Below are 72,089 nucleotides of genomic sequence, written 5' to 3' on the forward strand. Positions count from 1 at the left end.
CAGGTTTTTTGTTTTAGCCCCGCAATAACATGAGGCACCCGATTCTACTTATCGAGGTGTTGACTGAAGGCCATGATTAGGTGAATGTGGTGAGCTAGTGGTGGGCTAAAACAAGAAACGTACGCCCACGCCGGCCCTTTTCAAATGAAATCAGACAGGATACCTCTGGTCTACAGAATCTGCAGTATCAGCCAGGGATGGAGAGTTTCAGTCTGTAGGTACTACTGTAGTCTGAGCTCTCGTGAATTGAAGAAGTCACAGGAATACGATGATATGATCGGTCATACCAGATTTGGGGGGGGGGGGTGGGGGTTGTCAACAAAGGGACATAAACCATTGTGAATCTGTAACACAAAAGTAGTAGTACCAAAAAGTGTGTTGGATATTAACATATCCTTTTTGGGAGAGTGTACCTGTAATGTCGTACAAAATGTAGACAAGTCAATTATCTGTGATTTGTCAGCCCAAGCGAGCCTTTACACCACATTGCAATACATACGGTATTCGAATTGTGAACATAGAGGTTTCATTGAGAGTCACTGGAACATGTAACATCTAAAAATAATGCAGTATTGAGCTCTGGATTTATAATGCTTTCATTGTATGTGAAACAAAAGTATGTTTCATCAAAATGCAAATACAGTTTTGACTATTGAGGCTTTTCAAACAAATGAATTAATTACTGTCATTAGTGATTCTTATTCTTGTTATCTACGTATACAGTAGATACACTGGTTGCCCGCTAGTTCGCCTGTGCAGCCATCATTAATGAAGCCTCTGCTTTCATCCGGTGAAGAGAATAACAAGCCCATTTACTCGCACTTCTGAGCAGTCTCTTCAGAATCTCATTTAATTTGCAGAGATCATCGCGTCAATTTAAATGCAAATGTTGACTTTTATCATGTTCAAATGCATTTTCAAAAAAAAAAAAAAAAAAAACTTTGGTAATGTAATCACAATACCACCGTGAAATAACATTTTCACTGAAGCCGACTAATCAAAGCGTAGATTAGAGTTTCTGTTCTGTTCTTGATAACCACGTAGACGCCCGTCAATGGCGTCGACAATGTAGCAGCAGTACTGATTCAGAGCATTTATTATTTCCATCTCTCTGATGGCTGTGAAGGCAGATCATTAGTTGATTTTATGCTGTTGTTTGATAGCCTTCAGCTTATCATGGAGAAATTCAACACGTGTAATTATCTTGTAATGTCCTTGGAGTATTTTTATCTGCAGAAAAAAAAGAACCCCTTTGAATGTCTTCCTTTTAAGGTTGTGTCACTTTCACTGTGACGTGTGGTTTGATTATTGCTTTCAAGAAAATAAAAATAAAAAATTCAAGAAAACTTTTACTTTTTTGTACTTTTTGCACAGTTTTTCAGCGGTTACTGCTTTTGGTCCATCTCCATAAAAATATGGATAGTGAAATATGTAGATTTTTTTAATGAACTTGTCAGAAAGGATCCTTGCATGTTGAGGAACCAGCATATTACACTCCATGTTGGTTTGTACTCAACTTCAAATAACCCATTAAAAATCAAACAATAAATACTATTACAGTATTTATATGATAGTTCTATTCCAATTTTTAAAGCAATGAAAGTGTATTTCATATGTCACTGTAATGTGAAAGGTGCTCCTGGCGTTTATTTCTTTTGCTTCTCCGAAGAAGATGTTTCTATCGATTTCTTGAAAATTCCACCGACTTCCATTCGGCTGTTTCAGGATAACTATGCGCACCGCTGGAACAAGAGCACTTGAGTGCACGGTTTTTATTTTATTTATTTTATTTTATTTATTTTTAAACTACTGTGGCAGCAAGGAGCGCACATACCTTCCCCCAGCGCATTACGTATTTTGGATAGCGGTTGCTGAAAAATCCAATAACTTCTCGTCTCGGAGATAGTCATTTCCTCTAAAGTCCACGACAAAATACGATCCGATCTGAACCGGATCTTTTTTCGAAGCCGTTCCGTTCACACAAGGGCAGAGTTTCATTATCTCCGCAAAAACTGTTTTTAAAAACCATCGCATCGGCTGCCTGCTAAACAGAATTAAATGGAGGCAATCGCAATATATGAGCCCTAAAATGAGGAAGTGCTCTCATGCGTGGCAGAACTTCCTGGCCGTCATGTGGCAGTTAGATCTTTGTGATTGGCAGACGCTGGTAAGTGCTCTACCTGGTGCCACTCTAAATAAATGCAAAAAATAAATAAACTGCACTCTTGAAATCTGCCCCCTTCCCAGAAACTTTTACATACTGTTATCACCATTTAAATGATTGGTTCATAAGCACTGTTTTTAACTTCATTCATCCATCCATTATCTATACCTGCTTATCCTGGTCAGGGGGGATGCTGGGTCCTATCCCAGCATGCATTGAGTGAGAGGCAGAAACACAACCTGGACAGTCTATCGCAGGGCACACACACCATTCACTCACCATTCGCTCACACGATCATACCTACGGGCAATTTAGAGTCTCCAATTAGTCTTTGGACTGTGGGACGAAACCCACACGGACGCGCGGAGAACACGCAGACTCCACAAACTCCAGGACCTTCTCGCTGTGAGGTGACAGCCTACCATCTTCATTAAGTTAATTCAGTTTCTGGATGTGGTAGAGCTGCTGGCTTCTGTCAAGAGCAAGAAAGACCGACGTGTCATTACGTGAACAACAACATCACGTGACACCCCCATCATCGGCCTGGAACGAGTACAAAACACAGCGTGTACTCCTTTTCATTCTGTTGCATTCAGCTGTAGAACAGTCTGTCCTCTTAGCATGCTGCTTCGCTCATTGCACGTTCCTCTTATAATGACTTCAAATAGCCCAATAGCCTGCCTGATTTTTGAGCACATTACATTACATTACATTACAGGCATTTAGCAGACGCTCTTATCCAGAGCTACGTACAACAGTTCAAGATCGTGTAAGTAAAGATCGTGGTGCCAGAAGTGTCCGCGTAGATCAGGACTCCAGCCCTGTAGGGTAACCTGTTCCACGGTCGCTGCAGACACAGTGAGTCACACCAAAAGGGAGGCTGAGTTGTCTCCCCATCACTTTTGGGAACCGCAACAGAAAAAAACTGTTTAATGCTGTATTTCTCACAATCATTTATACAAGACGCACACATGCTTACATTCCTGGTGCAGAAGAGTATACCCTTATGAAAAATACCTCCATTTTGTACCAGAATTGGCATAAGCATGGAATGAATTATGTCCATAGCCAGGGGATAGGTTGACCCATTGGCATATACAGTACTGCCCGTGTTCTTCGTTGTTTCACCCTTCTGGTTGCTCGTGGCACTGAAAACAAATACTTGTTGTATCAAAAACGAGCCTAAGCCTGGCCAAGCTGGTTTAAGCTGTGTTTTTGACGCTTTCAGCTGGCCGACCAGCCTGCTGACAAACCGACCAGCCTGTACAGTCAGCCAGTCCACCAGTTTGACCGCCAGCTTACTCTGACAGCTCAACCAGCTTTGACCAGTTCTGTCCAGCAAGAGACCAGCTTTCATTATTCACGGAGACCGGCTGTGACCAGCTAGAAGTGTCAAAAACGCATCTTAAACCACCCTCAAACCAGCCTAGAATCCCAGCCAGTCTTTCTTCCTGGAAGTTTTAGCAGGGATATCAATTTGGAGGAGGATGCGGTTGAACGTTTCTACATAAATTTAGTTTCTTGTTAGCGCATCTCCCGTGTTATTTTTTTTATATGCCTCTGCCTCTCTACTCCCTTTGGAATCCAGCGGGAGAGGGCCATGAACCACGCACAGAGGGAAGATCGGGTTTGCAGTTGACTTACCGCTGAACAATTTTTGGAGACGGTCTCAGGAGTCAAAATATAAAGAGCAGAAAATTAAAAGCCTGCAGTCTGAGACAGAAGCAGGGCATGCGACAGGGAAAGCATCAGTCCCCCAAACCCTCTGTAATATCCACATAAATGTATTAACTCTAAATAGACATGAAATGTAAAGAACACTACTCTCCTATAAACAGGCTACCTATATAAAATTAGATATCTTGAAAATGAAAAAAAAAAATGCTTTCATTCCTGTCCTCTTAATGCTGATCATAATAAAATTAGTTTAGCACCTGCACAAATTTCTTTGCTACGTGGTAGAGTGCCTTGGTTTTGCTCTGAAGTGGTGTTCACAGTACTTTGTAAATGACAATAATTTGCTAATAAGTTTTGTCATGAAAACAGCTGAGTTGGCATCTGCATTCATCCTTTTTGATTCCTTTTTAAGGAAAGCAAACCATTTTTTAAAGAGAAAGCTGGTGCCGCATATTTCCGGTGCGGCACTTAAATCTCTGCAGTTCTCAGGGCCTATTTTATTTAAAATGGCGTCGGAGGCGCGCGGCGCACTGTGTTTAAGCGTAACGGATGGCTAGCTCCTTTAGCTTCGATCAAGTTAACATGGTGTTTTTACCTCCGCCCAGTCCCTCCCGCAGCCTGCCCGTTACAGAGAGAGAGAGGCCGACGAACGGACGGTAAATTTACTCTCTGACACGACTAGAAAAATGGCCATAATAAACAGGAGTGTAAATATCCTCGCTGTGAAGTTTTTGGCTTATTCCCCATTGTTTTTTTTTTTTTTGGTGATGTATTACGTAAGAACAAAAAGGGGGTGGGATTCTTTGACTGGACTTGAAGAAAGTTGACTCTGGGGAATAAGAGAATATTTCACTTCAGGAGGAGGGGAGGTGGTGGGGGGGCAGGGCGGGCGGGGCGGGGTCATTTTTTTATTGACAGGGAATGGATGGAAGTTAAGCTGTATTTTCTATGCATGGATCTGAGCCTGGACCTCTGCCACACGGGGCAATAAAACGCTCTTATTTCAGACTCTCCTCCTCTAACGTATGGAGCTGGCAGACCTGGGCCGCAGACTGAGGCCGGGTGAGTAATCTTCTCAAAATGAAGGATTCTGGGGGGAAAAAAAACGAGAGGCCCGCCAGTAATGTGCACTGGTATGAGTGACAGAGATGAATTTCTGATGGTGGGAGGGGCTGTGGGGTGGGAGGGGAGGGGGGGGGGGCGGTGGGGGGGGTTAGCGCGGGAAGTCAGGACCTGAATTCAAAATAACGGTATTCGGGAGTCCTCAAACGCTGGCGGGCGATGATGAATTACAGCACCGTGACTCGAGGCGATGGGGCTTTATGGCACTGAAGATGCATCCATCAACCCCCCCCCCCGCTCCCCTACTCCCCTCACACCCCTACCCTGTAGCCCCCCCCCCCCAGATCCATCCCCAGCCTCTGCCAGCACCGCCCTAATCATCTTAAGCGAAGCCAGTTGGGCTAGCGAAGGGGGGGGGGGCGGTTTGCCAAGGCCCTTCATTTTTGCGGCCGCCCCCCTCCGACGGTCCCGCGGTCCCCCGACCAGAACCTAGATTCCGCGCCTACGCGCTCCGCCTCCGGCCGCGTCCGTGTGGCGGCCGGGCCTCCCGCGGGCATCCTCCCGGTCCAGAGTCAATGAGACGATAACGCGCAGCAGATGCCGCCGTAATCAGAGGCTCGGCCCGGTTCAGCTGGCAGGGGCACCAGTCCCGCCTGCCTTCCAGAGCCTGGCCCACCTCACTCGTTCTCAGGGACCGCCACATAGTGTTCAATGGAAAACAAACCCACTTAACACGCTTTAAACCTACTTAACACACTGAAAATTAACCTACTTTTCAATTACCAATTACTAAGTAATTGAACTAATTATATAATCAAGATCTGAGGCTGGAATAAAAACCAGCATACACACAGCCCTCCATGGCACTGAGTTTGAGACCACTGCTTTAAATGTACTTAACACACTTTTAATTACACAGTATGTCTTTAAAACATTTTAAAGTTATGTTTTAAGTTATTTATTTTTAAGTAAATTAATATGCAATATGATACATGAATTGTCAGTACTTTTACTGAATAGAGATGGGAAAATAAATCTACTTAACACTTTTAATAACACGGTATGTCTTCAAAACATTTTAAATGAGTGCTCTGCCATTTATTTTAAAGTAAATTAATATCCAGTATGATGTATGTATTATCAATACTTCTTACTGAAAAGATTTTAACGCAAAAACACTTAAAACATGAATAGATAAGTATATATAAACAAGCATTCTAAGTGCCTTCCTTATAGCACTTCTAAGCAAGTAAGGCCGATATTTAACCCGACCATAAATCACTTTCTCTATAACACAGCTCACTAACTATACCGTTTTTTAATCACATGCCACATTTACTTTGATTCGAGGAAATTGCCACACTCAGAAACAAAATGGATGAAGATTTCCGTTCCACTGAATAGAGGCCTGTGTTTACTCGCAACAGCGTACCTGCTTTGTGATATTTTCTTTTTAAAAAGCCAGAAAAGCAACCAGATAGCGGTTTAGAGGAAAGGAGGGAACGAGGATGTTGAGGTTAATTCGGGACAGCGTGCGTACCTTTTCCCCTGGCTCCTCATGGGCCCCGCAGTGCAGAAACACCCCCCCCCCCCCCAGCGGTGTGCAGTGTGTAAATTAGGACAGGGGCCCCCCGTCTCTGTTCCAGTATCTCCTTCCATGACGCAGGCGATCCGCTTCATTCAGGGAGCTGATTAAGAACAGCACAGCCTCTCTTCCCCCCGTTAACTTCATCTTCGTCTTTCATCATCACGGCTTACGGGAACAGAACGCTCTGCACAGTGACCGTGCGTCTAAAACAAGTTAAATAACATCAACACGAACCCCAGACAGACTTGTTTTACCATTAATTTATCACAATTCATTGCCTTCATATTCTAAATGTTTGTGTGTATGTATGTGTGACTTTTTGTCTGAACTTGCATCTTTCTAACCAACTTCACGAAACAAACTTACAGCTCTGTTGTGAAGATAAGCATTGAAAATAGATGCAACGCACCTTCAGTTATTTGAAAGTGGACCTGAAAGAAAGTTATCCTTTTTTAAAATCTTTCTTCAAGTTCCACTTTCGAATCATTTTGCTGTACCCTGTTATGGAATGCTGTTCAGCACTTCTAGGACCTTTCAAAGGTCATTCATATTTATGGGGAATTTATTTTTTCCCATGCAAAAAAAAAGGCTTTTTTTCAGGGTCTAAGGTATCTATTTTTTTAAACGTACGCACAGAAGTGTTTATGTATCTAAATAAAAACGTTTTCTACTCACATACACACTAAAATTGGCGATCGGCTGCAATATTACTAATAAAATGATGGCACGCTACAATGCTAAAAACCCAGGGGTTTCACGTTAATTAGACGAGCTCTATTTTCAAAGCAGGGGGGAAACTTCACGCTTTCTAGATTTGTCCGTTTAGCTCAGTCTTGTGTTCTTCCTCTAACCTCGAGAGGTACGCGGGCTTTCGGGCTTTATGCGGAGCGATCGATCGGTGAAACCCTGGCCAAATGTCGGCTGAACGCAAGCGCGGTGCGGGTCTGATGAAGTGGTGGTGATAACACGGAGGAATCATCGCCCCCCCCCCCCCCGATCCAATTCCTTTAACAGAAAAAAACAGCCACGCCGACTGTAAATTGTGTTTGCTAACAGTACTCTACAATTACAGATTTTATTCAGGTCTGATGTCTATATACCTCCTCAGCAGACAGAGGGATCTATAACAGCCTGTAGGAGTCTATACGTTAGTTTTTTTTAAAATAACATTTTTACTAGTTTCAGTAGCAGAACCCCCGTTCAAGAACTGTACGCACATAAAAACAATGCCGTTCGGTTTTTGATGAGGAATCCATTCATGTGCTGACGATGACATACAATTTTCATTCATATCAGATAAACACGACATTTTGAATGCTTCAGATATTTATTGTATATATTAAAATTCACTCTAGATAAACAGCCTTAATTTGCAATTATTTGTAATAAACAGACCAGAAATGTTGCCATGGCTCATGTGTGATACACTCCAGACTAATAATAATATGTCATTTATATGGGCACATATTTAAATCAGAAATCGTTTTCACCGTAATTTTATGGTTCCCATGAACATGCTTTGCACTTGCTATACATTTTATGGAGGATTTGCGCCTGCAAACACATTAGAAACGGATCCCTTTCAACCCCAGGCTGGGTTTGCCTTGACACAGTTAACTGATGCCACCATGAGCAACGATTCAATTATTTTTTAAAAAACATGCCGCATTTAAAAAAGAAATGTTTAATGACCTGCTTAATTTCATTTTATGACCACAAACGGCCATCTTTCTATCCCATTTGTGAAAATAATAGCACGCTTCATAATCAGATTTTCTTGCAATCTAATTAAGGACACACCAAGATGGCCGTTGTGTTAAGTACCTCATAAAAAAAAAATCAGGGAAAGCTTGCGGAAATAACCAGTCCTGCTTACACTTGGAGGTCAATGTTGGCACTGTCACTGCAATGGCAAACGAAATTACCATTCAGCACACACACAGCTAGGACACTCATCTGTGTCACGGATGAACTGGTGTGTCTCATGCATGAAAAATATTGATTCAGTCAGGAATAGCACATTCCCCCAAAAGGCTTTGGCAGTTACGAGCTTTACCGTTGAACTTATTTCTTTACTACCGCCATGCTAGTTTATGTCAGCTATATATCTAACCTCACATATTTATGCCTGTTTGTGACATGACAGCAATTTGGTAATGATTTATCACAATGCACATTAACACACATTTATGTCTGGTAATGACTGGGCAACGACGTATTATGGTGAGAGGCCGTCTCTGTGATGTACCTTTAGGCTCCTCGTCACATACACAGAGCGTATATTCTCCAGGAAATCAATAGATACATCTTATATATATATCTCATATTTTCTACATTACTGGTGCACTAAAACAACCAGACACGATTCCACACGCTGTTCGGTTTATCTGGACTTTAATTTATCGCTTCTCGCTGTGCGGGCTTGCAGTGCAGATTGTTCAGCGGGGAACGTATCTATGTTCCCAGGGTCCTAAGTTCCCATGGTGCTATGTTCCCAGGGTCCTATGTTCCCAGGGTCCTAAGTTCCCACGGTCCTATGTTCCCAGGGTCCTAAGTTCCCAGGGTCCTATGTTCCCAGGGTCCTATGTTCCCATGGTCCTATGTTCCCAGGGTCCTAAGTTCCCATGGTCCTATGTTACCAGGGTCCTATGTTCCCAGGGTCCTAAGTTCCCATGGTGCTATGTTCCCAGGGTCATATGTTCCCAGGGTCCTATGTTCCCAGGGTCCTAAGTTCCCATGGTGCTATGTTCCCAGTGTCCTATGTTCCCAGGGTCCTATGTTCCCAGGGTCCTAAGTTCCCATGGTCCTATGTTCCCAGGGTCCTATGTTCCCATGGTCCTAAGTTCCCATGGTGCTATGTTCCCATGGTCCTATGTTCCCATGGTGCTATGTTCCCATGGTCCTATGTTCCCATGGTGCTATGTTCCCAGGGTCCTATGTTCCCCAGTTCAATATTCTGTTAACACACATTAACCCTCCTATGGTGTTCGGGTCATATTTGACCCGTTTCAAGTAAAATATTTCATAAATATTATCCAGGTTTTTTTTTTATTGGAACAAGGCTTCAAAACAGTTATATAAACACAACAAAACCAATGGTTATAATTTTATTTAATTATATAGAGCTGGGGAACATAGGACCCTGGGAGATCACATATGTAGAGGTGGGGAACATAGAACCCTGGGAACATAGGACCTTTTGTCATGTTCCCATTATGTGCCATATACATCTGGGGAACATAGAACCCTGGAAACATGGGACCCTTTGTCATGTTCCCATTATGTGTCATATAAATCTGGGGAACATGGGACCCTGGGAACATGGGACCCTGGGAACATAGGACCCTTTGTCATGTTCCCATTATGTGCCATATAAATCTGGGGAACATAGGACCCTGGGAACATGGGACTGACCCCGTTCTGCGGATTCCTCGGATTCACGGACAGCCACGAAAGCGCACGCATCTAAAAGATTACTCTCTCGTGCCGAGTATTCGCATTTTGCGAACCGCGGGCTCTGATTGATGCAGGCGCGCTCAGTGTGTGTGTAACGGGATAATAATATTTCATTAAATGTGGAAAGCTGGATGGGTACTATGCAAATGAACTCTGATTCGCTGGAGGCAGCGCTGATATTCTACTTTTTATCATGGTTAGAATTTTCATGCTATGCCTGACTATTCCTGTACATCAGCATGACCCAGTAGGACATTATTCTAACACTCTGTGGTGAACCTTCTTTGACCCGGCTGACCCAATGACACAAAAACATCTTGAGGAGAAGTTAATGTTTCCGGGTTTATAAGAAGGCAAAAGCCATGTCAACATGATTTTTAATTGTTTCATTCAATCTGAAAAAACTATGAAGTTGTTAGTCTCTGGTTGCAAAAGAAAAATAAGTTATGCTGAAACCTGCTTAGATGTAGGTTTTTTGGCACACAGAGAGAGACTTGATTAACCAGACATCATCAGATGAACGGTTCTAGTCAAATGCCTGCAACTGATGTAAAACAATCCTGGAAATTGTTCAGATACCATAAAGGACTTGCTAGTATGCAACACTTTGTTGGATTTTCAATGAATAAATAAATAAATAAGTAAATGAATAATATTCTTTAAGATTCAACGATTTCATCCCCTCTCAGCTCCATTGACTTACTGTCAGCTGAGGGAAAAAAAACCAATCGCTGTCAGTCTAAAGTGCCCTGTTGATTGTGTGGCCTTTCCAGGACGGCAGGATCATTTTGATCTGACATGATGACTATACTGTGTCAAGATGAGAGGACCGTGTCTTGTCAGCGCACCTGAATAGTCCTCTCATTCGTTCCGCGGATACAAAGCAAACGCCAATCCGAGCCTCCCTACCCACGAAAAAAAAAAAAAAAAAAAAAAAAATCAACATTACATTTTCAAGTTGAACTGGAATTGTGGGCACGTCAGTTATTTTCATTTCGGCCCACATTGATCTGCGCCAGGAAGCCTTTAGGAGCCAGTGCTGTTAAACAGAGGTGTCAGGGGCTTCGCCGGTCGGTACTGCAGGGCTGCTCGTGTTCCTGATTACCAAGCGGAGCACGAAACCCGGGGCTCACAGAGTCTCACGAAGGTGATATATATCGTGTATACCTCGCTAAGCGTAGGGCAGGCGCAGGGCATTCAATCCCCTTCTCTGCATACGGCCATTTTGTTTATAAAGAAACACCCAACGGCAGTCGCAGGCAAACGAAATAAACAAAAACTTACGTAGTTCTCTCTCCTCTGGATTCCCTACAAAACGCAATGAACGAAACCAAAAATTTAATAAGTCAGTAAAGAACACAGGAAATATCATTTTTGTTTTGCCATTGCCTTTTGCAGGGTTTTACCAGAGTGTTTTGATTGCACTGGGTGGTGCAGTGGGTGGCACTGTCGCCTCGCAGAAAGAAGGCCCTCGATTTGGCCCGGGGCCTTCTCTGTGTGGAGTTTGCATGTTCTTCCTGTGTCTGCTTGGTTTTCCTCTGGGTACTCCGGCTTCCTCCCACAGTCCAAAAATATGCAGGTATGGCTAATTGAAGACTAAATTTCCCATAGGTATGATTGTGTGAGTGAATGAATGGTGTGTGTGTGCCTGCGATGGCGGCCTGTCCAGGGTTTATTCTCGCCCAATGCATGCTGGGATAGGCTCCAGCACCCCCTGACCAGGATTAAGTAGGTTAGATATGGAAGGATGGATGGGGTTCGATTGCAAGTGTTTATTTAAAAAGTATTTTTGGACCATGTGGATGGACCAGTTGGCATCACCGTGTTTCGAGCCATCACAGTCACTGACAACGTGAAAAAATAGGGAGGGTAGGATTGCTATTCAACATCTACCAACAAAGCTTTCTGTGCTATCAGTGATGACACAGTATTCATCATGTGAATAGACTTGCTGACCTTTCTTTCCTGTCCCTTGTTTTGTCTTTGGCCCGGATTCAATCAACATTAGTTCTTAGCTTTGTCACCCAATAAAGTGCTTTTTCCACTTCACACGATCATCAAAAATAAAGGAAAAAAAAAAACACATTTGATTTAATTACCCCTTTATCGCCTGGTTGAGCAGACCTTTCACGGTTTAAAAATAGCGCTACTATAAATCATTTTTAAAAGTTTTGAGGCTTCAGCACTACAGAAGTAAATGCACATTAGAGCATACATTTGGACTATTACTGTTGAATATTTTCCGGAACAATCCTAGAAATTAAATTCAACGGTTATAATAATTCTTGCCATACTTTCATCTCTGTTGGATATATAATTAAATACTGTATTATTGGCATGCTTGGAAGTATAAACGTAATGGGATATCGCCTTAATTATTAGCAATAATGAGCTGGGGAAACCATGGAGTGCCTTGTGTAGCAGATAACGTGGAGATGATTGCATCACAGTTAAGCGTAATGCTATTTCGCTTGCTGTCTAAATCTTCCTGTTCCGTGACCTTTCTAGCTGATTAATTACGCCAAGATAAAAAAAAAGCTTGATAAAGGATTTAATAACCCTTGATTAAATCAAGTATTTCTCAAAGAGTTATTATACAGCCTGTGCACCTTAACAAGTGGTTGGTGAGCCTTAACAAGAGCCCTGCAATTGGTGGGAAATAAATAAATAAATAAAAGCTTTTTTTTCCAATGGGACCGTGAAATAAGGAATAAAAATTAAATCTACACGACAGAATATTTTTTGGTAACTGGTGTTATTGAGTGACAGGAAATGTAATCTAGGCCATCTGCCATCTACCACAGTTTGCTTTTTGAACATTTTTTTATTCAGCTCTTTGGCAAAAGCTAGCCATTTGGTAGCCAACATTAGCGAGCTGGCGGTCAGCAGGCTGTCTAAAATGGGGGGGTATTAGCGCAATAATTTGCATTAGAAACAAAAAGCAAAATGTCAGCATTTAATGAATGAGGCAATACTGCAGCAGGGATCCTTTTCTTGGATGACTCGATTCCTCTACGAACGCGACAGAGCAAAAGGGTCCCACTTCCCAGACCTCATGCTTAAATCCGCATCTGATGTTTCAGACTCCCCCCCCCCCCCCCCTTCACCTGGGTCAGTAAATAAGATTTTTTGGAACCGGAAAAGACGAGAGGCTTTTGGCGACAAAAACACTAGGAATGGAGGAATCAGGCCACGGTAAGTTCATGGGCGAAGGCCAAGAGACCGCGTCCTCTTTTGGCGCTCAGCCAAATCTGTGGGAAGCGCAGCCTTAAGCGGCGCGGCGCCCAACAACGTAACGGACGCTCCCCCCGGGCTATTTTTGGGACACACAAAGCGGACGTAAATATTTCAGCGCGTATCGGACCTCTCCCGGCCTCCCGCCCGCCCGGCAGGCGTCGGTCAGGAGGGGAGCGTTCGAGGGGACTGCGGAAAAAGAGTGCGTGACCTCGCGTTCCCTCCTCGGACGCAGCCGGCGTGGAGCTTCCTCGTTGAGCGGCGGCGGCGGCTGTCTCGGGAGTTTGGGCGGCTGTCGCTTTCCGACCGTGCAGTTTTTTTTGCCGCGTGAGTTTTGACTCTTCTTGTGTCGTGTTTTCCCGATACGGCTGAAGTACCATATGCAGGAAGCAGTGTTTTTATTATTTATCTTTTTCGCCTGCTGTGTGAAGTTCAGTGTTAAACTAACTGAGTAAAACTAACCCTGCATAGATTTGAATATGTTGGATGCCTCAGACATTGAGCGAAGAAAGAACTCGAGCATTGGCACACATAGGCTAGCGTACTTGCTAGCATGCACACACACACGCATGGATGCACGCAGGCACACACGCGCACACACACACACACACACACACACACACACACTTTCGAGCTCACGCCGTGCACATGACAATACTGCCTTAAATCACTTTGGAAATGAAATGGTAAGCAATTCAATATGGTTATAAATTTCCAATTGCTTTCGTTTTTGGTCAACCGAAGGAAGTCATCCTTAAAAATGAAGAGGCGCTCACTCTCACCGTTCCTCCTGCGCATCATGTGGAATTTGGGTCAAATAGACAGACGTGACTTCAAACATATCCTTGTTTTTTGTGTGAAATGTACACGCTTTAGGATATGCCCTATGCAAGCTAGATATGACATAGGACATCCAGGAGTACTTGTGTCGAGTGCAGTTGCATAGAATAATATCGGTACATCTCAAAAAAAAAAAAAAAAAAGAATAATATTGCGAAAGTGACCCAAACAGAATGAGTTTATGTCACACCCGGCCATGATACTAGATTGCCAGCTCCTGTAATAGCGACAGCCAATCGCGGAAAGGCAAAAAGGCCAGCCAATCCATCTCAGCCGTCGCGGCGTTCCCGGTCGGAGCTCATCTGTATACATAAGATACAATTTCAATTTTCAAGGAGGAGTTACAAAAGTCCAAATGCTGTTTTATCCCCCCCCAGAAGGGACAAAATACATTTGTGAAGAAAAAGAAAAGTGTTTCCAAAAGAAAAATCCGGTATATCCCTGCGGAGTCGACTGCCTCTGCTCAATAGAATAAAATACATTTTAAAAAGACAATAAAATTGCAATTATCGATCTAAAAAGGCAGTTATCTCTTTGGGGAAACAAAGGGGGCAAAACACTTATATTTGGCCTCATGTTACTTAGGGATGGCGAGTCGTTATGAAACTCACAAAGTAGCTGAAATTATATATTTTTTTAAAGCAACGAGGAGGTAAGATTGTGTGATTGCCTCTTCTCAGAAGAGATATTCAATCACTTCAGACTTTAACCCGCTACACTGAGTCTCGGCCAAGGAGAAAAAAATGTGCGATTGCACACGTTTGCTTTCGAAGTCAGGGGGGGAAGACAAATTGCGGGCCGCGGACAGAATGAATGAGGTGTCATCAGACGTGTGGAGTTGATTAACCTCAAAAGGCCAAAATGGAAGTTTTCACTGACCAATTTGTTAGGCTGGTCGCAAGACAGGGGGTGGGTGGGTGGTGTCGGGTGGTTGTGTGAGGTGGGGTGATGGGGTGGGGTGGGGGGGCATTAAGATAAATTGTTAAGTTTGAAGCCATTGGCTGCGTGTTGGGCACCCCAGGTTCACATATGAAACTAAATATCACCCTGGGGAAAAAAAAGGAAGCATACTATACTATACTATACTATATATACACTATATATAGTATAGTATAGTATAGTATAGTAGAGTAGAGTAGAGTAGAGTAGAGTTCTTCTTGTCAAATTAGTTTATTTTTTAGGGTGACTAATTAGCACTGAGTGCTCCTGCCACCCACCCATTGCGATTGCATCAGTTGTATGTACCACCCAGCATCCCTTCACACGCGGCACCGCTTCTGATTGACCGGGGCATTGATAATGACAGCTGAGGTCGGGCTATTGAGTGCTGACTCCAGGCCTTCAGCCATTGACGTTCGTGTCATTTCGCTCCGGCCCATGGACATGTCGAGGTTATCCTTATCGACCAGTCGCAGTGTTCTACAGTATTATCAACAGCACGCTCCACAGGGAACCCTTTCTAATCATGAAACTGAGCATGTGCTGAGCCTCCTACATGCTGAATGAAATAAAAAGTATATTCATCAAAGATGATAGGAAAAAATAAACATTATTATTATTGTTTTCTTTTTTGCAACTGTGTGTGAAATATCTCGACTTCAGCACAGGCCCATATGCTGAAACCACAGGTTCAGGGATACAGCGTTAGAGTACCTAATTAATTTTATTTGCTAGAGTCAGTGCACATTAATAACATTTCTGTAAATGCCAGAGTTTGCCGGAGAGGCTAATTTTCATCTGTGGACCCCAGGCTACATATTTTCTGAACAGTGGGAGAAAAGCAGAAGTCCATGTGAGCATGGGGAGAAAATGCAACCCCCAGCACAGAGAGGATCAGAGCTGGCTTGAACTCGAACCCGAACCCGGAACCCGCTTCTTGTGAGGCAACAGTGCTAACCACTGCACCGCCGTACCCCCCCCCCCCCCCCCAAATTTATGATGTCTAATAAATGTCCACTCCTGCAGGAATAATGAAGAGCACCAAGGTTATCACAGGGAAGGCAGCACTCAGGAGAGATTTAAGCAGCAATACCACCCCTCCCTCATCATCTTGGCATTGCATAAATTAAAAGGAGTCGGGGAGGGTTTGTTACGAAGAGCAACCCAGAGTTGAAATCCGAACACAGCAGCAAACCTTTCGCAACCTTTCGTGTAAACTCATCCTCCAGGAGTGTTTCCAGTGTAGGGTCTTGCCACTTATTTGCGTTACAGCTAGAGAGAGATTAAATTATTTTCTCTTCCAATTGCCCAATACAAACTCTTCTCTTATATTGCAGAGCCCCGGGTTCCAGTCCGACCACAGACATTTTATACAAACGCAAAATAGAATTCAATACAGAACAGGGGTTATTAACAAAGTCTTCCTTCTGATTCAAACCAGAGGGCATGCTATCAGGAAGACGCTCAGAGAGGGCAACGGAGGGTTTGTCGCTTCTGCTTCCGTGAACTGCCGACCCATCGGGGGTTCATGAAACGGACGCTTTTCTTTCCAAGTCTGAGAATCGCTCAGGCGTACGGACGGATAGCTTCCAGCCCCTTTTCTCTCGAAAAACACGACAAACGTCATCGAACGACGGCGTGGTGCGTTAGGAGGATTGACCGACACGATCGCGCTGACCTGACAGAGTTCCCGACAGAGAGCCCGGGGTTCGGTCAGATTTAATTGGCCTCGGGTGAAAGACTGCACAGCTCACGTTGACCTGAACTCGTGATCTCATCATTGGCTGGGTTGAGAACAGACTGAGCGACAACAGCACACTGACAGATCTGAAAGAGAGAGAGAGAGAGCGAGAGGAAAGATTGGGGACCTGTCTTGTTACCAGTGCACACTTTCATCTTAGCTTTTCAATGAGATATATATATATATATATATATATAAAAAAGAAAGATAAACTGAAGTGAGTTTGTGGGGGGAAAAATAAGACTCCATTCGTTCGAAGGGGAGATCTGTTGGACACGTCGGTAAGCCCAGTGTCCGTCGAGCGAACCGACAGAGGAAAGCCTCCCCACGGCACCCCAGAGACCGCGGATGTAAGTTGTGACTGACAGGCCGCGAGGCAGTCGTCTGTGGCGGTACGACGCGGGGCGAATGCAACCGGGAATTGTGGGGGCGTTGGAGGGCAGCCCTCGAACCCTTGGCTATTGAAGAAAGCATCAAACCATATTAGGAGGCGGTGAAAGAATCCCCCTTTTCATTTACGGTTTAATTTATTCCGCGGCTAACCCGGGAAGTGTACGTGAGCAGAATTGTTTTTTTTTTTCTTCGTTTTTCTCTTCCTTTAGCTATCAAGCGAAATAGCAGAACTTCACAAAGCCTGTTAATGAAATGACATTATTGATGGGACCAGGAGTCGCATCAAAGACATGTCAAATTCAATTTCACATTATGGTGGATGAAGTAGTCAAAGTTACCTGCTTGGGGGAAAAGATAAAGGTAAAAATTACTTATGCAGACCATTTTTTTAAAAGAAAAAAGCACAAAGATAGAATTTAATAAAGTGACCACGTGCTGAAAGCTTCTCTCAGGAATTATTAACACCGATCGTCTCTCGCATTGTGGGACACAAGAAGAAGGCACTTAATTCGGAAATTGAGAAAGAATTGCTCATATGCAGAAAAAAAAAACAAAACAATAAAACCAAAATACAAAGCAGGAACAAACAAATAGGCTTTTAATTTTGTAAGCAATTTACTTCACTAGATCTTGATAGGCAACGCACTAAATTACACATAATATTCACACAATATTACTGAACAGTAACTGCATGTGCACAGGGCTGGGAGTAACAAAGCATAATGATGGATAACAAGCCCGTAACGGGATACACAGCAGTGTCATGAGGGTGGTTTAACAGGCCTTGGGGGGGTGAAGTGTCATGTGAGACCATGCTGAACGATGGAGAACCTGACAAACCAGAGTTAGTCTCGCAGAGGCATCTTTAATCTGCACTTAGGTTCAGTAAAAACAAATTAAAAAGACAAACTGGTAAAATTCGACCTTTTCTTCCTACTCTATGCAGGTTCCATTTAGGCATCTGACAGGTTTTTAGGCCAGGGGATGGGAGGTGGCGGTAGGAGGAGGGGGGGGTTATGTCTGTGCCTCTTATCGCCGGGAACTTGGGGATTGCGCCGCACGGTCGAACGAGCAGGGAATTTGGTCATTCCAGGTCCTCAGCTGCGGTATCTCTCATTTTAGTTCAGTTCAATCCAGCTGAATTTTATTTGGATAGTGCTTTTAAGAGATGCTGTCCTAAAGACCTTTCACGGGCAACATCCCCAAGGCCTTGCCCCCCCCCTCCACACACACACTCACACAGACACAGAAAAACTCCAGTTGGAAAAAAAAAACTCAGTTTGAAAGTGTGAAAAAATGTAAAAGTGCCAAGAAATCCAGCATGGAGGAGAAACCTGTCCTCTACTGGCCTGAGTAGTCAACAGTTAGATTATATAACTGCTGTATCTGTATCTGCAGAGAGAACGACTGAAAAAAGGAAAAACTAGGCCCTGTAGGCTCCAGAAGAGAGGAGGATTTCTCTCCCTATTACACCGCACATTCTGTTTGTTTTTTCTCTGTGATCACGGACTGAGACGGCAACGCACTGACGTTGTTCCTTTCAGACGGTATTCCTCTTCTTCAGCACCGGACAGCTCCGCCATTGCAAGTCAGAGAGCAGGAGGAGTTATCCTTACCAGGAGCAGCCCAGAGCCTGACCGAGCCGCATTCCATACCACCACAGATAGGGGGCACACTTTCTTGTGGAGTTTGGTGGTCGTGTAGAAGCCATGGGAATGTGGACTTTCTCCCTGTCCTTAGTAAGTTCATGCACCCCCAACCCTCGCTGTCCTCGAGGCTCTGGGACCAGCAGAATGATTTATTTCGTTTTCTAGCGGTTTCCTTCCCCTTAAAAGTGGTTGTCATGGGTCTAGGAAGGTCATTTGCAGTAGAAGTACTGGGCACAATTTCCAGGCAAGTTGTCTAAGGCATTTTATAGAGACCTGGGCCATATTAAACATATTAAACATATGGGAACAAGTTTGCACATGCAAACCTGCAAAGTGTGTGTAATCGACATTTTATGTGTCAAACGTACATGACACCTCTGACATTACATTACATTTATTTAGCAGAAGCTTTTATCCAGCAGACATGTACACAGCTGGGCATGTTATGATGCAAATCAGGTTCAGCAAATAATCCCAAAACAGTTCTGAGCGTAAGCAGGTCTGGTTTGAGCAATATAACTGTGTGTATTAGGAACTACACAGGGCGAAGAAATACAAAATTTTTGGCTCGTCCAAAATCAAAAAAGAACCAATGTCCTAACCTTTCTTTAACCTGCTGAACACAGCCGTAAACTTGCCTCGACCCTCAGACTTATCGTTTTCATAACCCTAACCCTAAGTTGAGCCCTAAAACGTAATTGAAGCCATAGGAACTTTTGAAAACATGTGATTACTCATTTAAAATTGTGGAAAAACTAAGTCAAGACTGTGAATTCCATAGTACAAATGCTAAAAAATATATTTGAGGCCTTAAAAAAAAAAATGTTTTCCCTGAAAAATATGTATATATTCCATATCTTGTTATGGTCATAGGTACCTATACTAGTATATACAAAATTTTTGGCTCGTCCAAAATCAAAAAAGAACCAATGTCCTAACCTTTCTTTAACCTGCTGAACACAGCCGTAAACTTGCCTCGACCCTCAGACTTATCGTTTTCATAACCCTAACCCTAAGTTGAGCCCTAAAACGTAATTGAAGCCATAGGAACTTTTGAAAACATGTGATTACTCATTTAAAATTGTGGAATAACTAAGTCAAGACTGTGAATTCCATAGTACAAATGCTAAAAAATATATTTGAGGCCTTAAAAAAAAAATGTTTTCCCTGAAAAAATATGTATATATTCCATATCTTGTTATGGTCATAGGTACCTATACTAGTATATACAAAATTTTTGGCTCGTCCAAAATCAAAAAAGAACCAATGTCCTAACCTTTCTTTAACCTGCTGAACACAGCCGTAAACTTGCCTCGACCCTCAGACTTATCGTTTTCATAACCCTAACCCTAAGTTGAGCCCTAAAACGTAATTGAAGCCATAGGAACTTTTGAAAACATGTGATTACTCATTTAAAATTGTGGAAAAACTAAGTCAAGACTGTGAATTCCATAGTACAAATGCTAAAAAATATATTTGAGGCCTTTAAAAAAAAATGTTTTCCCTGAAAAAATATGTATATATTCCATATCTTGTTATGGTCATAGGTACCTATACTAGTATATACAAAATTTTTGGCTCGTCCAAAATCAAAAAAGAACCAATGTCCTAACCTTTCTTTAACCTGCTGAACACAGCCGTAAACTTGCCTCGACCCTCAGACTTATCGTTTTCATAACCCTAACCCTAAGTTGAGCCCTAAAACGTAATTGAAGCCATAGAAACTTTTGAAAACATGTGATTACTCATTTAAAATTGTGGAAAAACTAAGTCAAGACTGTGAGTTCCATAGTACAAATGCTAAAAAATATATTGAGGCCTTAAAAAAAAAAATGTTTTCCCTGAAAAAATATGTATATATTCCATATCTTGTTATGGTCATAGGTACCTATACTAGTATAACAAATTTTTGGCTCGTCCAAAATCAAAAAGAACCAATGTCCTAACCTTTCTTTAACCTGCTGAACACAGCCGTAAACTTGCCTCGACCCTCAGACTTATCGTTTTCATAACCCTAACCCTAAGTTGAGCCCTAAAACGTAATTGAAGCCATAGGAACTTTTGAAAACATGTGATTACTCATTTAAAATTGTGGAAAAACTAAGTCAAGACTGTGAATTCCATAGTACAAATGCTAAAAAATATATTTGAGGCCTTAAAAAAAAAATGTTTTCCCTGAAAAAATATGTATATATTCCATATCTTGTTATGGTCATAGGTACCTATACTAGTATTACAAAATTTTTGCTCGTCCAAATCAAAAAAGAACCAATGTCCTAACCTTTCTTTAACCTGCTGAACACAGCCGTAACTTGCCTCGACCCTCAGACTTATCGTTTTCATAACCCTAACCCTAAGTTGAGCCCTAAAACGTAATTGAAGCCATAGGAACTTCTGAAAACATGTGATTACTCATTTAAAATTGTGGAAAAACTAAGTCAAGACTGTGAATTCCATAGTACAAATGCTAAAAAATATATTTGAGGCCTTAAAAAAAAAAATGTTTTCCCAGAAAAAATATGTATATATTCCATTTCTTGTTATGGTCATAGGTACCTATACTAGTATATACAAAATTTTTGGCTCGTCCAAAATCAAAAAAGAACCAATGTCCTAACCTTTCTTTAACCTGCTGAACACAGCCGTAAACTTGCCTCGACCCTCAGACTTATCGTTTTCATAACCCTAACCCTAAGTTGAGCCCTAAAACGTAATTGAAGCCATATAAACTTTTGAAAACATGTGATTACTCATTTAAAATTGTGGAAAAACTAAGTCAAGACTGTGAATTCCATAGTACAAATGCTAAAAAATATATTTGAGGCCTTAAAAAAAAAAATGTATATATTCCATATCGTGTAATGGTCATAGGTACCTATACTAGTATATACAAAATTTTTGGCTCGTCCAAAATCAAAAAAGAACCAATGTCCTAACCTTTCTTTAACCTGCTGAACACAGCCGTAAACTTGCCTCGACCCTCAGACTTATCGTTTTCATAACCCTAACCCTAAGTTGAGCCCTAAAACGTAATTGAAGCCATAGGAACTTTTGAAAACATGTGATTACTCATTTAAAATTGTGGAAAAACTAAGTCAAGACTGTGAATTCCATAGTACAAATGCTAAAAAATATATTTGAGGCCTTAAAAAAAAAAATGTTTTCCCTGAAAAAATATGTATATATTCCATATCTTGTTATGGTCATAGGTACCTATACTAGTGCATTTTGTAATCGGGGATACATTTCCAAAGAAACCCTGCCACATTTGTCTGTGAATAACAATGACTGCATCTACATTTCTACTGCGATTAAACTTTTTGATGCGTCCATGCGGATGCCAATTTATTTAATGTCATCCAGGCTATTTTGTGCATAGACCATTAGTCTGCCATGCGGTGGTCATTGCGCCTGATTGGTAGTAAGGTAAGACATTCACATTCTAAGCAAACCCCTCATTCGGTTTGTCACACCCTCTACGCAGCAGTCCAGCTGCAAAATGAGATTGGATCTTGGTTCGAGGTTAGGATGGGTCATCTTTAACTCATTTTTTACCCACTGAAACTATCAGGAATAAATGAATAGAGATGGAAACTGAAAAACCCCCCCAAAAAACTTGAACTCAAATGGCAGTATAAAACTGCCATCTCTTGGCCTTCTGCAAATGGCATCATAATAAAGGCATTATTGCTACATTGATATAATCCTCCGTAATGTCATACAATATCCAGACGTCTAGCTTGAAACGCCTCTCTAAATGAGACATTTCCATGAATCTGTGGCTATGCCTTGCTTGTCTGTAGCTCATAATGACCGCGTACAAACTCATGGGAAATGACACAGCAGGGGGGGTCTGTTCAGTTCCCGTCAGTTAGATCGCATTTAAATGACACTGGAACAGACTGCAAAAAACAAGCCCCCTTCTTTAACAACACTTTACCGGTGGGAAAAAATGAAGGCTGATTGGAGGTTCTCCCACGTACGCTCTGCGCCACACCGCGCGTCCTTTCTGTTCGTGGGAGGACGGTCGACACCAGGGTCTACAGGAGAGGAGAGCCGCATCGCGGTAACTTCTCGTCTTTTCCTAGCCGGTCGTGAGTTATTTGGACGATCTCTTTAAGCACGAGCAGCGGCTGTGCAACGAGAGAGGAGCCCAATCATCTGTGAAAACGTGCGGGAGCCTCCTTTGCTTGTGAAATCACTTTTCTCCATGGCAATCATGTTCTCCATTGTAATTCGTCTCATATCGACTACCTCTAGTAGAGGCACTAAAAATAATATTTCCAGGCAAAACAACCCATATGGAAAAAAATTAAATACATTTCACATATATTATTAGAATTCATTTTCAAATGTATTTCTAATGCCGGGCAAAAATGTACATTTCATAATGAATTTCAGCACTGTTTCCAAAGTATATGAATACTTATGATACACATATTTACTATTTATATATTTTTTAAATAAATCTTAATAATAATCTTAAAATACATATTTTATTTACATGGAACACATCCATCTGTGAATGATCTTGGAGACAGGGGGGATTATTGTTTTTTTTTAATGCTTGAGGGCAGTCATCGCAGACAAGTGAGAACAAAGGAACAGAAACCAGAAGAAATGGTGATTTGATTTTTCGTGTGGCAGTCTACAATTGACTTGTAATTATTTGTCAGCCATCAAAACACACACAGACGCAGACACACACACACACACACACACACCCACACACACGCGCACACCCACACACACACGCGCACACACACACACGCACACACACACACGCACGCGCACACACACACGCACAAGCTGAACGCCTTGCAGTTGGCTCTTCCAAGTTAAACGCAGCCTGGTAACTGCAGGCGATGAAGCTGTTTGACATTCCCCACTGCCGGTCAGGGGGAGTTAAGGTGCCCCTGGAATAAAACAAATGACTGAAATCTCGCACGGGAAAGGTGTTTTTTAAGATATAGCCAGGCCCGCGGAAATTGTTGATCGCACAGCCATTTGAAGTTTGTATCGGTAAAGCGCTTTGATTTCCCCACAGTGTTTCATTTGTGTGTTAATACACAGAGTCACTGATTACAGCCTTTAGCTGAACAGAATAAACAGCTTTTTACTGCCCAATATTGATTTCCTTGTAAACTGTTTTTGTTAAGCACTATAAAAGAAGCAGTCGTTAAAGAGACGTGCATCCAGAGCTGCGTACATGACGACGTGTTGCAGGAGAACTATAATTAGTATTTATCACACAATCCACAGAGGGTGCTAATGCTTCGCTTGTAACTCAATACACAAAACTGAGAGACAAATAAGAAAAAACAAAACAAACAAACTAACAAAAAAAAAGACAGACTTCTGAACATGGCCTGAGCTCGCAGCTTTATATTTTATGACCAGACAAATTTGCATATGCTGTGTTTTATTCATTCTTTTTTTTTTTTTTTTTTTACTTTGTAGCAAAGCATTCTGGGATGTCTACCTGTAATTTTCAATGACTGGCTATGAAAGAACACTGACATGGATGCAGTGATACACAGAAATAACAGTCACAATGCGGAAACACTTAACTATAATTTCAAGGCCTTTTCAATAGCCTAGAGCAATATTACTTATCTCAAAGTTCAATGGGATTCAATTGTGTGGCACTAACAATGAACATCCGCTTCTTCTGTTTATCATATGAACCAAATAGGAAAATGGCTGCCAGCCCAATGAGCCGCTTATCTGGCCAATGAGCTGCTGTTATCGCCAATGAGCTGCTGTTCTGGCCAATGAGTCTTTATTTTACTGATGCTTAATTATCACTGATTCACTTATATAATTAGACTGGTAGCCATACGTGGACCCAGCCAAGGTAGAAACTGGGGAAAAAAAAATGATAATATTTTTTTGTTGTTGTCGTATTACAAAATAAGAACTTGACAATCTTAAAAAAAAGTAAAAGAACATAAAAAATGTTATCCCGGATGTCTATCATCTATCTTTGGCACAGTTTGCAATCAGTAAGATGCTAGCAAATGAAATAACAACTCTAAATCACAAGTCTTTTTTAGTTTTCCCCTCCTACCATTTTAAATCCTAACAGTACCAGCCGTAGACAGTCAGTCGTATTTTTGTGGCTATGTTCTAAATGGCGAACTGCAGTGAAATAACATCCAGTGCCTTGTCCTTAAACGTACCGATGTTAATAAAAAGGTGTCGATTAACGAGACACTTTTCCTGGTGGTGAATTTGACGCGCAGGCGTTCCAATCCCTTCACAGATCGAGCCTCCCTTTTCATTCCCCTTTGTCCCTGTGCGAGAGCGAGACATTCGTGGCGTGAACGGATGAAACCAAACTTTTTTAATCTTCACTCTTCGCCCCCCCCCCCCACCCCCCACCCCAAAACACCTCACACATCCTTCCGTCTTTATCCTCGAACCGGCAGAGGGTTCACGAGATTGAGTGGGAGCGGGTCACCGTGTGGCACAGGTTTCCAGGGCAACGCAGGGGTACTGTGAGGTCATCGTCGTGAAACGCCCTCCTTTCCAGTGATTCATTCTACCGGGGAGAGGAGCCAGGCCTGCGAGGAGAAAGCAAGTCTGCCTCAGACGCGAAACTTCGCTCCGAGTGCTGCAGTGAAAGCCCTCAGAGTCGTCAAACTGAAGCGTTTAGAACACATTCTGAAAACATTTTTTTATGAAAAGAAACTATTTTCACTGCGGCGATAACACGAAAGAAAACTCGATTTATAAAGTTAGATTTTTTTTTTTTTTTCCGTTTTATGCCTTTCTGACAGGACCACGGGTTGTTTTTCCCTCTCCAAAACAATCCCATGAGTCATTTGGCTGAAAAGGGATCAGTCAGAGTATTCACAGAGGCATCAGCTCTTGGCGATGCATTAAACATGTGTATACCTACAGCCTGTACCCAGCGTATACCACATTCTGTGCAGGCCTCCGTGGAAATTCTCAGAAGCCTCCAAATTTTGACAACAAATTAGCATTCACTGAAAGGTGTCAGGTGCCCCTTCACATAAACATAATGGAGATACGCATATATTATTGCAAGCTCGCTTGCCTCCAGTTAATTGGGGTTAGTGGTGAAATGCAACACTATGTTAATTGAATGTGAATACGTTGTCCACGGGGAACGCGCGGAGCGTGCTGAACGCTACGTGCAGCACATGTAACCGCGGCTTAGCCAAAAGTGCTGCTGTCGGATTTAAAATTTTTATGCCCGAGCTTATTAGAGAGGTGAGGTGGGTTTTCTGTGCGCTGAAGCCCCCCCCCCCCCCCCCCAGGGGGTGATGTGGAGTTGCAACCGCTCCAAACACGCATGCAAACAGAGAGGTTTTGACCTTAGCTGTCCTGCGGAGGAGAAATGTGAATCCCGGAGACATGCTCCTGACCTTGTATCATTGGTATCGGTGGCTTTAACTGATAAGATGGAAAATGCGATCTGGCAGTTTCATAAGCTGACTGTAAGCTGAGGCCCCCTGAGCAGCCTCAGAAACGGCTCTAGTGCTGCACTCTTCAGCCACGGCTGTTTAAAGCAAGGAGAATGGTGCGTGAGTGTGTGTGTGTGTGTGCGTGTGTGTGTGTGTGTGTGAGTGTTTGTGTGTGTATGTCTGGGCATGTGTGTGTAAGTGTGTGTGTGTGTGTATGTGTGGGCATGAGTGTGTGTGTGTAGTGTTGTGTGGTGTGTGTGTGTGTTTGTATGAGTGTGTGTGCGCATGTGTGAGTGTGTCTGTGTGCGTGTGCGTGTGGCCGTGTGTGTGTGAGTGTATCTGTGTGTGTTTGAGCGTGAGCATACGAGTGTGTGAGTCTGTGCAGAGGATGGGTGGTGTGACCTGAAACTATAAACTGGGAATCCAAACCAAAACATGTCTTAAATGGCAGCCGAAATTGAATATGAATTTCTCGGCGCTTTCCATTGGTCTACATTATGACTCGAGCCTTTGCATATTTTCGAGCCTGTAGTTCTGAACCCTGTAATTTCACTGAAGTCTGATATCAGGCTGTAGCTGCTCTAATTGAACACGTAACGAGGTAACTGCCGGGACTTAAGCAGCAGCCAAGAAGATTAAAGAGACCAATCATAATGACTCTCGTGCAATCTGATAATTATCACATTAAAGGTAATGGATTTCACATGAGAATTGACAATGAAAAAAAAAATCACTACTGGATGACTCTTGCGCAATGTATATACACACACACACACACACACACACACACACACATTTTGCAGCAGAACAGCGTCCCTCGAGAAAACACCGCGTGCACGTGTGTGCGTGCACGTTTGGTATGTGCATGAGCGCGGATGCATTTGCATCCAGCAGATCAGCAAAATTGATTTCTGCACATCACCGTTGGACGGGTGCGGGGCAGAAGTCAGCAGGCACTCAATTGCAGGGTCAAGTGCTCTTCGGAGGTGGGCAATGAGGCCTGTATCTGTTTCTGGTTTTCATGCCAACTTCTGGCCTCGATTATTCAGTCAGCCCTAACATTTACACCGTCTGCCATTTTAGCTACGTTTCAATGATGAAGTGAAAGAACGGCAGCTGAAGAATGTTCTTGTGTCCCTATATGAAATATTTTCCCATGATCTAATCCATGAGTGAACCAGAGTTGGTTGGATACAGCCAATTAGCTAATTTAGCCAGGGTAATTAGTGGAAACAAAAATTTGGATAATCAACGGCCCTCCAGGACTGGAATTTCCCCACCCCTGCCTTAGTTGTTTTCCTATCCCCATCTGACAGCAGTAGATGCCCCTCTCCTGCTTGCTTGATAAGCCCTAAATGATGGTCCTTTGCTCACACAAGTAATCATGAGTACACCATGTCAAGGCATTCATTAAGTAGTGCATTGCGCTGTGAGTTGTGAAGGTGCATTTACGGGGCGGTCACAAATCCAAATTTTTAAAAGGTTTTCGAATTATTTTTTTTTTATTGGTTTATTTCCTGCGCAGTGCGGCATGTGTCACTGCCGGAAACCTGCCGGTTCCGTGCCTGAAAAGGACATCATTTTGTGCGCGGAGGTGTTCTTGTCCAGACACTCGGCATAAATGACCAGACATGGCCGTCCACGTCTCAGGGCACGCCTTGTGAAATGTCAGTGCGGGCAGAGGCCATGAATTAATCAGGCATGTCCGAGTCCTGAAATCCCCGATCACAGACGTGACCCGAGAGCGTGCAGAAGGTTCTGGAAATACTCATGGGAAAAACTACCGCTCACGGCCGACACACCCCAAAATTTCACTAAAATTTAACCGGTCAGATATCTTCCAAAACTCGGTTTTTCATGCAGCGTAGACTTTCATTTCACTGCTTGTCTCCCCGCTCAGGGAAGGCATACATTATACATTTTTCTCATGGGTTACGATGTTGGGAGTTTGGATGCCCTCTCACGCTTTTGCGAGGTCAAACTTTGACAGCCTATCAGACGATAGCGTAGGCCATACGGGCTCTTGACCAGGTCAGTCCTTCCCACCGGTTGGGAGGCATTCGCCATCTCTCGCGAGATCGCGTTGCCTAGCAATCTCAAACGCGATTTCACGCGGCGAAGAATGGATCTTGAATCTTGGCATAATTATCTGTCCATATTGTGGGAGAAACCGATCTGCTGTGATTTCATAACTGCACCATGCATTGAGGAAAAAGTGAATTAAACATGGAGTGTGTGTGCGTGTGTGTGTGTGTTTGTCAGTGCGTGTGTATGCGTGTTTGTGCGTGTACGTGCGTGTGTATGCGTGTTTGTGTGTGTGTGCGTGTAAGTGTGTGTGTGTGTGTGCGTGTTTGTGTGTGTACATTTTTAAAAAAATGAAGTTGAATCCCCTGACAGGGTTTAGAGCAAGAATCCATTTAGCCAAATATTTGCTGCATTTAAAGAAAATGAACTAGCTCATTACTGCTGTCAAAAAATCCTTATTCATGAACTTTGCTAGATGTTTTTGCAGAATTAATTTCTCCCCTAAAAAAAAGAAAGAAAAACACATTAAGTGTATATCCTCAGTAGTCTTCCCTGCTTCAGGAAATGGCCTTTTAAAAAATGAGAATTTTCTCCATCAAACACTGAAGTGCAACCATTTTGATGTGCATCTTAACTAGCAGGAGGATATGTTATAAATGCTTTAAGTGACCTTTACCATTTTAATTACAATATTTCCTCATCTGCACGCAGAAAAATATGTTGAAAAAAAAGACAGACATTTTACTGTCATAGTAAATCCCTTTTCGACACAAAATTCTTCCTGCATTGAACATTTTACTGAACTGAACATGTGACTTCACCCAAATGTGTATCAACAGCGGTTATTGATAAGAGCTACTGCCTATGTGTGTGTGGAAAAGAACAGAGAGCATCTGCTTGTCTGTATTGTGTTATATTCTGAATGCCAATTCAGTGTATATTTTGTGAACATAATGCATTTTTACGATACATGATAGAACGACTTGGCTTGTGGAATTTAAAACTTTCAAACCTCGAAACTATTGACGATGAGTATAAATACACGCACACACGCATGCACGCACATGTACGCTAGCCCTTTTATTGGGTTTGAATGTTTTAATTTCCACAAGTGAAGGTATCCTATCATGTATGAACACTTTTATTATGTTCAGAAAAAAATCTCACAGCAATCTGTTATCACTCTGGCATTTTAACCAGTGGTTTGCAGTTGGTCCACTTCTATTCCACAGCTTAACATGCACATATTTACTCAGGTGGGAGGGGGGTGGTGTGGGGGGGAGCAGCAAACGATCAGGGTCAGTCCTGCTCGCTCAAAGCCCTTTTCAGACCACGGAGCCTGAATTGTAAAAAAAAAAAAAAAGAAAAACCCAGCAGCTGCGTTCGGCCCGATCCTACGTGTCCCGCATCTCGAACATCGCCAGAAATGGGAAAAAACAAACATCACACGTAACGAATCCGGACACGAAGTTCACACAGAAATTGTTGTTTTTTTATTGCGGGGTTGCAGAACAAAGAGAGCAAAGGTAGCGCGCCTGCTGATTGCGAGAAAATCAGTGCTCCGGGCTTCTGAACTCCAACGCCCTCACCCCTCCCTCCCCCCCACTCCCTCCCCGTCTTGTTCTGGATCAGTGCCTGGGCCAGATGGCTGTGGAGCCCGGGTTCTATCTTGACTGCTGGAAGATCCTCTCCTCTCCGGCAACCCAGAAAACTCTCCTGTCAAGATTAGCTCGCGGTGCTCCATTTCCTGTCGTGACTGCCGTACCCCCGCTCCCCCCTTCCTCCTCCTCCTCCTCATCATCTCCTGAGGGAGCTCTGTACCAACCCCCCCCCCCATCCCCCAGCCCCCCCTACCTGCCCTTCCCAGGAGGATCCTGTCAGCGAAGCTGAAACTCGGCCAGTCGGTAACTGATGTGGAACAGCCCCCATCGACTCTGCTGAGGAGGCGTGTCCCGGTACAGCGTGTTCCCGTCTAAAAACGGCGCCTTGTGTCCGGCACACCACGGTACGCTGACCCTTCCCTTCCAGGGAGGGAAGGACCCGACCCTGTTCCCCGCGCCGGAAACGGGGGTTAAGTCTCAAGTTTACTTTTCCCCCCGCACTAATGCGACAGCTCACAGAATCCTACAGAAAGGTCCTGTAGATAAGCAGCCATTTCCCCCATGCGATGCTAGCCTGCTGCCTCCTCGGGCAAATTCAGTCCATCACATTGCATTAAGGCTTTTAGGAGACGCTCTTATCCACACAGATTAGAGTTTAACATACAGTCCGTTCGTACAGCTGGATGTTTACTGGCACATTCAGGTTAAGTTTTTGCTCAGGGGCAGAGGTTCTCAAATTCGGTCCAGGGGACCCCTGCGTATCCTGGTTTTCGTTCCCAGAATTTTAACGAGCTGTCCATCTTCCTTAATTAGAAGCATTTTTAAAGGGGGTAATTTACCCTCTGAAGCCACGTTATGTCAGAGGTAGCAATGCATGCCATTAAGAATAAAAGCCCCATACTGTGAAATAAGTCACACTGTGTTTATTGCACTATATTGCAAATTATTGCATAAAACGCACACTATTTAATGTGTTATGTAAAACAAGAACTTGAGCCAATATGGGCCCATTCAGGAGTGAGCTGTGGTCTCTACGCGAACGACGACCAACCCCTTGTGACCTTTTTGCCACGCCCCAGTATCAGATTTATCAGATGCAGTTCTCTTAATTAGCGGCTGCTACGCGAAGCGTCTTATTAACGGGATACACGTCGGGCACGTCTACATTTTCGCTTTTACGTTGCGATAGCAGGCGCACACATTACATCACCGTGAAGCATTCACATAAAAGTGCGGCTAATTAAAGCGACAAGGCAATGACACCTTTATCGATCGATAATTCATTCAACTGGCATTTTAAATGCTTGTGGGCCAGTGCACAGACGCAGTAATGTTGTTAGTTCTGCATGTACTTCTTTAGCACCTGAAATATGAGCTCAGATATATTGTCTAATGCCTTGAGAGAGTCGCAGCTTCTCGTAGCTCAGGTGTGTTTGCCGTTCGCTACCAGAATATTCAGGAGTTGGGGCGGTCGTTAAAAATATCTCTTCGGAGCTAATTAGCACATAACCATTAGGCAACACACTTCATGCTGGTCTCAGCTGGAATTAAATTTTAATTGGCACTTCATAATTGGCAGACTGAACTTAAAGTTAAACGAAAGCGGGGGTGCTGTAGTACATCGCAATGCTCCATCCATTGACTGAAGCCTCAGTGTAGATGGAGAATGAAAGGTTTTGCACACTGTAAATATTCCGAATCACAGCGCACAGTCATTTTCAGTTCCAACTGAGAAGAGCAAACTCATCTGCTCTTCGTACTACACAGATGGCTGTTTTTCAGCAGGCTTAAAAAAACAAAACAAAAGAAAATACAAGATCTGTGTGCCACAAGCCCACAGATTTCAATGCCTTCTTGCTGTCACCAGATGTCAGAGTATGGCAAACTGATCCTGGGGACTCCCTCAGATTTTCCTGGCCTCTTTCACTAGGCACCATGGGGAAATAAAAGCAGAAAATGGCTGATAATAACACAGCGCTAATGCCAGTTCCTGCCAACATTTTTCAGTTGTCCTAATGACTTGCGTACATCGAGTTCGCTCAACATAAAAGAGACATCAAGTCTTTAATACCTTTCAAGCAACTCCCCTGGGTCTGTCATGGGCTATTCATAACAGCCTTGTTTTTTTCTTAAATTTTTTTAACCTCTTTAATCGTTTTTATTACCTCTCTTAACCCCACATTTTGTTCAGAAAAAGATCTAGTGCCTCCATGTTTTTCATTAAGATAAGGCCAAAAGAACCAAATGCTCTACCATGTTTCCTTCATCAGTGACACAGTGTTGTGTGCTGCTGGTAGTCTTGCATACCTAACTCCATCGAGTCACCACAGATTCATTAGAGAGACACTACCAATCAGAGCATACATTTTTTATGTTAGCAGAGTATCTGAGTTATGACAGCAAATCTATTAACTAATATGCATTAAAGACTGGCTATGCTAATCTAAGCGAATTGTATTCAGAAGAGATCTATATGGCGCATTTGTTAAAAATGAACATGACACAAAACAATTAAAACATTACAGCCCTTTGCTTTTGTTCTCCAGGCAGGTCTATATGCATAACTCGGTGTCGCCACAGGTGTTCATGCTAATTAGAAAGGCACTACAAATTAGAGCTTCTATTTTCAGGTAAGGTGTCAATGAACGCTTACCTCATGGCAGACGGTCCAATGAATAATACAGGTTAGTTTAAAAAACAGGTGCATAGAACTAAGAAATTCAGTTACTGCATTCAGAAAAGATCTACCCCAAACAGGGATACCTTATCTTATTAAGATGAGACAAAAAAAAAAGTGTTCCGGCATGTTGCTTTGCCGGTAAAATAATATTGTGTGCTCATGGCAGTGTCACCACAGGTGCATATGCTAATTAACTACCAATTAGAGCTGCTTGTCAGGTAGGCTGTGTACTTAGCTATAGACTAATAGTCCAACTCCTTATATCTATGCAGACCCTGATTTAAACTAAAAAAACCCAAAACAAAAGCGCAATCAATTTTTCCTCCAAACCTAGAACGCTCAATACTGTGTACTGGCTTATTTACAAAAATGCTGCATCGTTCATAAATTCATGAGACTGCAGAGAAGCAGGCACTTTCCCAGGGAATGCGCGAGACCAGAAACACCTCCCCTTCACTTTTGCAAGTCCACCAAGTGACCTTACGAAGCTATTACTTCGGAGCACAGCTGGCCTCCTGATCATCCAGAGGCCAAAACGAATAAAAAACAACAACAACAAAAAAACAAAACATATATAATGCTTGTTATGAAGGTCTGGTGGAATAAGTGGCAGAAATATTTTGCAGGGCGGCACAAAGAATATCCTCACGACAAGAAGATTCTACCGTTTTATATTTGATGCCAGCCTGTGGAAATGCACAGCATGAATGTAAAAAATTATTTAAAAAAAAATAAAAATAAAATAAAAACACACAACCTGGCAAGGTAGCGACCTGTAAAAAATTACACCTGTGCCACCAGGAAATATCAGCATTCGGTTCCAAGCGGCAGTGTTTGCACCGCCATTATGCACCATTAAAATAGGACCTGGAGAGCTTTTGATGAGTGGGAACAGCTTATGTGCAAAAGAGCCTGGGGGTGTGAAAGACCAGGCTTGCTGCAGTGCTGGACGCCCTCCAGACAGCAGGCTAAATATCAAGCCAAGAGTGTCTGAGCAAAGGTGGAAAATCCAGGTTCAGGGAGGAAAAAAAATAAAATAACAAAATCCGCCCCAGTATTTTGCTCTAACCACCTGGAGTTGTTGCTAATTAGCACAGCTTTTCAGCCAGGAGGTAGAACTAATCAGTGAAATCAGCTGGGCTAAGTTCATGGGTGGGAAAAACCTGGCAGGACTTTTACCTTCTGACCCCTGGACTTTCCACCTCTGTGGGTGAAGTCTATTGTTCTTGTCATTTAGTGTTTTGATTTTCTTCTTCTTTCATATGCCTCTGAATTTTTTTTTTTTTTTTAACAGTGGACCACCAACTATGTTGGCCGCACATTTGTTTTGCATCTTAACAGCAACAACAAAACTATAATTAGATCTATAATAATTTCTATAGCTGTTTCTCTTTATTGTCAATGATGCATAACTGGAACCATGTAGCAAAAAAATATGAAATGTTTGTACTGTAAGTTGTAAATGTTGGCATATCTAGCCCTCATAGGTTAACAACTCCACCCAAATTCATAGTTTGCTCATTGTACCGCCTGAAAAACATCCCCATCTAAGAGAATTAAACTTTATTGACATCTTCTCAGAAAAAAGTTAAAGTGCTAAACGAAATTGGGAGAAGTAAATCTTTTGCTGACAAAGTACATTTTATTACATTTGGACATAAACTCTGCAAGAGTGGAATTAACACCGAATTTCAATGCGTGAGATAGATTTCTAGACAGTGGACCAGTTTTGATCATATTCTTAAAAAAAGAAGGATTTGATTACACAATATGTGTCTTGGTTTTAATAACAGCAATTTCGCTTCTTAATGGGATTTCAAAATATATCAAGATTGCGTAATTGTAAAATTGAATCAAAGTATGCTTTGGAAAAACCAATCTAATTTTCTTTCAGCTGTACAAAAGCTAATGCCAAATATCCCTTTGTGTACATAGGAGAAGACTAAATCAATTCCCAGTAAAATAACTAATATACTAATATATTGTACATTGAAAGAATGTTCAGCTATTAAAGGAAATTATAGCTGCTGAAATTGAATATTCGAGTGAAAATAGTTTTTTAAATTTTTTTTTTTTTACAAGGGCTGCTGATAATGCAATGAACTAGTAATATGAGTGCGTGTGCCAAATTAAATCCTGTCACAAACAGTAAAATGAAATGGACATGTTTTTTATTTTTATTGTTACTGGTGTCAGACATGGGGCTGTCCAACATGTCCAATTCCCACTCTAATTTGGAAGGTCCATTTAACTATTTGCAACTGCAGCCACATGCATGCGTGATGTTAACACTGATGATTCTCCTCTGAAGCATGTGCAGCTCACTGCTCAGCTCCCATAGAGCTAGCAGATAAGACTATCCGGACAGTCGCACAACAGTAAAACAGCATTGTCAATGGAAAGACAAGAATTTAAATACAATTTGTGCGTTTCCTTTTGGAGAGGTTAAACGTATCTTCTGTTTTGTGAATGAAAGTCATTCAACAGTTTGTTTTTGAAAAAGAAGAGTGCTTTGAAGCCGAGAGGTGAGCTTCTGAAGTGACTGACGACGGAAGCTGTTTTGAACATGGTCTGTGCCAACAGGAGTTCATTTTGTGATCTGAAATGCTACCCTTCAAGATTCATTAATCCAACTGTATTTCCAGGATCAACAATTTCCCTCCCTGAGAGATAAAGGCATTTATGAAGAGGCTACTGTTAGCATTTCTCTTGTTTATATCCAGTTTACAAATTCCATACAAATTGAACATTATGATAACTGAGGGCAGTGTAACTGCAGAGACAAACAAAGAGAGTTACAGCTACGCTGGTAATGGGTGAGGCATTTTTTTGTTGTTGTGTTGATAGAAATCGTAAGACAAACTTCTCATTTGTCTGAGATCAAAAAGCTAGCCAGCAAAGTAACAGAAAAGAAAGATAGCTAGGGTTCTCATTTCTAATTCATTTATTTTTTTATTTTTGCTATAGCCTATTGATTGCAGTTAACTACCATTTCGGGTGAGTTATTTAAGGGTCCAAGCAATTCCACGCTTTGGAATCCTTTTACGTTATACATTATCTGTTTGCTAGAAAACAGACTTAAAAAGGCGTAGTGCATTGCAAACACAAAAGGGTTTGATTGCTCTCAAAAGGATCCTATGTTCAAGGTTTGTAGAGCATGTGCTACTGGTTATGACCACCATTGTATGCAATATTTAATCATCCATGAAATGTTTCATGTCAAATCAGCTAATTAGAATACTATAAAGAGCAAGCAATGGGCTGGGGTGTTGGATATTCACCCTACCCAAATAAACATGAATAATTTCCACCGCAGTTTGTGGACCTCTGTTCAACTGGGATGTTTATCAGAGACTTAGACAATGGTGCCAGAGAACCCAGAATTCAATGTTCTGCAGTTCAACGTCTCCAGTGGAGCAGTGACAAACAAAAGAACAATTAAACTGTTATCAGAAACTTTATTTAAAAGAACAACAAAACGCCCTGTGTGCTCTGTTGTAAAAGGCTCAAGGGTACCCAGGCAAAGCTTTAACTTCCTGTATACGCTCACCGGCCACTTCATTAGGTACACCTGTTCAACTGCTTGTTAATGCAAATATCTAATCAGCCAATCACGTGACAGCAACTCAATGCATTTAGGCATGTAGACATGGTCAAGACGATCTGCTGAAGTTCAAACCAAGCATGGGGAAGAAAGGTGATTTAAGTGACTTTGAATGTGGCATGGTTGTTGGTGCCAGACGGGCTGGTTTGAGTATTTCAGAAACTGCTGGGATTTTCACGCACAACTGTAAACTCCAGGGTTTACAGAGAATGGTCCGAAAAATAGAAAATATCCAGTGAGCGGCACTTCTCTGGGTGAAAATGCCTTGTTGATGGCAGAGGTCAGAGGAGAACGGCCAGACTGGTTCGAGCTGATAGAGAGGCAAGAGTAACTCAAATACCCACTCGTTACAACCGAGGTATGCAGAAGAGCATCTCTGAATGCACAACACGAGCCAAATTGAAGCGAGCCAAATTGTTCACCAAGGAAATAAAAATTCTGCAACGTAGCAGGCTTTTGACATGCCCTTTTAATTATTTATTTATTTACTTTTTACCATATAATGATGATTACATGCTATTTATGCTTTTATCCTGGCCACTGCTTGTCATGACATTCAAGGCCTATTTACATGAAGTGTATTAAAATGGTTATTAACGGTTAAGCTAATGTTGCCTTCTCATAAGGTCCTCTGGTACGCTTCATAAAGCCCCCAGAAATGTGACGGAGTATGTAATATTAACTACATAACTCTGACAGAACTCCAAGCCTTTGAGAAGTAAGGAAGGCGATGAAGACTTAGTTCTTTTTTTGCCAAAACACACTTACAGTAAGTGCACTGTTGGGAACATGCATCCGAATCATGCTTTGCCACCTGTGTTGCGCCATAAACTTCATTCAGCGCTCCGCAGTCTCTTATTCCCGAGTGGCGCATTTTAATTATTACGAAAATAAATTAAAAATATCACTCTCGGCGATGGAACGCTTCCTATCGATTTTGCGAATGCGCAGATGCGTTCTGCTGCAGAACTTGACTGTCCGTCAAACTCTAACGCAGTCGGGAACGTTGAAAGTGCTTTATCAGGATTAGGCAACGCTTTATGCAATATTCAACACTACAGCACAGTGTTGCAGATTTCTGCAAAACCCATTAAGCCTCTCCTTTTTTATTTGCCACTTTTATGCAGCAGTTATTCCTGTGTTCTGTACAGAATACATTAACTTTTCTTTGTTATACTTGTGCCCTAAGGACCTACTATATATATATATATATATATATATATATATATATATATATATATACATAGAGTTATTTTATTAGTCTTGCTAAGGGATGGTGCATAGAACATCTAGATTATTTCCAGCTGATAGTTCTTGGCCATAATGAGTCCCTTTGGCTGTGACATTTCGGCTATAGGACTGCTATCACAGGGTACCCACGTGCGCCAGTACTCCAGTCACCCGCCATGGGCCTAGAGCCGACATGGAGGCATCTGCCTGTGCCATGGAGAGAGAGAGGGAGGGGGGTGGGGGAGGGAGAGAGAGAGAGGGAAAGAGAGAGAGGGGGAGAGAGAGATAGAGAGAGGGAAAGAGAGAGAGGGGGAGAGAGATAGAGAGAGAGGGGGAGGGAAAGAGAGGGGGGAGAGAGATAGAAAGAGAGAGAGAGGGAGAGAGAGGTGAAGGGAGAGAAAGATGGGGAGGGAGAGAGAGAGACATAGATATACAGATAGATAAAGAGAGAGAGGGAGGGAGAGAGAGAGAGAGAGAGCACTGCAGAGTGGTTCATATCATGTTGTGAGGCTTCGGGGGAGAGAGGGAGATGTCAGCCTCATGCTCTGCAGTCTGATTTGCTCACATGTTTTTTTTTGCCTTTTCCGAACCGCACGTTCTCATGCACACCTCTGAAATAGGTGTGAGGGCACCGTATCTGCCGAACATTTCCACCCATTTCCCACATTTCTTTTTTTTGTTTTTAACATGAATATATTTATTTTTTTATTTTTTTTCAGGAGCTATCCATAATTAGGGTTTTGTCACTCTGAATCCCAAAGGCCGATGTTGAGAGCTTTATGGACTGGACCCCTACAGCTTTCACACATCTTTGGTCTGCTTCCGTCTGTCACCTCTCTCTCTCTCTCTCTCTCTCTCTCTCTCTCTGTTCAGGTCTCTCCCAGCACCTCTGCGGTGCTCAGTTGCTACGGTAATATCTCAGCCGCATTTTAAAATGACAGCAGGAAGAGGAAAAAGGAGAGCACCTGCCCAGGTTTCTCTTCGGTAATTACGGTCTGAAGTACATCTTTCAATTAGACCTGCCTTAATCATATCGCAATGATTTTTATTTTTTTTCCCTCCCTCCCGAGAGGCCTAACTAATGCGATCAAAAATGTGGGGGTTTTTTTTTAAAATAAACTAATTAATTTAATGTATTTATTTTTTTTCGGCGGCGCTGTATTGAATAAAAGACTCCCGTGTGGGCTCCTGAATTTGTCGTGTCCAGCGCCCCGGACCCAGATTTCTGTTTAACAATATGGAGTTGCTTCCCTTAGAAACATCGCACAGTCAGGTACACAGCTCTATCTGCAGTTTCCGCTTTCGCTGGTGGGGGCGGGGGCGGGAGCGGGAGCGCCCCCCGCAGGACCGGACGAGAGCGCACGTGTCGGCGGGGGCTGGCGTTTTTGTGCGCGCGCGGGGGCCCATCTGTTATTTACACGCCCCGCGGACAAAACCGAGGGCCCGGTCCCCCACGTCCCGCCGGTCCGCGGCGGTGGCAAATTAAAAATAAACACGACGTGCGCACATCGCCTAAAAAACGCGCGTTGCTACGCTACCGGGGCTCGGCCACGTCTCTGTCCCTGCCAGCCTGGAACCGGAGGTGCTGGGCTTGGGGAGGGGGGGGAGGCTGGGGCTGGTGAGGGGGGAGGATGCCAGGGCTGGGGAGGGGGGGGGAGGACGCCAGGGCTGGGGAGGGGGGGGAGGACGCCGAGGCTGGGGAGGGGGGAGAATGCTGGGGCTGGGGAGGGGGGAGGACACTGGGGCTGGGGCTGGGGGAGGACAGTGGGGCTGGGTGTGAACTTGGCCTGGGGAGACAGATGGGAATACGTGTGCTATTGCCCGGACACAATGGTCAGAATCTAAAACAAAAAGCCAACACACATTAAATTTTTTTACACTGCATGTTCACCTAACATGAAAAAGTATTTATTTCTGGGGAAATGGTATAAGGCAGTAAAACTAGTCACAAAACACGAAGACAGAAACGAAAGAAAATAAATCCTTTCCAGAATAATCAACCAATCCTTTAAAGAATAGCCAAACAAATACACATGCAGACACACACACACACACACACACACAATGAGCAAAAGGTGGGGAAAAGGGGGGGGGGGTGTCACCATCACTGACTATCACCACCGTAAGAGCTTTAAACGGGGCTGGTACAACATAAAGTCTCCATGAATAAACTGAATTTAAAAAGCTAAAACGTATTAGACAAGAAAATCCATACCGGTATAATGTGGGAATAAAGAAATAGCGGCGGGTAGTTTACCTTGTTACATCTCTGAAGTTATTTAACGTTTGCAGCAGCGGCAGAAAAAGTTACAGTATGATAATGTTACGAATGTCCCCGGCAAGTCCGCTTTATGCAGCTGATACAATGCAAGATTTATATCCCTTCTTCATTCTCAGTACACCTCCAGGCATTTAAATGCAGGAGCCAAAACACGGGCCTTTTTACTAAGACTTACAAATGGCATACTTTTGACTCGAGGAAAGCCCTTTGTGGTGGAATGGGAAAAAAAAAAACAATGTATCTAATCTCCTCAGCATAATTTTATTTTTTTTCATAGGAATATGTTCACGCAATTATCTTTCGCACGTAGATATATTTATTGAAGACTCAAAACCAGTCACGAGGTCGAAGAAATTTGAATATCAATTTTAAATGTGAACGTCAGTCGTCAAAAAGTCATGCCACCCGCAGCGGTCGAAGCAAGCTCAACTGTCATAAAATTCAGTTACAAGATGATTAATGTGCTTCACTGATACTCACAGAAATTCAGTACGCTGCAATATATTGTACATATATGGACTTTTTTTGGAAAACAATGATATATTTCCTTGCACAGCTACATGTATATATTAGTTTATTTCAATTTATTTCAATAAGTTAAGCCCCATATAAACAGAGAAGAGTGGCTTAAGAACAACTGATTCACTACCATGTATCGGAGTTCATAATGAATATATTACATTCTTTTTTGTTTGGCAACTAAAGAAAATGTAATTGTCCCTTCATTAATTTTTGTAGGAAGCCATGTGCAGTTATGCAAACCACAAGGCTTGAGAAGCTAAGTTATGTATATTGTTCTAACAGACTCACCATAATTATGTGTATCACAAGGAAGGAACATTTTTTTTTTGATTCACATGCACAAACAGAGTTATATTGGTACATTGCATCTCATTCTTTATCTACAACTCTTTAGTCTTCAAATCATGTTGTACTCTTGCGTTCATTTGTAGTTCTCAGTAAAATTTACATTATTAACATTATTTCACACATTGCTGATGGCTGATGCCAACATTACACATTCAGAACCCTCATCAGTTCTACTATCAGTTCAACAATCTTGTGTCCATTCTCAATTTTTTTTACACTTAACTTTGGGGGTATTGAGCATTTTGATTTGCCAAGTGCTCCTCTACCTTGGGGGAAAAGGGTTTCACCCTAAAGGAGAATTAATTAAAGGAGATAGGAAAAAAAATTCATTATATCTGAATCCTGACATTCGGAAAGGCCTTCCTTCCGGCGGTACCACGTGGGTTTTTATCAGCACTGGACTTGAAATAGCTCACAGGAAACAGGAAAGTTTCTGAAATTAAAAACCTCTTTTTTTTTTTTTTTACTTTACTAGATGAATTTTTTATTAAGGAGTCCAACTTAAAATGACTCATACTGTCATACTCTCACACAAACCTTAAATGAAGAAAACAGATCCGCTTGACACACGGACTCTCTCAGTGAACACAGGGAGAGATCCACTGCTGAATGTGTGACCAAAGGCGAAATAGATTCTCTGAGTTTTTCAGATAAAGAGAGAGTCTATGCATGGATGAGTGATTGGAGACTTATATGAGGAGGACACGTCTCCCTTAGGGAAGATTTAAGTACTGAGGGATCTTATTAAAGTCTTCATAAAGCAATGATCAATGTTTCATTTTTTTTTTCTTTTTTCTGCTTGATATTTTAAAGACAACCAATTAAACAGGCGATGATCTGAAAATACAAAGGGGTGCATTTTTATTCTCGTCTGTTTTTTCCAGGAGTGCTTTTGAGGGAGGAAATCTGTCACTCATGCTATAATATTTTTGTGAACTACAACAGCGGAACATTTTGCAGTCCCAAAACATGCAAGAATCTGTTTCTGGATAATAAATACACACAAACAACAAAAACAGTTGCATGCTTTTACCTGTAAGTAAAAATCAAGTACAAATGTCATTGTATCAAGGCAATGTCAGTTGAAATGAACAGTAAAAAAAAAAAAAAAGTTTTCACCATTAATGCGGTGTACCCAAAAACTCTTACTTATATAATAATATTCATGTTAAGCTTTCCATTCCTCCTTGAACAAAGCTGTTGTGAGTCCTACAAGAGCCAATTGCTGAGCGTATTAATTAACAAGGTTAATGCTGCTCTCCTCTATAATATTACCTGAGTGTAAGACCAGGCAGTAGCAAGGCACTGCAGTCTACAAATCCTCTCCAACGTGAAGTGGCCTGCAGTGCTAATTCAGCTTTTATATTAATCCCAGGCAGTTGCTGGCTTGAGTCACTGAGTGTTGTGACATACACGTCTACGTGTCTTCAACAACGAGAGCCAAGGATTTGTTGAAATTATTTGTTGAAAAATTTCCGCAAAAGCCTAAATCTATTTGCTTATCGTGTCATATTGCCATCAACATACACACACGCGCACACACACACACTTACATTGTTACATGCGTACACAAAGGCAATTAGATGACATCTAACAAAATCAAGAAATTACCACGGTTTAGTCAAAACAAAACACTCGACGTGCGCGTGGGCTGTTTCTAAGGCAGCGGTAATGACTCAGCAGGCGACTTTCTTGTAAATATTTTGGAACAACTTGTACTTTCTGGGTTTCATCAAAAAACCAAGCTTGCATTCAGGCCAGCTTATTACCATGGCAACACATCCATGATCTTAAACCTGTTCGACGGCAGCGTTAGCCTTGCTGCGCGATGAACACACATTTTTTTTCAACCAATAAAATTTGATTGTCAAAGTCCTGAAATGACTAATGTTAATTTGACATGAGGTCTCATTAACATGAAGGAGAGGGTTAGAGAGAAGATTTCACTGTTCCCCGATTGGATCAAATGAAAGTTGTTACATAATAATGAATTGTGGGACGCCTTCATACCCCATTGACAGTGCAGTAAACAGAATAAAAAAAATAAAAGAAACATTACATCCTCAGTCATCTGCAAATGATGTGGTCGTGCAGATTTTTTTTAATGTACAAAATGTGCAATTCAGAGAATTTTCTCACTTCCTAGCCTTCTGGCCTGCCATCTGATAAACAAACCTGATTATGAAACCTGCCCTGGCCCTTTCGGTGGGGCACAAACTCAGCTGCTCTCATTAAGAGGTAAGCACGGAAGTGCCAGCTCGTTATGTAAATAACAAAATAGCCTTGCTGCAAAGCGTTTCTTAACTAGCCAAAACAAGACTGCGACCAAACACGGAGCCACCGACCCACACCAATCCTCAAAATCCACACACACACCGCCAAAGAGCGCGGCACATTTAATTAAAGAATAAAGCAATATGTTCTTTGCCCGTGCACAAAAATAAAGGTTACTTTTAAAAAACGATTGGACTGTTTCACTAATCACACGTGCTTTCAGATAAGCTTCTTGCAAATGCCAACAGAGGAGAGAGAAAGCTCGGCTCCCCTCCCCGTCGCTGCTGTACGCCCAAGCTTTGTGTGAGACGTGCGAAGAGAAAAGAGGAAAAAAATGCCTGCCAGCCAATTAAGGGCAGTGGGATCCCGCGGAAAACTGCGCATGTCGGCAAACTCCGGGGCGGCGTTCCCGAGCTCGCTCCGGCACACCGGGGAGGCGGCGGCGTTCAAAACGTGGAGCGAGGGCCCGCCCCCGAGACCGTGGCTTATCGATGAAGCCCGCCATTGATCGCCGTCTGTTCTCTCCGCATTATTCCCCCCCGTCCTATCCAGGCGGACTCTTTTATTCCAGGGCCGGGGGGGGGGGTAGAGGGGGTTGAGGGGGGTGCAGTCAAAGTCCTTCAGGGGGCGCCTGCGTTTTTTTTGGTTTTCGAACCCAGCGTGGGAATCCCTCGTTACTCTCCGGGCCCACCTTTGTACTCGGCGAGCGGCGTGCTATTATGATGTCATCATTAAACCCAGCGGCGTGCGGCTCCTGTGTCTTGGAGGGCCGCTGTGTCTGCAGGATTTTTTATTTATTTTTTTGTTGTTGTGTGGGTTCCGTCCAATCAGCAGCCAGAATGAGGCCTCGGAAACCAGGTGCGCTGGAAAATTTAGCTGTTAAACGCTAACTGCTGAAATGCACGGGAAAAACAGCACAAACACCAGTCCTGGAGGACTGCAGCCTGACCCGCATTATCCTCATAGCGTGTCTGCTTAACCCTCAGGCTTTATTACAGCTGGTTTTACAATATCCAGGTATACTAAACAACTGCCCGCTTAACTCAAAGAGTGTTTCTCTTATATCAATATTGTGGAAATGTACTGCAATATATTTGGAGAGGTAATTAACTACAGCAATGTGTAACTAAGGCCTGGAATAAATATTTGTCCTTGAAGAGATAATAAATTTCCTGTTTTTTTTTATTCCAGTTTTTGTGTATGTTTTCAGTTAGCCAAGTTTTTGTTTGTGATATAGGACATTTTGTGGCGTTTACATCATTTTGCACAATCTGCCAGCATTATCACGGGTGGCATTTGCAATCTAAAGCAAGAAAAAACAATTAAAGTGACTCCAAAGTCGTTTCTTCAACAACGGCAAGGCCCCCAACCTCCCCCTAAATATACTATACCAACCATTGTCCATCCAGCAGGTTGGGAGAAACTATAAAAATTAAAAAAAAAAAAAAACTAAAAACTGTGGGTTAAGCAAAAAATATTAACTAAAACTGAAATTATATATATAAAAAAAGACCAAGCATCTTCCACAGCATCCTTGGCGTAGTCAGTTTATAGAAAGGTGCACATACCAAAGGTACTCTTGTGGAATTACATGTTATTTTTTTAATTCATATATGTGCTTTCATGAATTATTCATACAATTGAATAAATATCCATTTAAAAATGAGAAAAACCTGTTATCTAGGACATCAATCATGAGAATGTAGATGAAAAAATGATGAGTTTCCTTTTGACTTATCCACATCGTTTATAGTTGCTAGCTGTCAATTGCACACGTGGGGGAAAAAAAAAAAAGTTATATTGCCAGTGTGGTTAATGTAGTGCTTCTGTCACTGGGAACATATAGGACTATGCAACATTGCAGGTGCAAGGGATGCACACAGTTCCCAGGAAAAATGCAAAACAGTTATTTATGCTCTCTCGCACGCCCCAAAGAGTGACTTTTTGTCACTCAAAAATCGACTAGTGGATGGAAATCTGGGGATTCTCTGCTCTGAAGAGTTGGTAGAATCTGAAAAAGAGGAAGACACGGAGTGGGAGGGGGGTGCAGGCTGCCGGAAGTAAATTATTTAAATAATTTGTTTTTAGTTGGTAGTCGATATATGCTGAGATAAGCTGTCAAAATATAATGTGTGTGAGTAGGTTTGCGGGTGGGGTGGGGGGGGGGTGCACATACTCGCAGCTTGTCTGCATACATAAATATAATCTCTGGCATTCATTTTGAAATATATGAATATAAATTTGAAGGGATGCTCTGAACAAACAGATTATCGTTTTAATACCCAGAGTGAAGGCAGTTCTGTGACGTAGCAGTTGCATAATGGTGCCGTGCATTGCCATCAGATTTTTTACCGCTGTCAATACAACGCAATTAAATCAATTAAACCACTGGTATGGAAACAGTGTGTACGGTGATGCTTGCTGCAGATTCAGAATGGATTCCAGATGGTTCCTCGGACTTGGTCCTGGAAAATTTGTTCCCATCGCTTTGTGTTCCTGGCGTGGGACAGGGAGGCCCTTTGGCCGAGTGTCACCGTCACAGCCCCCCTCGTTTGGGGGGGGGCGGACCTTCCACCCTCCGTATGTTCCTGTCAGCAGGCTGTCGGGGTGGCCTTGCCCTGCCCCAGCCTGCCCCGCCCCAGGATTCCATTGTGCCCCAAATGCCAAAACAGGTGGAGGACTGCAGTATTCCTGTTGCTGCTGCTGCTGCCCCCCGCCCCCCCACTCTAACCACAGCCCTCCAGGTGTGTTCGCCCCATGTGACCATCCTCAGGTAGCCCTGACTCTGGAGGACTGTGTCGAGCTGCCGTTGAATGTGCACAGGTAGCTGCCAACACAGGTTCAGGTATTAGTACAGGCACTGTCTTCACCTGTAAAAGTTAACAGGCTGTCCATGCTTATATATACACACAAACATGCATACGCACGCGCACACACGCACACACAACTGTTTGTGTGTGTGTCTGTGTGGTGTGTGTGTGTGTGTGTGTGTGTGTGTGATCCCAAGGCATAAACAGCTCAGCGAATCAGCCCAGTCATACTGTATAAACAGAGAACGAGCACAGTGTGATTTAAAATGTGGGGCTTAAGATTGTCAGCCGCAGATGGGGCGCAGTACAGTAAGAAACCCAGTGTTTTCAAATGGAAATACGTACAGTGTAGCTAGGCTTCATAAAAAAAAGGTCTGTGGATATGCAGTTCTCAGGCTGTGCTCAAGCCGGAAAGAATAAAAAAGCTCTGGATTTTCGCAGTGAAGCGAATGTCTCATCGCCTCCTCTGGGAGATCATTAAGCACATGTGCAAAGAGTGGGCTGCAGCTTAGGTTTCCGCGGAAACATGAAAGCTTTTTCGACAAACTTGGATTTCCAAAAATACGACCAAAAAAAAAACCCGGTGCTTAGGAACTCTCATCTTTCACCCCGGTGTTACCCCAGTACACTTAATCCAGCGCACGACTCATGATGTCATTGTCTTTGCCACATTTTAGACAGTTCTGTGGAAAGTCATTGCAAGTCTGGATGCTAACAAAGGCACCGCAATGCACAATGCTTAAATTGGCTTGCCGTTGGATAAACATGAGACTAGTTCAGGAATATTCGAAACAGGATGTTCCTACGGATGTGCGTCCAATTTTAAATTACAGCGAAAAGCTAAGAAAAAATACCCAGGAAAACTACAACCCAGAAAAACAGATTCTGTCCATCAATCCATCCATTCATCCAGCCTTTCATCCATCTGTTATCTAACCTGCTTATTCCTGGTCTGGACTGCTGGGGGGCGGGGGGGAGGGGGGATTGGAGCCGATCCCAGCATGCATTGGGCAAAAAACACTGTCATGGGCGAGCCCAATTAAGTTATTGCATATATTGATATTGCATTTGTGCAGCACTGATGCTAGGGTCGCATACCGACCAACTTCATCTCAGATTTAATATGTCCCGGGCGGACATACACAGGGCTGAGCACTAGCATACGCTGAAATTTGTGGTTTTATGAAAAAGAAAAAATGAAAAAAAAAAATTAATTTGTGGTTTTTCATATGACAATGATCATATATATTTCTGTGCCTAGGAAAGGAAATTACAAAAAAAAAATACAGGGGAGCGGGGGGGTGGGGGGGTTGGGGTGGTTGAAGGGGGGGTTGACACTGCGGCCTGGGGGGTGGGGATTTTTAAATCACAGTTTCATATGAAAATAATCATATATATATATTATTTGAAAACAAAAAAAATCTATTTATTTATTTATTTATTTATTTTCTGTGGGTGGGGTAGGAGTATAGGTCTGGCTCACTTGCTTTCCCTCATTACCCTTTGGCCTGAGGAGCCGAGGTCCTCTCTTTTGGGCCGGTCCAATCTGGCTGTGGTTCAGAGCGTTTCCTCCCACAGCGTCTTATCGTGCCACCACCCCCTTGCCCCGGCTCTGCCAACGGCCGTCCGCCATTATCACGCTTTAATATATTTCCGGATGCCCCTGGAGACCTGTAGATAATTAGGGGGGGCCCCTCTACTAATCCAATCTCCTGTTAAGCCAATTAAACATCACTGCAAAGCTCATTAACGTGAAGGAAAAATTGCTCTGCCATTGACTCCCCCATCCCCTTAACTTTTGTGACCGGATATAAAAGTCACTGGAGATAGCCAAATAGGCAAATAAATCAAAGGCTCTCGTTTTGATGGCTGATTCCTGGAGATCCAGGTTGCAGATTTTTTTCTCTGTTGTTTGGAGACTGAAAGACTGCCTCTGTACATACATGCAATAATGATTTTATTACTGTATTTCAATTACACCGTGTATCATTTTAAATGCTGACCTTAGGGGAATGAACTGATTTAACCATGGAAGCCTGGGAGAACAGGTCATTGTCAATAAAGGGGAAAGGTCAATAGACTAAAATAAGTGTCTTAATAATTCACTTAGAAATTATGCATTACAATGAATGCAAAGGTGGAACCACTATATCGTTGGTGCAGTGACCTGAATTCACTTCCAGGTTATTTGGAGCACGTTTTCCTGCTGGCTCTGTCGTACATTACTTAATGTGATGAAGAGTTGCTGTGCGGGTCAATCTGTTACATTTTTATTTCACAATTACAGGGAGCCAGATTACCATTTTTGGCTGGACTGCAACAGCGGGGCCAGCCCTATAAACGTGAATGTCTGTGACTGAGTGACTGAGTGAGTGATGAAGTTACACCGCGCATGTCTGTGACTGAGTGACTGAGTGAGTGATAAAGTTACACCATTGGTTGGCCGATTCGGTCCAGCCATATACTAGGTTTTGATCTGGTCTTTTTTTTAATGCACCCTGCTCCAGTCCTTCACCCCTGCGCCATGGAAACAGTTCAGTTATATCATCGTTATCTTACTTTCCATGGCTGAAGATCTTCTCACCTCTATGACAAGAAGGTCCTGATGACTAGTACACAGGTTTCATGAGCTGACTTTACAGCAGTACATTCCCTCTTTAATTCATGGAAAAGTGCCTTGTACAGCAGCCAGAAATGAACGCCCCCTGCAAACACTGCATATGCCTCGCAGGCAAACATGTAGCGTGCTGTGATAATATGGGTCATTTGTTTGAATGTTCTCAGTATTTTTAGGCAGTGTTTGAATGTCACATGACTCAGAAGTGCATATTAACACTATCGGGGCTGCCGTCAACTGGGCTATGACTGTTCTACTAAACTTAAAGTTAATAAGTCAGAAACAGGTATAGTTATAACAGTTCTCTACCTCCCCTCTTTTAATTTACCAGCTGCTACTGGTCCATTGGAAATATACCCCAGATACACCTTTCCAGGGTAACGTTTATGTATTTTCCTTTTATGTGAATTTTACAAGCAAGCTTCGGTTGCTATTCATTCCTCCCCGCTGTGGGGCTATTCCATCCTGAATTAGTTACTTATTCATTTTTAAAATGCTCTACGTTTAGTATGGGCGAACTTCTCCATAGATCGGTTTGCATTAAGGAAAGCCTCCATTAAATGGAAATCTTGCTCTGGAGCTTTACATGTTTGAAAAAAACCCCCAAAACCCAAAAATTCAATTATATTTTCCTCTCAGTGTTCCGTTTTAAATGAGTTCCATCTCATTTCAAATATATATCTGTTATTTGCATGAATATGGTAAACTCATTTTGTAAATTGCGTGAAATAAATTCAACTCCGGCAATTCCCTCTTATTATTATTTTTTTTCTATATTTTGACAGTTCCCTTATTTTTCTCTGTGTCTGTCAATTAAACTGTTCACTGTTTAAAAGATCCAAAGGGGTTCTCCGTTTTCTTTATTTATTTATTTTTTTCATTTTCAAACTAATTACTCTGCATTCCAAAGAGACTTAGCCAATTACTTCCACCGTGACGGCTACAGAGATGCCTTGTGGCATGAAGACAGAAACCACGTCTGGAAAATAGACCATGAACAACTCAGCGCTCGCTGGCTGACAACTGCACACTTTTTTTCCCCCAGAATCCCTGGATTTTATTCATTTGTTTTTTTCATTCATTATTTTAGAGAAGCCAAATCTTGTTTTGACCTTTTGTCTTTTCAAAAACTCTACACCAGTATGCTAGTAGTCTATTTGTACTGTGTACTGTGCAAGCTTAAACAAATCAATATCTTTCATAGCATACATTATGTTCCATGGGCTCACTTAGTCTTTGGTAACGCTGTCTAAAAATACATTTATAACTACTGTGTCTAAGGTGCCTATTCATTGGATGTGCAGAAAAAAACAATAGGACAGGGGCGGGCAGGCATTATGGACTTAATACTTGGCTATTTGTTCATATAGTCTTTGGAATGTGCAAATATTGTCTTTGGAAACTAACCGGACATTTTTAGGGATTTAAAAATGTTGACTAGACGGATATATTTGGTCCTAAAAAGAAGAATTGTCTGGGCAAAAGAGGACATCTGGTCAGCAACAACTATGTTACTTTTGTCACACAAACATTATGTGAGAATAAATTCATTCAGGCACACTGATGGGACAACCAAACTTCGCACCATTCAAAGATCAAATTACTGTTATGTCTCCGTGACTTATATAGTGCTACTGGATACACAGCTCCATTTTCTGTCTCTTGGTTGTTGAAGTTGAAATATTCAGGAGGCATAACACTTAGCAGTACTTCAGCAATGTATATTTTGTTCTGTAATACAGCACCAAAAAATCTTGTTACCGACTGGAACCTCCAGCTGAACATAGAGTCAACAGCATCTGTGCTTCTGCTGTAATGTAATTTAGAAAATTTCTGAAGCGGTCATCATTTGAAAAAAACATTGCAAAAAAAAAAAAAAAAAAAGCAAAAGGGTGAATTCTAGTATTAAGAGGCACTGCAGAAAACCCTTTAACTATCCCACAAGTTGTTTTTTTTCAACTGAATTACGTTTAAGCCAAACGTGGGCTACCGTTTGGTCGAACAGACGGTTAAGCAGAACAAGGCATCGCAGTAGCCGAAGTGTGGGCCCGGCAGAAGGGTCCCGCCACTGCATCTTGGCTGAAAGAAAACAGCGGAAGCGGCTAATGCTAACGGCGGATAGGTTAGTGCTGCTAATGCTAACGGCGGATAGGTTAGTGCTGCTAATGCTAACGGCGGATAGGTTAGTGCCGCTAATGCTAACAGCGGAAGGGTTAGTGCTGCTAATGCTAATGGTGGAAGGGTTAGTGCCGCTAATGCTAATAGCGGAAGGGTTAGTGCTGCTAATGCTAATGGCGGTAGGGTTAGTGCTGCTAATGCTAACAGCGGAAGGGTTAGTGCTGCTTATGCTAATGGTGGAAGGGTTAGTGCCACTAATGCTAATGGCGGTAGGGTTAGTGCTGCTAATGGCGGAAGGCTTAGCACTGCTAACAGCAGAAGGGTTAGTGCTGCTCAGAGAGGACGTATTCAGGGCGGGGCCGAGGAGACGGCTAGAGCCGCCTGATTGGCCACCCAGCTGCGCCTCATTCTGCAAGGGCGGGTGGGCCGTGTACACAAGGTGCCTGTAGAAAAGACGACACAGACGTCAAGATAGAGCGTGTTCGTGACTCAGCTCTGCTTCTCTCCCCTTTCATCCCTCTCTCGCTCTCTATCTCTCCCCCTCCCTCTCTCCCCTCCTTCGGCATGGCCAACTGAGAATATCATGCCTCTGAAAGGTCTCATTTAAAAAACTGAATCATTCCGGGATTGAGCCAGGGATTCCAAAGACTTACAGTTATATATAGCAATGGATAGTATACAAAAAAGAAAAACAGCACATACTGTTCCTAATATTCAGAACTTTTTTGTATTATTATTGTTGGTTGTATAATGAATGGTCACGCTACCTCACATGACAGAAATGATTATGAACCAATCAGATTAAGGCAAATATTAGGACAAGGGGAAGCACAACATGTGGAGAGAAAAGGGTGGAATAAAGTATTCCTGCATAGTAATATGCCTCCAGATGCTGCTTGCTTGTATCCAGTTTTCAATTCCGCATTTTAACGTAATGATAATTAAGGACAAATCATTCATCTTATGTGGGTTTTTTGCTGTTCTACCTGGCCTCTCCCGTGCACAGCGATACCACAGCATGGGGGTTACAGAAAAAGCTGAAGAGACACCTGGTCCATATTGTTCTTCCGGGCCCCTTTGATCAAAGAGAGCGCCGCGGCGTAGAATAACAGCGCCGCGGACACGAAACGTCTCTCCTTCTGCGTTCGGCCGACGGAAGACGTCCCCCCCCCCTTCCACGTGTCACGATCCTCGCCGGGGAACAAAGAGCAGGCATGAAACGGAGTCTCGTACTTTCACGGTGGCGGGGAAATAAGACCAGGAGAGCGCGGTAGAGCAGTGGGGGAGGCGATTGGGGAGAATGGCGGGGTGGGGTGGGTAGCTTGAGTGGGTGACGAGCGTATATTAACACGCTGTTTCGCGACGCGCAGGCCGCAATTCAGTTGGGGAGAATTTGTTAGCGCTCGGCTAATGGCCCCTGGCCAGGCTCCTCGTAGCCCTGGCGAGAGAGAGAGCGAGCGAGCGAGCGAGCGAGCGGCCCGCGACCAGGAACGGATCCAAAACTCCCGACCGCGCAAAAAAAAAAAAAATTCACAAATGCGTCAATAGCACGCCTCCTTTGACAAGGGGGCGCAGGGGGGGGAGGGGGCAGAAACGCTGACGCAGAAACGCGAACAGCCTTCCCTCCCTGGATTTGGATTTTGCACTTTTTGATTAGAGCAAGAAGGTCAATGCGATGATCTGTCTTGTGATGAGCAAGGCTACACCAAGATAACTGGGTAACCTGAGACCCTGGTTGGATAGGAGATTGGGGTGGGGGGGGGGGGGGGGGGTTTGGGGGTTGGGGTAGTGGGCGGCATGTGGGTGGTACGATGAGTTTAGCATCCAGATTTCCAGAATCTCCCTTTAGACCTCACCCTTGTCCCATCTATTTCTCATAAAGCCCAAAGCCTCAAATGAATAAATCACACATCTTTTTCTGCCTGGGATTACGCTGGGAAAAAAAAAAAAGCACTCAAAAAAAAAAAAACCCCAAGATACTTTGAAATTTCAGAAGGGCTCTAAAAATACACAGTGCGAAACAGAAATGGGACACAGGGGAATCACAGCTGCAACTGTTGAAAGATGGATGTCTATTGCTTATTATTTATGAGGCTGGGGGGTGCGTGCGCGCCCATGTAATGTCCTACAGAAGCGATTGTCTCCGGAAACATGCGTCGGTCACGTGACGGTCCCTCTCTGACTCCCTCTAAGGCGGCGCTCGTGTTCATTCAGTAAGTCAAACAATGGCCCCAAATTACAGTAAGACACAGGCTATTTCTATGTGTGCGTCATCTGTTGTCTTTGACTTTGGCCCTGGAGAGACAGCCCACGTCATGCGTAATGAAGTGATGCGTTACCTTGGGTTTCTCCTTGACACTGTAAATTGGGAGCTGATTATTCAGTGATTTTATTACTTAATGATAAGCCACAGCACCAGATGCATCCAGTCTATATAATCATCGTTCTACACCGAGGTAGTTATTATTCATTTGCAAAATAGTCATTGCGTTTATGATTGCTTTGCCAGTAGCTGGGTATCATTTTACAGGAACACAGAGCTCTGCTTTTATTATTGATTTTATGGAAGTATTTGCATAATTTGTTTATTTTTTTTGATTACGTACAAGCAAACGCTGTACGTCGTATTGTGGACATCGCATATTATCCCGATAATCACAATGCCAATACATTCTTACAGTCGGCCGGCAGAAGCTCTGCTTCTCACCTACAGTGACAGTGAAGGTCATGCTTAAATAAGAGGATGGATGTATTCGGTCTACAGTACTCTGGGGGCCAGTTCTGAGCTGTTTTCAGGTAGACATTTACCACACATTTTCCAGCTCCCTTCAGGTAAAGGGAAGCAATGCTCAGGTAGGTAAAAATCGATCTACTACCTCTATTAACAATGACCTGAATGTCATTGTTTTGTGATCAGGACCTCTAAATCGGGTCATGCATTCAATTCAGTTGGCACAGAGGCCAAAGAGATTGGTGGATTGATCCCCAGCATGGTTAGAAGGGCACGTTCCAGTTGTGGGTCAGTAAATGGAGGGTGGCTGGCAGACCTGGGTCAAATATGTATTTGTTTCGAATTCAAATACTTTTCTACGTTTTACTGATCTTGTCTGGTGTATTGGGACCAATGAAACACTCTCAAAAAGTGCAAACCCCACCCCTTCTGGTCACATTGGCAGGCACAATTACTCCAGGCAAGATCAATAGAGCACAGAAAAGTATTTGAAATCCTAAACAAATACGTATTTGACCAAGGTCTGGTGGCTGGTGTTTACACCTACGGTGCCCACCAACACTTACCAAAATGCCCTTGAGAAAGGCATTGAACCATAACTGCCCCAGGGGCAACTGCACTGGGGCTGACCCTGCACTCTGACCCCTCTGATGATATCATGCATGTATGTAGGGGGGGCTATAAATTTAGGGGGAACCAAGTGTGTGTGCATCAAGTACATATGCTAAAACAAATTCCAGTTACCTTGTGCTAATTGGAGGATAAAATGTATCTTGATGTGTTGCAAAAAGGGCTTTGCAGAGGAAACTGATAGGCCTACAAAAACCGGGACTGTTAGAAAGTACATAAAATGTATCTTGGTAACACTTTTTGTGAACGATCCTGCATTAAAGCTATATAACTCCACAGCACCTTCGTAAGCTGCACATAGACGTTCATAAATGTTTATGTCAATAACCGCGAATAAGCATATGACATGGGTCACGTGATATATCATCGTAATGCTTACTGCAGGGTCAGTGGTGACATAAGGCAGCTCTTCGTGGTAATTGATATAAGCATTTATTAATGTTTACATGAAGGTGTACGGCACAGTTCTTACGAAGGACTATTCACAGAAATCGTTTTTTACACCATACAGCCACGAGTAAAAAAAAAGAAAAGGGGATTGTTTTTATATTTCCATGTCGCCGGGCATTTCTGTGGCATTAACCCACCGCTGTTAAGAGGGAGCCTGGCTATTAGCGACCCGAGCTAACAGATGTGCCCGGGAACCCATCGGCGTTCATCAGAGCGTTTGACCCGAACAGGAGGGGGCCGGGCCGGCCCGGACTGCCAGTTCCCCTCACCGCGCGACGCCCGAAGCCCGTTTTAATTTCTCCTCCTCCTGGCCGCATCTGTTTCTGGCATGCAGACAACAGAGGGCAGATTGATGGGGGGAGAAGGGCGGGGGGTGGGGTGGGGGTGGGGGGGGGTGGAGGGCTGGGGTTGGGATGATAACGAGAGGGGAAATAGTAAAACGTCGACCGTTAATTTAGGGCGTCTGTCGCGGAGGTGAGAGCGGGGACGGCGGAGGGGTGTTTGTGTGTGTGTGTGTGTGTGTGTGTGTGTGGGGGGGGGGATCTATGGTGTCGATTATATGAACCTAAGTCCCTTTTATGTCTCCGATCGCCTGGCGGGGAGCGTGCCGGTTTATCATTCTGCCAGGAACATGGAGAGGGCCACGGCAGGGGAAATTTACTGCCCTCGTCTGAGTACAATGTGCTATTTCATTAACCTAATATATTCAACTGGGGCTATAAAGCCGGCCTCAGACAGACCCACCTCTGTGTGTCTGAATTCAGACACCCTGACCTGGATTCATGGCGGCTTGCTTGCCAAGTTTATTTATTATTCCGCAAGCTGTGGCCACATTCATGCCTAAGTTTATTTTTTGGGTGTTTTTTTTTTACCCCCCCCCCCCCCCCCTTTTTTTTTTAATGTGGAGGTGTAAAGTTGGAGAGGAAGGTTGGCTCAAGGGACTTGTTAAGATTCTGAAGGAGGAAGGATATTAAGGATATTATAAAATACGTTGTGGAATGAAGGAGGAGGACTACTTTAAGAATGTAATGCAGATTCCGTGGAACGGCTTTGCGCCTGAATCAAAAATAAATACGGCTCAGATTCAATCAAGCCAGCCGTGTTATGGCCAAGGTGTAACTCAGTTATGGCACATCTGGCCCTCAATGTGTTCAGGGCTAATTTTTTGGTAGTGCCCAAAATCTAAATTGAGGTGTTCTCTAATACCAAGATCCATTTTCAATCGCTGTGCTAAATCCTTGCCTCTGAGAAGCAGATTTACGAAAAGGCTATTTTTGCAATTCCTTACACAGCATGACACTCATCCGCATTTAAAAAAATATCCTTCGCCGCTTTTTTCTGACAGTGACATATAACATTTTTAAAAATTATTTTTATTATTTTAAACTTGGTGCCCAAAGGGAGGCTGAGCATGTCCGATTCCACCTTGATCTGAAATGGCCGACTGTCCACAACCACGCTCGTGTTACTCCGCAAAATCCCGCAGCTGATTCAGGAGAGCGTAGACGCCCGCAGTTCTCCTCCGAAACACACGGTGTCGCATGTCTGCTTCTCCTCACACTGTGTACTCCAGCAAAGCTCGCACAGATTGGGGTCAGAGGAGGACCTTTCACGTGTGGCTTTGACATGGGTCACTAGCTAGGGGCCACGTGAACCGCTAACCACCTGAACCTCACCCGTAACCTGGGCGACGCGATTGGCGCAGTCGGCACTGGCCACAGCGTGGTGCCTTAACCGAATGAACCACCCAGCAGTAGAACAAACAGCGATTGTAGCGGGTTTTCACGATGAGTCTGGCGACTTTGTAAAGAGCAGAAACAAAAATACTGAAACAGTACAAATATATATATATATATATATATTTTTTTTTTTTTTGCCACAAGCTCTCATTAAACTTTTAGTGGGATGTGGATTGTGGATAAAATAGTGACCTAGTAAGTGCATGTATGCATGCATTGTACATCGCTTTGGATAAAAGCGTCTTCCAAATAAATGTATAGTAATATAATGTATGCCTGTTATACCATAACAACCAGAGCAGTGTCACAGCGCTATTATTCAAAGTGTAAAGGATCGCAATCAATTCAAGGATGCAGGTTTGGCAGTTGTTAAGCATGTGTCCCTGTACGCTTACAACTTTTTATCTCATTTCCACTGACCCTGGGCTCACCTCCAATTTTAAACTGCCGATGGCTCTTGGAAGAATGGCCAGAACGAGAGATGTACGGCCAAACAAGATGGGGGCGCATAATTAAATCATGATGCCGCGGTGTAACTTCACTAGCGTGCGCATCATGACAGAGTCCAATCCAATTTAGCCGCCGATACGTTTTCACCTCTCGAGATATATCAGCGTGATGGAGTTGGCAGGACCCTCTCTTAGGTGCGTTGTGATTTCAAACCTGTCCCTGCCAGAAATTGATATCTCTTTTCAAATTACGAAACACACTCGAGGACCTCCTTTTAAAAAAAAAAGAGAGTCATCTGATCGCTCATCGCCGGTTCGTCAGTCGCACGAATAAGTTCATTAAGCACCGTTTGATAACCACCATCAAAGGGAGACGACCCAATCTCCACGCGTAATTAGAGAACAAACGCTGAGAGATTTAATATCCTTTTTTTTTTTTTTATGGGCTAAACAAACCACCACTCGGCCCAAACATTCCCATAATTATTATTGGTATAATTATACTCATGTTTCTGGCAGCAGTGCAATTTTGCGCGTCGAGTATTAAATTGTTTTTAGTTTGAATTATTATTTACATCTGCGAATGGCGGGACCCGCCGCGGCTTCGTTGCGGTGTTTTTCCGTCGCGGAATGCCCATGTGCACGCCGGCTTTTTGTGTGCCAGCTGAGCTTAATTAAGCGGGTTTGATTGAGCGCTTGATTGAATCTCGGCCCCCGTATTCCAGATCTCTCGAGAGAAGTGCTCGGAGAAATAAATTTGCTTTTTTTTTTTTTTTTAAAGTAAGTTTGTGTTAATAAAGATAAAGGTATTTAAAAAAAAACTTGTGAATTAGTGCTGAATGCTATTAGGTTTAGTTGTAGCGGCCCGCAAAAATCCATTGAATGACGCGTAAACAATCGTTATTGAAAAATAAAGACAAATTGGAGAAAGGAATACTTCTTATACTCATTCTTATGAGAAACAACAGGCTATTTCAGGCTGGCCTATACACCCTCTGCCAGTTCAGGAAAGTGAAGGCTAGCCTGTTAATGATAAAAAAAGTGATTTTTTTTTTTTCGTTTGTGTGTAAATAACATTTTAGGATACACCAGGCTGAATCGTGGCCTGAATTTTGAAGGCTTTAAAATTCTTCAGTGATTCAGCCATGAAGAGCACATGTGGGATATGGGTTCCCCCGTGAAATCTGGTGTACCGATCCACAACGCAAGCCAGCCACGCGTGTTCAGTTTCACAATAGATTTACACGTTGACTATCCCCTTTTGTAATTTTTAAATACTTAAGAATGACAATGGCGAACATGAGTGGCGCGTCTGAAAATGACCAGCGGCAGCCACGTAATCTGCAAAGAGGAACGACGCGGAGGCAGACGAGGGCGTTTGGAGTGAAGAGCTTTCGCTTAGCCGCTGGGGACACTTTAGCGTCTGGCTCGTGCGTTCGGCGTCTGAACGCTTGTGCGTGTCGCCGACCGCGACAGTCACAAGCAATGACACGCAACGTCGCCGGCGGTGACATCTGTTCGGATTCTGTGTGGCAGTTTCGCTTCGAGAGTAAGATTTGGAGGCTTGAAAATAAACGATGACTGTAGAGTCATTTGTAGAGTACTCTGGTCCTCCCATTAAGATGTAGCATGTGCTTTTCTCTCTCTCACGAGCATATTTTAGCATTCCGACTACGAGGCTGGCAGTTGCAATGTAAAAGGGCCATTGTTTCATAATAATTATGATAATGAATAACAATGATTTTCTTTTTGGGATGAAAATAGAATGGTAATATTCCTCTGAGCATAAGTGCTGTGCTGTGCCTCTCTCCTTCCTGTGCACAACAACATCGATTAATCTTGAAGTGGTGCGGGACAATATATTTTGTTTCCCTTGCTTCTACAAAAAAAAAGCCCCTGGTGATCCTGCTGCCACCTCGCCCAGGGCTGAGGCCAAAGGAGGAGAGGCCACACCCAGAACATGGCCCTACTGACCAATCAGCTACTAGCAGAATATGGTCCCACTGACCGGAGGCCACACCCACAAAAGAAGTATTCTCACTTATGAATCCCAGTAATACTCCATTACAGTTTTATACAATCAAATTAAGCACCAACTGATCACAGCTGCTGGACACAGCTTTGGGTGAAACTGGAAGCACTTAAGCGGAAAATCAAACTATAACTGGAGAGGCATAGGTCAATGGAAATTATGCCCACAGTTCATACTTGGACATTCATTTAATAATGATGTAAGGCATGAATATAAGAATAAGCTGACTGACACAATGACAGTGATAAGAGAGTGAAAACACAGTTCTCTCTCACTCATTACAAGCCTGCATCTGCCACTTTCACTTTTGACATTACGATGGATTATATCTGACACGGCAGAATAAAAGTTAATATTACAGTTCAAGCAGTTATTTTTCTTCAGCAGTAGTAGTTTTTTTTTTTGTTCAAGAAATGTTCCAATATATTCATAATTAAAAGTGAGATATCAATGATGGGTAGGCTCTCTGCGGTATTCTCTGTAAAAACTAATACATTTCCAAAATTACTTTTCCAAAAGTATTTCAAAGCATTATCTCGGCAGGAGACGGCGATGCAGTGGTACCACGGAACTCACAGCTGACTCAACTAATTATTATTGTGTCAAAACTGATAATGCGTATTACCGTGATGGCCGCCGTTGCCGTTGCACCACGTGGCACTGAGAGCAATTTGAACACACCACTTTTAATTTCCACGTGATAAGTTATGCAACATGGCTGACAGCTGAAAGCAACACAACGGTCCTTAGAAAACCAAGACATGCCCACAACGCAATGCACAAATGCAGTGATGAGCAGAAAAGCCTTTTTAACTTCGCATTTTTTTCCTGTTAGGACCTCACTTCCACTGCTTATGATTTTTCACCTGTGTCTGACTCATTTGGGGGGGGGGGGTAGTCTACAGTACCTATTCACATTACTTACGTTCTCTAATCTCTGGCGAAATGTTCCTACAATAAGAGCATGATGTGTGTACACAAAATGTGCAGGATATGGGGCCATGGATTTAGCATGCTGAGTCTTTAAGTGGGTCTGAATAAGCTTAATATAACAAAACATCAAAAACCTGGGATTAGGTAAAATAAAATGCGCTAAGCGCTCTATATTATTTTTTTGATGTAAATTCATCATAACACAAGCTAAGCATACAGATCAGAGCTGTGATTCATTCATAGCAATTATTTCATTAAAATTAAATTGTACATGTAAATGGTGTAAAATATAGTGTTTGAATTCTTAATGTTGCTAGCTAATAACAAAACAAACACAAAAAAAAAGCTGTAGTTGTTTTGACAACAGGGCAGAATTCTAATGCAGCCAATCCAGATGGTTCTCCACAAAAGGTCCTCTTCAGCCCAACATGTAAGATCACAAACATGTGACTAGAATGTTCTTAACTGAACATTCTAATTCTGATGTAACAATCTGAAAGCAATGGAGTTCTAGAACACTGGGTTAAAATTTAGAAAAAATACCGCACTCTTCAAAAGGTTAAAGAGTCTCAGCCCCGTGGGCATCTGTGGTTTAGCTGTAGCGCTGTGCCTGACTCTCAAACTGCTAAATGTGAGTTTTCTTTTTCTTTTCTTTTTTTACAACAGTATTGAAGTGGGACCTGTACTAGGGTGGAATGAAATGAAAGCAGTGGTCTGGGCTCAGTAATTAAACACAATTTACAAGTTGACAGCATTCAATGATGTCGTTCACAGAGTTTCTTCAGAAAAAGTGAACCATCAAAAAAAAAACAAAAACAAAATAAAAACAGGGGTAATAAGATTATCGATGCAGTAGCCATAATTCACCCCAACTCCACATTTCAGTGCCATTCTGGGGACACTGAGGACATGATGTAAGGGTGCCTAAAAACTAGGTTGTAAAAAATTGCGCTGAAATCTCAGTGGGAGAATCCATGCACTGAGGTGCATCTAATTGGCTGGTACATGATGCTGATCTTGGCAAATGGCCGCACGGTTGCTACTTTAGTCCGCCTCCGTAGATTAAATTGCATTTCCCTTCTGAAAACGCCGTCTACTGTGTCATAAACAGAGCTGCTCAGAGCTATGCAAAAAAAGTGTCATCAATTCAGGTATGGCTACTTCTCTAAGCACAAGCCCTGACAAAGTAATTATGCCCAAATTATCAATATGAGGGCGATGCAAGAGAAAGCAGGTAATTCTGCCTTGGCTTGGGCATAATTTGCTGAACAAAAACTGACCAAGCCTCCATAAATATAATATTTTTGCTGCAAGTGTACAAAAGTTTGGGTAACCATTTATCATGAATGCTTTTTCAAGTATTCAGGAGCATCACAAAGGCATTACAATTCAAACACATACACTATGACACTGCTATGCCATATAATGTGGAGCTTATTCATGAATACATATCGAACTCATATTCACTGCAACCATACAAACTAATGTGCGTGTACCTCCACAATAGCAATATAACCTTCTTGCGATGCTTATGAATGCCTTATGAAGATTCATAGTGAGTAAATTTAAATGCTCACACAATTGAAAAAAAAATGTAAACCAAGAAGATGATGCTCTGCGAGATATATCATTCTGCTACAGCACTTTTTTTTTTACAGTATTGTTATGTTGCAGTTTGGCATCGAACCCAGATTGTGCTGACAGTAGCCAGCACACAGGGAGGTAGTGCCTGTAGCCTCCAGAGAGGGTTTGCAACAGGTGTGTGAGGAAATAGCTGGGGCAAGAAGAAAGGAGAATCCCAAAGACCACGTCTGTCCTTTATCTTTAAACCATAAGAATAATGTCAACATTGTTCTTATGGTTTAAACAAAAAGCGACCTCTCAGATTTGAGCATTAAATGAAAAAAGGCCTATTCACGTTTGGGAGAAACACTGATCCAGGGAAGCTTTAAGAGGTTATATATATTTTTTAACATTCAATCTATATATGATATATATATATATATATATTTATAGGGTATTTACTGAAGCAATCCAGGTTAAGTACCTTGTTTAAAGGTACAATAACAGGGCTCCCGCCAAAGGAATCAATCTGGCAACCTCTGAGTTACAAGCCCAATTCCTAGAGGTTTATGCTACATATCAATTCACACGAAAGGGGGGATTTCCGTGTTTGGCGGCGTGGCTTTGGAGGCAATGGGACGCTTTCTGGAATCAATGCTCCAGTGGACCTCCTCCCACAGTGTGTTTCGCAAGTCCGCCGAATGGATATTGGAAAAATAACGCTTTCCCCATTCATCGGAAAGCCGCGTGGACGATTTAAAGGGGCGGCGACCGGGGTGCAGTTCGTCTTTGCGCTGTGCAGTTCTATTACTAGGGTAGTGCAAGGAGTAATTCGTCCTTTTCTGACTGCGGCGTGTGTCCACTGAGATAAGATCTCTCTGGAGAGCCTAGGTGCACGGATGACACTGTTCAATTTTTTGGTGAGGCTCAAAACTCTCAGAACAAGTATCGCTCCAAATTATAGGCTTATCTCGTTCACGCTGAAGAAAACATCGAGGTCAGACGCCGCTCCTCGTCAATTAGCCTCTCTGTTGGTTTCCGTTACATTTTTTGTTTTCCTTCTTCTTGTTTGGAAAATAAAATCGAGATGGCAAAGGTGGCAAAAAAAACCAGAGGCCCGTTTAAGTTAGATAAGCCAAAGCCAAATTACGGTTTCAGACGGTGTTATTTTCACCGTGTTAATTTAATTGCGAAGACCGAGCGAAGAAAGGCTGGTGTAACTAAAGAGCATTGATTTTGTCCTCCCTTTATGCGCTGGAGAGCGGCTGCAGCTGGCCCTTCCTGCTCTTTGATCAGACGTGTACGTGCATCGGATGAGCTCTGATCCGCACATCGCATCCCTGAGTCCGCGTACTCACGATCACACACATGCCGTCTCTATTGCTAATTAACAAAAACACGTTTTCGACGTACAAAAACCACCAAGTTATTCACACATACAAAGCACTGTCTATTTGTAAGTCATTCATTAAAATGGCAGTTAAATCTAGGCCTGCCATTAAAAGTATTGATATCGAAATGAGGCCAAGTTATAATGAATGAGGCCTTCACTGTGTATACTCTATGAATGTGCACCTCCCCACCCTTTCACTGTGTATTTAAATAACCCTGCACCTCCCTATTGTGCACCTCCCCACCCTTTCACTGTGTATTCTCTATGACTGTGCACCACCACACCGTGCACCTCCCCACCCCTCCACTGTGTATTCTCTATGACCCTGCGCCTCCCCACTCTTTCTCTGTGTATATTCTCTATGACTGCGCACCTCCCCACCCCTTCACTGTGTATTCTCTATGACCCTGCGCCTCCCCACTGAGCGCCTCCTCACCCCCTCCCAAAATGAAGAATACCTTGGCGGGGGTGAAAGGAGGCAGGCGGTGGCGGAGAAGGCACAACAATAGACGGGCGCCCGTGTGAAGTCCAAAGGACGCCTCGATGCCTCAGAAATCCGCCGGGCGTCCATTTTGAAGCACCTCAGCACGCCACTTTGCTCTCTCTCTCTCTCTCTCCTTTACTCTTCCCGCCGTACTCACCGCTGGCTCGCCTGCGCGGGAATCGATGCGCGGTAACGGCAGCCGCGCACGCAGCGTGTGAACTGTAGAGAGGGGAGAGGTCAAAGGTCACCGCTTCCTGTGAAGTCCTCTTCATTCTGCCTCTCTCTGTCTGTATCGGGCAAAAAGAACACTGAGCTTCCAGAGACTAGAATCCTGTGTGTGTGTGTGTGTCTTTATGTTTTCACACATGAACGTTTTCATTAAAGTTATGCTGTAATCCGTTATCTGGCGCTACCATGCTTGTAATCCATGTGTTCGTGTGTCCGTGCATCCATTGTAAGATCTGTTTTAATCAGCATAAATACCATGTCTATTTCAGTTAAGAGGACAACAGTAGACAAATCCCTTGATGTTACACGCATAGTGGTTTCAGTGTTTGTTTTTTTTTTTATTTTTTATTTAATGTGAAACTCAAATCTAATTATGACATTAAAGGCTAATTATTGTTTTAATGAGATAATTAGCTAGCCCTTTCGTTTTGGCATAACAAATTGACAGCGTTTTTTTTTTTTTTTTTGTTTCCCCAGGTGGTCTTTCTTTAGTTTATTGCTTTGCTGAATTTAGTAGCAGTGCAGCCCCTTGCACTGTTTACAGTCTGTGGTTTGAGTTCCAGTCAGTCTGTTATTATTGTCAGTGATGGAATACACTATGTAGCTCTGTCCTCGTTGTGCCAATGACGGCTGGTTGTTTGCGAAACTCTTGACGGACCACCGCTCAACATTCTCCTTGTTCATTGGTCGAGGCCTCGTCTCTTCCTCTTTCGGAAGGGTAGAATGAAGCCGGCCTGACTCCTCTGCAATGGTGAAAGAGGCAGCGGGATTATAAATAATTTAGAGTTGTTGTCTTGCAACATTTCCAAAGATAGAAGTTAGCGTCAGGGCTTAGTGAGAACGGACCACAGTCCACCTGAGGTTTCTGTTCGGACCGCATCCTGACAGTCCAGACAGAACCGAACAAAAGGAAGAGACGGAACTGAATGGCATTTTGTATCTGACGCCCCCCCCCCCCCCCCGCCCCCGTACATATTTACTTATCCTTTCTTCTCGGTTTCTTAGAAAGTTGGGTTTGAAAGAGTGTTTTTTGGTTTCACACTTCACTTTCACACTGTCCATAAAAAATGCATGGACGTCTCATTGATTTTCAGTGCTGAGATCCCTCAGTCAGTTTGCTGAAAAGAAATGGCCCAGACTTTTATTTTTATTTTTTTCTAGTTTCATCTATTATTAAAAATATTAACGTTTTCCAAAATTCCAAGGCAGTTTTCAGTTCAAAAAACAAGCGCAACTCTGGGATGCTCGAGTAGCATTAATCATGTTATTACCAAAAAGCTTTCTAAATAAAAAGGTTAAGTACCGTTCAAGCACAAAACACTAGTATGAAAAAAAAGTAATTAAAATGTTAACAGTTCCTGAGATGATATGAACAGGCTGTGCAGTAAATGCATCTCTGACTACAAATAGAGTGCTTACATTGCTTACAAAAAAATTGAGTATTATCACACACATGCACGCACGCATGCACGTGTGCGCACACACACACACACACACACACACACACACACACACACGTCACATTACAATCTCTTAGAAGACCCTCTCATCCAGAGGTACAGAGGCCCATCAATGAGTGTAAAGGCAGTCACACACGAACACATATGGTAAATGGTAAATGGACTGCAATTATATAGCGCTTTTATCCAAAGCATGCTTGTGCTTGTATTTCCCAAATAAATTCAAGGTCTGCTTTTTTGCATGTGTTCCTCATTCTCATATTCTGAGAAAGCTCGCAGTGTTTTGCTTCTACAATCAGGTCCGCTATCGGTGACTTGTCCCAGGAGCACCCAGACCATATGGGGAATGGGAGGGCCAACGAGCTTGAGTGTGATTTTAACGATGATGTCACAATTACTGCCGGTTAATTGAGGGCGATGGAGCTCTAGAACACTGATTTAGTATTTTCGCAAAAAACATCCCGAGAACCTACTCCACAAACGGTAAATTTCTGAGCGATCCCCCTCGTGCTTAATCTTAATCGAAGATCAGATCTGGGCCTTAACCTTCAAGCAGGCAGGAACTGAACTGCTATCTGAGCCCAGAAGAGATGGGCAAAGATTAAAATAAAGATTTTCTAAACAAATGGCTCTCGCCCCTGAAGGGAAGACATTTTTTTATTTATTGAGATTATCTTGTCAGTAAGGCTGGTTTAATACCGCTTTTTTTTTCAAGGTTGACAGATTCCACCTGACAAATATTTGACCCAATTTTCTAATCACTTTGAAGTGAGCGCCTGTAGTCTTTCGGGTATTCAAAAAGTCAGAAGAAGAAAGAGTTCCCCCCCCCCCGCCCTCTCCTCTCCTCCCCTCATCTGAAAGGACGCCATGATTGCGGGAGTGCAATATTTAAATACCATCGACTGACTACCCTAATTAATATTATTATATTCAGAATTCAGGACTCCTTCTCTTGGGCACCATGTTGGCCCAACCTCCTAAATGTCTTGAGCATTCAATTAATAAAATTCTTCATTTACGTAATTCCATTTTTAATATCCAGCATCAAAGGGGATATTAGTTTGCTTGCAGTCAGACAATGCATGCTGTGCTTCTCTGTGGTAATAATCACACCTTTTCAGAGTTATTCACACCTCAGAAAGACGGCCTGGTGTTCTCTGCCTTCGTCAAGGCTAGTAACTTCTTTCCAGTCTGCCTTTCTTTGACATTTACGGAATTAAAAATAGATTAAATAAATAAATAAGCATTTTTCATTCAAAGGAGAGTAACTTTGGCTAACCTGGAAATACAGAAATTGCATGGTCATTTAAGATTAATTCTACTTTAAAAAAAGAGATTAAAAATGGTTTAGGATAAGGCTGATCATTTCACATGCTATACAGTATTGTCTTTATCGTTTGTGCAGTGCTTCTGTTTCAGGAGAAGAGATCTAATTCAGCTCTTTGAAAAGCTTTCACAACAATCTATCACTGCCTACACAAAACTGATTCATTTCAGGTGTTTTCAGGGCCAAGGTAACGGTGTATTTTCAAGGCAGAGAGCCTCTCTCTTCCAGGGAGTCTCTTAAATGTAATTTGATAGTGTATTTATTTGCCACCAGAAGAAGGAATGATGAATTATTCAAGATTAAACATCAGAGGTGCTTTTCGCAGTAATATCTTCAGGGGTGTATCTGCATACCAAAGCCGAACTGTATTAATTGCGGTAAGAACCATGCCCCTTGCTCACGAAAATATGCCTCTTGACATTCTACACTGCTGGCACAGCAATCTGATTTGGTGGGGATCTGGGAGTCTAGAGGTGAAATTCAGTCCAACAGAAAGTGACTTCTGTAAAAAACAAACAATACAAACTAACGGGATGAATTCTTCAGTTTGGATATGAATTATGAAAATCATCTACATGCCTTGAATATTTCATTTCCTTGCAAGACTTTCACTCCCTTTCTCTTTCAAACCCTAACAAAGCGCACCTCATTCAACAGCTAGAGATCTTCCTTCCTGTAGGTTTTCACTCCACCCTTAACAAAGCACACCTCATTCATCAGCTAGAGATCTACCATCCTGTAGCTTTTCACTCCAACCCTAACAAAGCACACCTTATTCAACAGCTAGAGATCTACCGTCCTGTCGCTTTTCCTGGGCAGCTTGTTGAATCCATGTGTGGACTCTTCAACCAACCTGTGGCTTTAGCAGTTAAATACTGACACAGCTAAAAACAAACACAGACCACCCTAACCCTAAGTAACCTGCAAAAAATAGCTATAAAGGTTCTGCTTGGCCCAGCTTTCTAGATATTCTTGTTGTGTTTTTTTGAAGTAAAAAGGATAAATATACATATGTTTTTATATCAACATTTTCAGTGTCATATTCATTTCCATATTATGCCGTTCCTTCTGCTAATCTTTTTTAGTTGATATATTTTGCCTACTAAGCTTGACTGGGATGGATTTCAGGCTTATGCAAGTCATCCTGATATGACTGCGGACTAAATGAGATGTGCACTGCTGTGTGACTTAAAATAAGGATGATATATATCGTAGCCTTACATGAACTCGTTGGAGACAACTTAAAATAAAATGGATGTCATAAACAAATGGAATTATAATTGGAGTAAATGAGTAAATGGGATGTCATTATAAGTACACTTACATCTGAACATTCCATTACATGCATTGTTTCCAATAAATAAATAAATAAATAAAATATATAAAACTTCAGATATGCGAATGAACACTACCTGAAAATACCTCAATAAAGCATTTTGGTGACAAATAAAGTGATTTGAAATAGGTGCTTGGAAAAGAAGTTTTATCTCTACAAAAACTACATGCATTTTCTTTCTATTTAAAACTTTTAATTCCTTGATTAATTTGCTCTTTTGAAGACGGCTTCCTTTCATTTTTCTAACCTAAGCCTGTGGACGTTTCAGCATTTAGTTTCAGGACTTTTTCCAGAACTCTTTTTCAGTTTCAGAACTCACGGGGTTCTCAAAGTTCCGAAGATGAAGCACTTCACAGAGCGATTTCAAAAAAATCCGAAATGGCTGCATCTAAAAAAAAAAAAAAAAAAAAGAAAGAAGAAAAAAAAAAAGAAGCAAATACCCCTCCGTCAGGGCTTCAGACAAAAAAGCCGGCTTCCTCGTATGAGGAAAGAGGAGTCTTTGTAAAAGAAGCACACGGGGATTTCGGCTTGTCCCCTTCTTCGCTCCTCTTCATTCTTCACCATTGATTTTTATCACAGAGTGTCTCCTTCAGCCGGGATATTAGCAATCCGAGGGCACCCTCGGTGAAAAACACATATATCATCTTCCAACGAGCAATGCGCAGAAATCGCGTGAGACGGCGGGCGAGGAATGGCGAAGCATTCTTCGGTGAAGCCTAAATTCATTTATACGACGAACTTAATCCTTCCCACCCAAAAAATAAAAAATAACAATAACAAAACACAAAATATCTTCTTCTCATGGAGTAGGGAGTACTCTTTGGGCGTGTAATTTAGAGCTCAGAGCTTTTCAAATTTATTTCATCTCGATGGATCGATGATGAAATTTGCGGGTCGATTCCAAAAATTCCAGACTCCTGCCCACTATACATGCCTTGCCCACTAATAATGACATGCACAGTCAATTAATTGCATGTGCTTAGTATTCTGAGCAGACTTACAAGGTTAATTAGGGGCCTTTTTCAAAGTGATTCACACATGACCATTTGACATCATCGATAATACCTCTTGGTATCTAAAGGGGGGGGGGGGGCAATGAATCATTAACTAACCTCCAAGACAAGCTACTGAATTCAGTACCCAAACACTGTCTTTACAGGAGTGGCTCATCAGTAGGGACCCATGTCCATAGGAATGTCCAGTATGTTACCCAGGACAACCACAGGCCATTTTGTGTATTTTAAAAGAGGCGGACACAAATGCTCATTACCGGTCCCAGGGGGGTACAGGTTAATATGAGTGCAAGTCACAGAGGAGAGGATATCTTAGGCTTCCTTTTGTGTGTGTATATGCATGTGAAGTAAAAATTCAAGGATCAATCCGTAAATAGGGTTTGACAGCGGAGTGAAAAACAGGACGACGTTGGCTGTCAGTGGCATTGAAAGAGATAGGCAGCGTAAGAAGAATCCCGCTACTCCCTCAGAGTCCATCTCCAGGGGATGCTTTTTGACATTAAGCTATTAAAACCAACAAATTTCACACAGACTAGTTTCAATTTCGGAGCGTACGTACAGCCAAAGCAATCTGTGCGGAGGGAAAAAAAGGTTGTAAGACGAGCTGCGATGGCACCAGATAATCAACTCCAGAGATGTTTCTTCAAATTGATGTGTTTACATTTGAATTACAGATCGGCTCATGGTGTCTAAATACTTTATTTTCCTGTGTCCGGGAGGCATTTTTCTTCCCCGCTAAATAATTAAAAGTTGGCTCCGATGTCTAATATAATTTTTGCTTCTTTCTTCCGCACGCCATCACTTAATATTTTGGCGAGACGTTTCATTTGGGCCGTCATAATTCCTGACAGTTTACTTGGCCTTAAATTCTGCATTGCCCAGAATCGGCCCAGACGGATCGCTCGGCGAATATAAGTCACCGTAGTTGTTTTCCGTAGCAGCTAGTGGCTCATCCCCGAGGAGCAGGAGGGTCACGATGTCAAAATTCCTGGTGGCGAGCCGTTGCCGTGGCGATGCCCTGTGTGGGGCTGCTCCACGCGGTCGCCGACAGCAGAGTCGCCTCGGGCCTAACCGGTAATGCTCACAAGCAGAGCCCTGGGGGGGGTGGGGGGGGGGATGCTTATTTGTCATGCGGAGCAGATCCTCATAAAAGATTCAGCCTCAGCCGCTCTCCATGGGCGTGAGGAGGGGGCCCCGGAGTCAAGCGAGGGTAAGTAGCAAAACAATTACCCCAAAACCTGCCATTAGAGGACGGATGGGAGAGCTGCCATCGCAAAGTAACTCGAGATCCTTAAGCGTGCCACGGGGTCGCGGCTGTGGTAATAACCCGTGGCGGCGGAAGAGCGAGAGCCGTTTGCCGGTTGATATTTGGAGCCCCGTTCAGCGAGCTTTACCCAGGCGCGGCGGCGACGAAAGAGGTCGACGTTTTTTTTGCGGCAGCCTGAAAATAATTGCTGTTTTTGTTCCCGACGCACTCAAGCATAATTACGAACAAGAAAGACAGAAAAAAAGAGAGATCCTTTCGGAAATGAAGGTTTAGATCGCAACGGTATCAATTAAATGCTAATTTACTATATCAGTTTATTTAAGGCGCTTATTTAATTCATGACTCCAGAGGTCTCGTTTTTTTCTTTTTTTTTCTTCTCCGTGGTACTGAATTACTCCACGTCTCATGACATCACCAGGGTTACAGAAAATCTCTAAAAGTTAAATAAGATTACAGAGAGTTACTCCACTCATTACAGAGAGTTACTCTACTCATTACAGAGAGTTACTCTACTCATTACAGGACGATACTTTACTAATTACAGGGGATACTCTATTCATTTTTTATGGCAATCAGGAGGTTAAACAACAACAACAAAAAAAACTGATTCTGTTAAACATGCATAGTCTCAGGTAATTGCAGATAGTCTCTCTTACCAAATATGAATTATTGATCCGGGGCGACGATAGAACAAAGAGGATCTCGAGTCAATATTTAATCAGTCGCTCTTGCCTTCTTCCTCCTCCTTCCACTCTCACGGAGCCAAACTCTTCATTAGGAGGAGCTTAATCACGTTTCAGGTCCTCCGCCAAGAAGAGGGCGTAGAGCACCTCTTATTATACATCTGAATGAATTATAAATGTGAGGCCTGGTCCCACTGCTCTCATACCGCCTTCAGAATATCCTCGTCTTTGCTGCCTATTTCCCAGTTTACCTGTTATGCAGGCGACTGTTGTGTATACCCACTGCCCCAGGACTGCTGTTAAGCCAGGTAAAGCACCATTGCTCATATAGATCAGGTGGCCGTGCCCATGTTCTTCTGCATCGCAGGTCACTCTGAATGAGAGTGCCTGCTAATGAATGTGGACGTAATATGAAATGTAATGGTGGCCTCAGGTTCCCTGAGACCGAACACTACTGTTGCAGGCGGTACAGTTTCCTGCCACGCAGAGCGCACGCATATTTTCACCCATTTGCCGTATTGGCAGTATAGTCAGCGAGACTCCATTCGTGTCATTACTTGATTTATTATGTTTATTCTCCTCTCCTCAGGGGTTTTGCCATTTAAAAAGTATTGAATCTTTACTTGATCAGACAATCCCCTGCAGTGTGCTTACTGAAAGGTGAAAAGAAAACTTAAAATAGTTGTTATGTGGATAAAGGGAAAAGTTCTTCAGATAATAGTGTATATTTAACTGTGCCTGTTTGCACATACGGATATGAATACATTTTGAGAACTGTATTACAAATGTCAAATGTATTTTGCCACAAAGAATCCACTGAATTTCTGAGGGATGTATTACAATATACCACCAAGGCATCCAAACATCTGAAACACATTTTTAGCATTCCAAAGGCTCACTCAATCACTGACCTAGCCCTGTGAAATGCTTGCCTAAAAGCAAACAGATTATTAATCACCAAACTTGCACAGTGCAAAAGCATTTATATATTGACACATCACCTGTTGGGATGCAGCGTTGATGTAGGTTCACTGCAGACCATGAAACACAAAACCTGGCACAGGTGAAAAATATTCCATTTGCGCGAGAGAAAACCGATTCTGTTGGTGATAGCGTCATCACCAAAACAGGGCCCTCGGTAGTTATTCTTTGAGTATCCTGTTGAGATTTTCTGTTTAAATGCACACAAATGTGTTTTTTTCATCATTTTATTATCACTTCAGAGTGCTATGCGGCCAGGACACAGCAAATTAAATCAACACAATAAGGGACATTGTTCCCTCTTGCCAATTGGCAATGAAACTCAATGAAGAGATATTAATGGACTGATTCACTTGATGCAAAATAAAAACAAAAGAAAAAACTATACAGCAGCAACACATTATTTTACAGAGCCCCTCAAGGTACCCTACATCACACACGACTTCTTCTCACAGAGAAAATCAAACTGTGTAACCTTCCAGTATTCGCTAGCTGATGAGCAAATTAACTATTTTTATTCATTAAAAGACAAAAGGATAGGGTTAATTAGTCATATTTCACCAAATTAATGAAACAACTTAATTAAATAATATTTACCATTTGTACTTTATAAATTACAAATTTTGCATAATTATAGGGTTGTCTGCGATATTAAACACTTTTATCGATGTCTGAAATTCACAGTCACACAGTTTCATTGATGGTGTTATAGTGAGATAGTTCATAATTGTTAGTAGGTGTAGAAAGAAGTTGCACAGCTTATGTAAGCTTTTGACAGCATTCAGTGTCATTTTTGTCTCTCAGAACACTTCAGGCAGATCAGACTGGGGGAAATCTGCTGTCTCCATTTTTGTCTTTCTGTCTTTTGTCATCTTTCCCTGGCATGGATCAGCTCACTGGAGTTTCTTTAGATTTCTTTAAAAGCTGATCCCACTATAGAAATGTTGCAAAATGAATTCACAGGCAATCCACTGATGACTGTATTTATCTGCAATTAGTATGGGCTGCTTTTATTATTTGTAAATGTCTCTATGTAATCTGAACACAAGGTAAACAACAAAACCACACATAGTTAACCTTTGGAATTATTTAAAGGAGTACCAT

General features: G+C 42.6%; 1 long non-coding RNA gene across 1 annotated transcript; it reads right to left on the reverse strand.

Moving 5' to 3' along the window:
• Positions 1-24,148: 24,148 nt before the first annotated feature.
• LOC135264779 (uncharacterized) lies at positions 24,149-32,987 on the reverse strand. The gene is made up of 3 exons (XR_010332803.1): positions 32,456-32,987; positions 25,138-25,309; positions 24,149-25,039 (listed from the first exon to the last, which is right to left on the reverse strand). It is a non-coding gene; the product is annotated as an uncharacterized LOC135264779 (long non-coding RNA).
• Between the last annotated feature and the right edge of the window lie 39,102 nt (positions 32,988-72,089).

This window comes from Anguilla rostrata, chromosome 10 (assembly GCF_018555375.3).
Source record: "Anguilla rostrata isolate EN2019 chromosome 10, ASM1855537v3, whole genome shotgun sequence".
Taxonomy (NCBI): Eukaryota; Metazoa; Chordata; class Actinopteri; order Anguilliformes; family Anguillidae; genus Anguilla; species Anguilla rostrata.